Source organism: Lithobates pipiens, unplaced genomic scaffold (assembly GCF_037356315.1).
Source record: "Lithobates pipiens isolate NorthernLeopardFrog02 unplaced genomic scaffold, aLitPip1_a1.2 Scaffold_1, whole genome shotgun sequence".
Taxonomy (NCBI): domain Eukaryota; kingdom Metazoa; phylum Chordata; class Amphibia; order Anura; family Ranidae; genus Lithobates; species Lithobates pipiens.
Window position 1 is genome coordinate 91,146,819 of NW_027507685.1, and position 69,656 is coordinate 91,216,474.

A 69,656-nucleotide genomic window follows, 5' to 3' on the forward strand; every position below is an offset into this window, starting at 1 on the left:
TGCAGAGTAATGCAGAGTAATGCAGAGTATTGCAGGGTATTGCAGGGTAATGCAGAGTAATGGCAGGGTATTGCAGAGTATTTGCAGGGAATTGAGGGGTTAATTTTCGGTGAGCAGCGATGTGGGCACTGCAGATGCAGCCCACATCGCTGCTGACACCGATCTCTTCCCCCTCCGCTGTTCCGATCGGTACAGAGAGGGGGAGGGAGGAACCGGCGTCATAACATGACGCCGGTTTGTTTACAAGTGATCACTCCGTCATTTGACGGAGCGATCACGTGGTAAACGGCCGCGACGAGCGGCTGTTTACCGTGATCCGTGATGCGCCGGGTCCACAGGACCCGGCGGTCACGGATGCTCTCGAGTGCGCGCCCCAGGGGGCGCGCGAGAGCGGAATTCTGGGAGGACGTCATATGACGGCCTCCCAGAGTTAAGAAACCGCCCTGAAGCCGTCATTCGGCTATAGGGTGGTTATTAAGTGGTTAAATGCTACAAAATATATCTAAAAAAAATAAAAATGGGACAAAATAGTCTAGTTGATATGTGTAGCTCCACATATAGCATATGTACTTGCCTTGCAATTGACATCCGGGTATAGTTGTGAAACTTGTCCTCAAAAACACGCAAATTTTCATAGATGGCCCAAAATTGGCCTCTGTTGTCTCTATTTGCAATAATTGGATGGATCCAGTAGCGCCGTCTTCTTCTCATCCTCATCCTTCGCTTCCTCTCTTCCTCCTCTTCCATTAATACTGCCACACCAGCAGTTACTACAGGTGTCATTAAATAATGCAACGATAACATTGTGGTGACAGGACACAGACACACAACAGGGAAGCAGGAAGAGAACAGGAACAACAATGATGTCACAAGAGCTGATTAGCGCTGACTGGCCACAGGCAAAGTCGCCTGTGCTTGAGGCGACTTGTTGTCACGTTGTAAGTCGTGCTAAGTCGCGCTGAAGTCGCGTTAATAAGTCGTGTGCAAGTCGTGTCACGGTAGTGTGAACGGCCACTAAGTCTTTGACACAGGGTTAGAGGCTTAATTCCTCTCAAAACTCTTTGAAGACTCCAGAAACCAATTCAGGAGTTACCAGTCCTGGAGAAAACTGAAAAATCGATTTTCTCCTCTTAGAATAGACATTTTGGAGTCCCTCAACCTCCATCAGTGAGAACCCTCTATGGCATACAAGGCCTGCCCAAAAAGTATCCAGCCATGTAATATGAAAAATTGAGACATTTATTGAACACAATACAAGAAACATTGTACATAGGACAATGACACCTTCGATGTAGGCACCTATACCTACTTGGGACCTCACCTAGTTCTTCCATTGGGATAACTATGCCTTTGCCGATCTCTGTTGATTGCAGCCTGAACACGTTCAACATTTTCAGGTGTTCTGCTTTTTGCAGGCCTTCCAGAGCATGGATCACTTTCCACAAATTCTCAACCATCTTTGAAGCGTTTGTGCCACACTTTTCTTTGCACCGCTGGATCGTCCCCAAAAGCCTTCTGAATCATCTGAATAGTTTCTGCGGAGGAATGTTTAAGCTTAACGCAAACTTTGATGCAGAGTCATTGCTTTACTCGCCCTGTCATTTTGAATGTTATAGCCACACAATACACATGCTCATTCAACGGGGTCTAACTTGATAGACTTATGTCTTTTTTAAAAACCTAACAGTGAAATTATGTAACTCGTCCAAAAGATGACAGCACTGAAGAGCAGAATTAGTACAGCAGTGATTACATCATTCTTATCCCTTAAGGGCCGGTTCACACTGCGAGGCGACACGGCTCGCCTCGCCTCGCTCCCGCAAGTCGCCCCCATTCAGTACTATGGAACCGTTCTGAGAGGAGCGACTCGAGTCGCTCCGACTCAGAAAAAAGGTTCCTGTACTACTTCGGGCGACTTCGGGGGCGACTTGCATTGACTTCTATGCAGAAGTCCTCTGCAAGTCGCCGCTGACCCCCCCTGCAAGTCGCGGCGAGGAAGTCGGAGACGCCTCGCCGCGGCTCGCTGTGTGAACCGGCCCTTATGCACTACAAAGTGAGTCACTGAACAAGCATTTGTATATCTAAACAAGTCAGTACTAAAAGATCCTTAATTTATCATTTTCTATCCTGACAGCTTCTGTCTGTTAAAGCCTAACTCCAGGCTGAAAGAAATGCTTTGTTAGTTCTATGGGAGATGAGAAGGCTGCATTGCTTACCTAATACCTGCTCTGGTTCTGCTGTGGTTTCTCCTTCTGGTGCTTCAGGTTGTGGGCAGTCCTTCAGCCTCATCTTGTACAATGCAGGGCTAATAACCCTGCATTGTATGTGGAGGCAGGAGTGCAACACTGGTTAAGAGTGTGTGGGTAGGTGCAGGTAGCTACTTTGCCACTGGGTGGTTTTGTACAAGAATAGGTTATGGTTACAGTACATACAATTGTAAGTCATCAGGTGCTAGGCCCCTTTTAGGTAGAATCCAGAAGCAGTGATTTCATGGGTGAGTCAGTGCCAGGTTAGAAGGACCTTGTGCAGTACTTGGGGCATGGGCGCTAAACACCCCACACCTATGTGGATGTAACCAGTACATGTAGGCCCTGGACAAGGCAGGAGGCTGGGAAGAGTGGACCTGTATTCAGGTACAACCAGCTGTAGTCTTTCTATCCATTGTGGAGGTGGGGATAGGGTGGTTTGCCAAAGGTCTTTTAGACAAGGTTGTGAAAACCCTGTGTGAGACTACTTCTCTGGAGGGACCCAGGAGAGGTGTACCTAGTGAACAGGTGACTACAGAGAGCACAGTCCTGTGAATACCACTGAACCCAGGTAGAGGAAAGACTGTAAGGGAGATGATTGTTCAAGTTCTATGCTTTCACTTGTGACTACTGCAGACTGTCCACTAAATGTCATTGACTGTGTAATGTCAAGTAACCCCGGAATGTATGTCTGTCAGGAGAATAATCCTTCCAGTCAATTCGGCCGTATTCCTGTGCGCATGCGTGGCTGAACGGCACTCCGGCGCATGCCCATTCGCGGCCCAGCGCTCCGGTGCACGCTCAACGTGACCCTTGGGCTGCCTATAAAAGTTGCTCTGGTGCTCAGACAAATTGCTGGTTTGTCTTCAGCTTCCTGTTAAAACATTGATCCTGTTTCCTGTACCTGATTGTCTGCTGTGACTCAGGATTCCGCTTATCTCCTGTGCTTGACCCTCTGCCTGTGACCCGGACCTGCCTTGTGTCTTCAAAGCACCATACCTCAGCCTGTGCTTGACTTCAAAGATCTTAAAGTATTTGACCCGCAGCCTGGTTCTGGACTTTCTGTCAGCAGTTTATCCCATCTGCCAGCCTCTGCACAGGTGCTCATCACTACAAGAACCTTCTCCTGCCAACTGGGTATCATGTGCCTCTTTGTGCCATTCACTCCCCGTATCACCTCCACACCTCCAGGGGGCGAACTGCGCTTAGGGCAGTGTTTCACAATTCCAGTCCTCATGGCCCACTAAGTGCCCATTTACACAGGGGCGACGCGACTTGCAGCGCGACTCACAGACGCGACCTGCACACGACTTCAGCGGCGACTTGCAAAATTACTTCTGTATAGAAGTCAATGCAAGTCGCCTGAAGTCGCCCCAAAAATAGTACAGGAACCTTTTTCTAAGTCGGAGCGACTTGAGTCGCTCCTATTAGAACGGTTCCATAGTACAGAATGGAGCGCGACTTGTCAGGCGGCTAAGTCGCCTGACAAGTCGCGGTAGTGTGAACGGGCACTAACAGGTCATGTTTTCAGGCTTTCCAATTATTTTGCACAGGTGATTTGATCAGTTTCACTGCCTTAGTTATTACCCCAGCTGTTTCATCTGAGGGAAATCCTGAAAACATGACCTGTTACTGGGCCATGAGGACTGGAATTGAGAAACAGTGGCTTAGGGTGAACTGCTCTCTGCATTTCAGCCTCGGTAAGTACTTCTCTGACAATGTCCTTGTGATGTGACTGTAATGCCATTTCCTGAATTCCATCAGTAAGTGCAGCAAAACTTACTTTTACATGTGGACATTCCTTCCTTGCCATCAGCTAGGAATGTAGTGTGGAGGCCTCTAGCATGAAGTGGAGCACAAAATGGGGGAGGGTTTGGCCTCAGCAGGAAGGATAGTGCTCTAGCAGGGCAAGACTGGGGGCAAATACAGCCAACCACAAAGTCCCTCTTACAAGCACGTTAGAGAAGAGGCTGTGCGGGACAAGTTGTACCACTACCCTTTTCTACCCAAGGTTTCATTAAAAAGAAAAAAAAAGTCCAGTTTACTGAAATTGCGGTCACGACAAGCTGGGGCCTACAGCTTGTATAACAGTGTACATTTGTTGTCACCTCAAAATAACTCAACACACAGCCATTAATGTCTAAACCACTGGCAACAAACATGAGTACACCCCTAAGTGAAAATGCCCAAATTGGGCCCAAAGTGTCAATATTTTGTGTGGCCACCATTATTTTCCAGCACTGCCCTAACCCTCTTAGGCATTGAGTTTACCAGAGCTTGACAGGTTGTCACTGGAGTCCTTCCACTCCTCCATGACGACATCACAGAGCTGGTGGGTGTTAGAGACCTTGCACTCCTCCACCTTCCGTTTGAGGATGCCCCACAGATGCTCAATAGGATTTAGGGCTGGAGACATGCTTGGCCAGTCCATCACCTTTAACTTCAGCTTCTTTAGAAAGGAAGTGGTCGTCTTGGAGGTGTGTTTGGGGTCGTTATCATGTTGGAATACTGCCCTGCGGCCCAGTCTCCGAAGGGCGTGGGTCATGCTCCATTTCAGACAATGACACTTCCACCACAATGCTTCACTGTAGGCAAGACACACTTGTCTTTGTACTCCTCACCTGGTTGCCGCCGCACACGCTTGACACCATCTGAACCAAATAAGTTTATCTTGGTCTCATCAGACCACAGCACATGGTTCCAGTAATCCATGTCCTTAGTCTGCTTGTCTTCAGCAAACTGTTTGCGGACTCTCTTGTGCATCATCTTTAGAAGAGGCTTCCTTCTGGGACGACAGCCATGCAGTCCAATTTGATGCAGTGTGCGGTGTATGGTCTGAGCACTGACAGACTGACCCCCCCCCCCACCCCTCCAAACTCTGCAGCAATGCTGGCAGCACTCATACGTCTATTTCCCAAAGACAACCTCTGGATATGACGCTGAGCATGTGCACTCAACTTCTTTGGTCAACAATGGCGAGGCCTGTTCTGAGTGGAACCTGTCCTGTTAAACCGCTGTATGGTCTTGGCCACCATGCTGCAGCTCAGTTTCAGCGTCTTGGCAATCTTCTTATAGCCTAGGCCATCTTTATGTTGTCAGAGCTGGGCTCAGCCCTTCCTTCTCTGAGCTGGCCGCTCAACTGTCGGCTAATTGCCAGCTCCTATCTCTCCACAGTGACTCACTGTGAGGGCTTACCTAGGTTGGAGTCCATGGTGCAGAGATGTACGCTCACCCTTGCAAATACACACAGCCCACGGTAACAAAGAGATAAGCTACCTGGCCTGTGAATCTGTGCACGGGGGCTTGACAGGAATAGCCAAGGGATAGTCAAAGTAAAGCCGTAGTCAGGAATTCCAGAAGTCAGAATAAACGATAAGCAGAGCCAGGGTCAGAAGCGGGAGTCAGTCTTGGAACGCTGTAACTGGAGCACAGGAATACTGGAGCCTTAGGCAAAACAGGAGACAATGAACTGACAAAGCCCTCAGAGTGAGGCAGAGTTTTATACCCAGCTGATTAGGTAACCTGCCTCAGCTGATCCAGGAGTGACAGGTACTAATAGCAACAAGATCCAGAGTATGGTCCTAGTATTTTATGCAGAACTGTGCAAAGCTGGAAAGCAGGCTGAAAGGAAATGAGGTGTGGCTCAGAGGCAAGGTAACAGGAGCACTAAACATGCAGTCATAGGTTCAATACCTCTTTGAGCCACTTGGGGTGTGCCCACACCTGGCCGTCTAAAAGACACAGTAGAGACTGTGACACTCACCTGTTGATGATATCCTGCTCGTCAGTCCTGCCTACTTAAGCCGTCCAGCCCAGAAGATCTCTGCCTTTGCCCTGGTCACATCTCTAGAGATGCTCTCCTGTATTTCTGTTAAAGACTTGCTTGGCTGAAATTCCTTCTGGCTCCAGATCCTGCCTGCTGTTCTACTATGCTCATCTCTGGTTCCCTGATGTTTTGGCTTGTCTGACTATCCGTTCCGGTTCTTGAACTCTGGCTATGTTTTGACTATGTTTACTCTGTTTACCTTTTTTATTATTATTAAACGAGTGTGAATTAACTGTACTTCTGTCTCAATCTGATTCATGGTTTCTGACAGTAGGCGATGGCCATGAATTCAGAAGATGCAGTCAATCCACTTGTTGGTAATATTTTTACCAAAATGGATGAGCAGGGACACAGCATTGATAATTTTTCCATGGCGTTACAAACGCTCCTGAGTCGCATGGCTCACCTGGAATCTCCCACTGTGGCTGCTCTGGGTACAATCTGCGTTGCAGACCGTCCCTGCTGCTGCTGCTCTAGTTTCTGTGCAGGCACCTGCCTCGAGTATTACTTCTATAAGAGGTATGTCTGATTCCCCTCCACTTCCCCCGTGTCAGGGCTGGCCGCTCAGCTGTCGGCTAATTGCCAGCTCTCTTCTCTCTCTTCAGTTTCCAACTGTTTCCGATGATGCTCATCTGGCCTGCCTATATATAAGTCTTCCAGGTGATTTCTCCTTTGCCTTCACGTTTGGTCACATCTCTAGGAACGATCTCCTGCTGTTGTTTCAAGACTGGCTTGCTAACATCCCTCCTGGCTTCCATCCTGCTTGCAGTTGCTCTCCGTGGATCCCTGACGTCTGGACTGGCTGATTACCCAATCTGGCTTATGAACTTTGGATTGTCTGACTACCCGATCTGGCTACTGGACTCTGGCTTGCTTGACTACACTTTTCCTATTTATCTTTTTATTAATAAACAAGTGTGATTAGATTGTACTTCTGTCTCTGTCTGTTTCATGGTTCCTGACAGTACGTGAAGGCCATGAATTCAGAAGATACAGTCAAACCACTTGTTGGTAATATTTTTTCCAGATTGGATGAGCAAGATCACTGCATGGATCAGTTTGCCTTGGCGTTACAAACACTCCTGAATCGCACGGCTCACCTGGAATCCCCCAAAGTGGCTGCTCTGGTACAACCTGAGTCGCAGGCCATCCCTGCTGCTGCGTCAGTCTCTGTGCAGGCACCTGCCTCAAGTATTACCTCTATAAGAGGTATGTCTGGTTCTGCTCCGCTTCCCCATCGATTTGGGGGGCGATCCAGTTCAATGCAGAGGGTTTCTCAATCAGGTTGAGATATACTTCGAAATGCTGCCCCAGGCGTTTCCCACGGACAGAAGCAAAATAGGTTTCATGATATCTTTGCTTTCTGAGAGAGCCTTGGCCTGGGCTAACCCTCTATGGGAGACGCAAAAAACTGTTGTCTTGAGTTACCCTCAGTTTGTGGCCTCCTTTAAAAGGATTTTTGACGTTCCCGCATGCTCCGCTTCTGCTGCCAAGTGCCTCATGTCCATCAAACAGAGTATGAGAACTGTTGCCGACTACACCATTGAATTCCGTACTCTGACTGCAGAGGTTGCTTGGAACAATGAGGCCCTCGTGGCTGCTTTTTCTCATGGTCTCTCGGATTCCATCAAGGATGAGATAGCAGCCCGAGATATACCCACTGAGCTGGAGAGCTTGATCTCGTTTGCCATCCTCATTGACTCCAGACTCAGAGAAACACTCTCTTTGAAGGAGCGCTTGTGGAAGCCTCCTGTATATTTGTCTCTGAGCTTTGCAGTCCCACCTTTGCCTCCCTCACCTTCCATTGTGGCCAGGCAGGTCACTTTTTGAAGTCTTGTCCTACCCATCCAGGGAATGCCCAAACCTTGAGGCCCTGTCACGGACAGACCTTAGGTGGCATTGTCTAGTCCCCAGTTATCCAGAAGGATAAGCCCCTGGTTTCGGTTACCCTTTCTTGGGCTGAGTCATCCGTTGAGATACAGGCTCTGATCGACTCTGGGGCTGCAGGCCTGTTCATTGATGCTACCTCTACAGCCTGCCCATGTGACTTATGAGACTGTTCTGTTGTCCATGGCCGTAGGGGCTTTTCACCATGAGATATACCAATTTCAAGTTATTTCCTAACTTAAGTTTACACTGGTTATTGGTTATCCTTGGTTACAGAGGCACAACCCCTCTTTTGATTGGTTCCGTGCTGAGGTGCTCTCCTGGTCGCCACAATGCAGTAAGACATGCTTCCAGAAGGTAGCCAAAGTCCTGTGCACTTCTTCTCTCTCTTCCCTGCTGGAGGAGTACCACGATTTTAGCGATATCTTTGACAAAGGTCAAGCCGGTAGTTTGCCTCCACACCGGTCATATGATTGCGCAATTGACCTTCAACCTGGTGCCATACCCCCTTGTGGCCGGGTTTACCCTTTGTCGGTCTTGGAGGATAAGGCCATGGAGGAGTATATTGCAGATGCACTTGCTCGTGATTCTATCTGCAAATCCTCGTCTCCTGCTGGTGCTGGATTCTTCTTTGTGGTGAACTGAGACCTTGTATTGATTATAGGGGTCTCAATCGTTTCACAATTAAGAATGCCTATTAAATTACGTTGATTACGGAGTTATTTGACCACCTCAAGGGAGCACCAGTTTTCACAAATATTTATTTGAGAGGGGCATACAATCTCGTGAGGATTAAGGAGGGCAAGAATTTATTAATGATGTCCTCCGAGATTTGTTGCAGTTATGTGTGGTGGTTTATCTTGACGATATCCTCATATTTTCCAAGTCCCTGGAGAGCCACCACACATGTCTGTTGTGTGCTTCAGAAACGAAGAGAGAACAATCTCTATAGTAAATTGGAGAAGTGCAAATTCCATCTCAAGGAGCTTACAATCTAAGGAAAATATCCCACATGCATAGTAGGGTCACTATAAACAGGAGCCAGTTAACCTACCAACATTACTTTGGAGTGTTGGATGAAACCCACACAATTACTATGAAAGTAAGCAAATTCCATGCAGATAGTGCCCTGATCAGGATTTGTACTGGGGACCACCACAGGGCTGTAAGTTTGATGTGATAACCACTAAGCCATTGGATACACCAGCTAGACTTCCAAATAACCTTAGGATTCCTCCAGGGTTTGCTAGGGGTTCTGTAAGGGGGCAATTCTTCCTAATGACCACAGGTATAAGGATCATTCTTCCCACTGACCATCACACTAATGTATCACTTCTAGATATAGTAATTTTTAACAGCTGTTCCCTAAGGCAACTTATTTTAAGGGTTCTTCTATGTTGAAAAGGTTGAGAAAGGCTGGTATATACTAAGTGGCTGAATTTTGTGAAAACCTGACCATCACACTTATATGAACTTGTTATGCCCTGTACATACGGTCGGACTTTCTGACGGAAAATGTGCGATCGCATCTTGTTTGTCGGAAAATCCGATCGTGTGTGGGCTCCATCTGACTTTTTCCGTTTGAGAGCAGGATCTAAAATTTTCCGACAACAAAATCTGATCATTTTAAATTCCGATCTGGTGTAGACAATTCCGACGGACAAAGTGCCACGCATGTTCAGAATAAATTATGGGGCGAAAGCTGTTGGCTACTGCCCTCTTTATAGTCCCGTTGTACGTGTTGTATGTCACCGTGTTCTGAACGATCGGATTTTCCGATAACTTTGTGCCACCGTGCGTATGCAAGACAAGTTTGTGCCAAAATCCGTCGGAAAAAATCCAATGGATTTTGTCATCGGAATGTATGACCGTGTGTACAGGGCATTAGACTTCTCATTCCAAAGTTAATGGGTGGAGTACTTGTTTTTCTAGTGAAGGTTATTGTTACAACATACAAAGACATTGACTGTAGGCAATTGTGCTCTTTCAGCCTTGTGGTAACAGTTTGGTGAAGGCCTTTTCCTGTTCTTCAATAACTCTGTGCACAAAGCCAGCTCCATAAAGACATGGTTTGACCAGTTTGGTTTGGAGGAACACAGAGCCCGAACCAGGTCTACACAGAGCCCGGACCGCAACCCTACTGAAGAACCTAAGGGATCAGGTCTTCATATCCAACCTCAGTACCTGAACTCAACCTTACCGGACACCTTTGGGATGAATTGGAACACCAGTAGTTGTAAGCCAAGTCTTCACATCCAACATAAGTACCTGACCTCACCAATTGGCACAAGAGGACAGGCCAGCCCTGCAGTGAAGTTCAGCAGCAGGATGTGGACAAGGCAGCCCTCCATGGAAAATTTCTACAGAATCTAGCAGCCTGCCCATCGTAGGTCAGCCTTCATTACAGGTAAGAAATGTAACTAAAGCTGTGGAGATTTTTTTTTTTTCTATTAACAAAACTTCTGCTTTAGGTTTTTTTGAACTGTGCAATAGTTTTGAACTTGATAGCAATACATCATGCACAGCTTCATATGAATGGAAGCAGAAGAAGAACTTGTGTCTGATTCCCCTGACCCCGAGTTCCAGATTCTGCAGATCATTGTTGTGCAGCGGTTGGGTCGTGGAGTCTTCAGCACATATTTTCGGCATAGTGAATGGCTGCTATCACATTATTATCAGCGTGTTCCTTTGTTTTTGTGATAGGTTTCTTTTCATTGTGATAATATTCTTTCCTTGTTATTATGACATTGGAGTTTACATTTCCCAAACCCGGAGCTTTGGATTTAACCATTCTAATATCGGCCCTTTTCCCCCTTTCCTGCTCTGGACAATTTCAGAGCTGTCACACTTCGAATGACAATTGCGCGGTCATGCAACACTGTACCCATATGACATTTTTATGATTTGTTTCACACAAATAGAGATTTCTTTTGGTGGTATTTAATCACCACTGGGGTTTTTTTTTTTATTTATTTTTTGCTAAATATATAAAAAATACAGGAAAACTTTGGGGAAAAATTTTTTTCAGTTATAACATTTTGCAAATAATCTTTCTTCATAAATGTAGGTCAAAATGTATTCTGCTACATTTCTTTGGTGAATAAAGCCATAATCAGTGTATATTATTTAGTCTGTAGGAAAGTTATAGGGTCCACACACTATGGTGTACAGGTATGTCTGAAAATTGATCAATCCTGATGTACTGGCGGCCGATCTATTTTCTTGAGGCCCTCAAAATGTCAGGACAGCACAAATACCCACCAAATGACCCCTTTTTGGAAAGTAGACAGGAAAAGGTATTTAGTAAGAGGCATGGCGAGTTTTTTGAATTTGTCATTTTTACCCAAATAAAATGTATGTCATTTTTGTTCCTACAAATAGAGCTTTCCTTTGATGGTGTGCCGCTCCCACAGCTCTGCTCTCTCTTTTTCTGCAGGGGGAACTAGTCTTGTCTCTGCCTCCTCCTGTAGTTTCCTGAGGAGGGTGGGGCCTGTTAGGCTCCTCCCACCGCTCTGCTCTCTGCTCAGGCTATGTACAGCACAGTGATGGTGTCACTTCTGCTTTTACAAGCTAATATCTGGATGTGCAAAGGGATTTGATGCAGTAAAAGTGGATTAAACCCATTGTGGCTATTGAGGAATATTGTATATTTAAAGGAACATTTTTGTGTTTAGAGTTCAGCTGTAAAGGAGCTTGTACAATCAGATTCTAATGTGTATGGTCAGGCTTACAGCTGCCATTCTGTGTTGGTTTGATTTGTATCTGGTAATATCTGTTGAGTTTTCATTTCCTCTCTGTACTTCTCATTTTTTTCTGTCTTGCACTCAATGTGTTTCCACCTTTTCCTTAGCAACACATTTGTTTAAAATCTAAGTGGTGGTGTTCTCCTGCATGGTACTTTGCTAAGCCGACAGCCATAGAAAAACAAAAGCAAACTCCGCCAGATTTTATGCCCCCCCCCCCCCCACCATGGCTAGATAAACAATGCCAGCCGTATTCATTCAAATCTGATCTCCGGCCTCACCTTTAGTCTTCCACAATTGTACCGACTCCTCTCCTGGACTGTAATGGCTTCCTCTGATTTTGCTGCACACTGTGAGTGTCTCGCAATGTGCGCTAGAAGTCAGATAGAGCTTGCCTCATTACCTGGCATCATCTAGCTGTTTCCTCTCCAGCCTTGACTGCACCTGAACCGTCCCTTAGATTCATTGGAAGAGGCTCAGCGCCACATGTGGGCAGTCTGCATGCAAATACAGCCTGCCTAGGAACGCCTGCTTCTCCACCCATCAAGACATTTTGATATTTGCATAACGTCATGACCTCACTTCTGGTCCAGGCTGGAAGTACTTTTTTTTTTAAAGCAAAATATCAAAAAAAATATCTATTTTCCTGACGCATCATGGCAGCACACACACTGGGTTGTGACTCCGCCTCCACAACCTGATAGGACTGGTTAGCTATAAGATTTGAAGAGGAGTCCACCGCTGCATTCTCCTTTTTTTCCTCACCTGAATGGGACATCACGTATTCGATCGGTTAGCAATGGAGCCCCTTACCGCACCACCCCAGCTAGGTTCGGCCTCTCCTACCTGGAAGCCCCTGACTGTACAGTCTCTAAATGAGCTATAACGCAGGGGGCCCCACTCTGGTGGTCTCAGGGGCAAAAACAAATCCAAAAAAAAACCTTAAAGAGGTTTTAAAGTTTTGCAGCGGTCTCCCTCTGCCTTTTTTTTTCCAGCTACTACTCTCCTATTTACTTCCCCAGCATACCTCTATCTCAGACAATCGAGAAACACTTCTACGACATCGGTCAATTCTGATTTCCACACTCCCGCAATTCGGGTGGATAGTGAATTGGAGGAAGAGCAGCCTGGTCCCAGTACAGAAAATGGTCTTCCTAGGAGCCGAATTAGACACCAGATCCAACACAGTAGGGCTTCCCCAGGAAAAACTATATCCACTCATCCGCAAAGTAAAAAGGCTGCTGTCAGCAGACCGCCTGTCTGCAAGAAAGTGCTTAAGCGTTCTGGGCTCAATGTCATCAACCTTTATAATGGTTCAGTGGTCCCAATGGAACTCGAGGGTACTCCAGAATTCGTTCCGAAAAAAAAATGGAACGGGGTATCAATGTCACAACAAATATTGATCACCAGGGCAGTCAAGGAATCTGTACGATGGTGGACTCAAACCAGCAACTTAGCACGCCGTCGTCCTATCGTTCATCCACTCCCAGAAATAGTAACGTCAGACGCCAGTCATCTTGGGTGGGGAGCGTATCATCTAGACTGGAGAGCACAGGGCCACTGGCCCTTCTGTCCACAAGGGATAGTCTCAAATGTTGTGGAGCTCAGGGCCGCATGGCAAGCACTCCTAACCTTCAGTCCCCTTCTTTCAGGGAAGAGTGTTCTCCTGCGCATGGACAATACAGTGGCTGTGAATTATGTCCACAGGCAAGGGGGCACCAGAAGCAAAATCCTAATGTAGGAAGTTCGACCTATAATCGAGTGGGCACAGGTCCACCTGACGGATTTGAAGGCAGTATACGTACCCGCGATTCACAACCAACTCGCGGACGACCTAAGTCGAATATTTATATCAAACAACGAGTGGTTTCTCAGTCACAAGGCCTTTACTCTTCTGACACGCAAATGGGGCGTTCCCGATATGGATCTGGCAGCAACTCCAGCGAACCGCAAATGTACCCGCTTCATAGCAAGGACCGCCTATCCAGCAGCAACAGGGATCGACTGTCTCCACCATCCTTGGGAATTTCGCCTAGGTTACATATTCCCTCCAGTGCCCCTGGTAGCCAGGTTTCTGGCCAGACTGAGGAGTTCGTCTTCCACAGTAATAGCAGTGTTGCCCTTCTGGCCCAGAAGACCATGGTTTCCGACCATCCTGCAATTAAACACAGAGGAGCCTCTCCCACTTCCGCCGTTCCCAGACTTGCTCTCGCAGGGGCAATTCCTACACCCGTCACCAGAGCGATTACACCTGACGGCTTGGAAATTGAAAGGGAAAGGTTGTTAGATCAGGGGTGTTCGTTAAGAGTAATATCTACCTTACAACAAGCAAGGAAGAAATCGACAAACAACATATATAATAAGATTTGGGAGAAATTTTCCGCAATAGCCCAACAGCAGTCCTGGAACCCCCTCTCTCCATCAGTCTCTCAGGTGTTAGAATTTCAACTAGGCCTAGAGAAAGAGTTAAGGTCAAGCACCTTAAAAGTTCACGTCTCTGCCATATCCGCAATGACAGGAATCAAATGGGCTTTAAACCCCCTCATCATTCAGTTTCAGAAGGCATGCCTAAAAATAAGGCCTCCCAGAAAACCAACTTTTCCGACCTGGGACCTGTCAATCGTTCTGGAAGCTTTAGCAAAAGAACCTCTCGCCGGTGGGATCAATATCCCTATCGGACTTGACACTAAAACTATCATTTCTAGTTGCAATCACGTCGGCCAAGAGGGTCTCCGAGCTGCAAGCTCTATTAATCAAAGAACCACACCTAGTTTTTTTACCCAGACAAGGTCGTACTCAGACCTTCGGACCAGTTTGTGCCGAAGGTAGCATCTAGCTTCCACTTTAATCCTGAGATCAATCTCCCTGTTTTTCTCAACACAGACAGAAATCCTCATCCTCTGGACGTGAAGTCTGCAATCTCTACCTATCTGGAAGTTACCGCTCCATTCAGAAAGTCGGAAAACCTCCTGGTCATTCCGCATGGCGCCAAAAAAGGTCAGGCGGCTTCTTCAAGGACAATAGCTTCATGGTTGATTAAAGTTATCAAGAAAGGATATCTAGTTCAACATCTTCCAATACCGGAAAACCTGAAAGCGCATTCAACGAGGGCGATGGCGGCCTCATGGGCAGCGTACTGTAGAGTATCACCAGAGACTATATGCAAGGCAGCAACTTGGACGTCAAAAACCACATTCATGTCGCAATACAGAATAGACCCGGCTCAATTAACTACGGTTGAGTTCGGGAGATCAATTATTTAATCAAATTCATTCATACCTTGTACTTGAGTAACTAAAAACTTCTGAAAGGCACCCTCCCATGTAGCGAGTTATTTCCCAGTGTGTGTGCTGCCATGATGCGTCAGGAAAACTGAAAATTGTATACTCACCTTTCCGTAATTTTCCTTTCCTGACGCATCCCATGGCAGCACACAGGATCCCACCCCTCTAAGGTGATAGTTACTGAGAATGCAGCGGTGGACTCCTCTTCAAATCTTATAGCTAACCAGTCCTGTCAGGTTGTGGAGGCGGAGTCACAACCCAGTGTGTGTGCTGCCATGGGATGCGTCAGGAAAGGAAAATTACGGAAAGGTGAGTATACAATTTTCCATTTTTTCATCTTCTGCTTTTAATGATAAAGAAGAGATTTGAGTTATTTTTGCCTCCAGATCTTTGCATAAAAAGGGCCTGTCATCCTTATTTCTATTACAATGGATGTTTCCTTTTCTTGTAATAGGAATAAAAGTCAAAAAAAATAAAATTAAAATGAAAGGGACAGTGTAAAAATAAAATAAATAAGAATTCTTTTTTTTAAAGCGCCCCATCCCTCCACGCTTGCAGGCAGAAGTGAACGCATACGTAAATCGCGCACGCATATGTAAACAGTATTTGCAACACACATGTGAGGTATCGCTGTGAATTTTAAAGCGAGAGCAATAAATTTAGCACTACATCTTCTCTGTAACTCTAAACAGGTACCCTGTAAAGATGTTTAAAGCGTCACCTAAGGGGGTTTTTTAACTACCGTAGTTTGTCGCCATTTCACAAGCACGTGCAATTTTAAAAGCGTGACATGTTTAGTATCTCAGCATAACATTCATATTTTACAAAAAAAAAAAAAAAAGGGTAAAAATTGTGTTTTATTTTTTAAAATTCATTCAAGTGTATTTTTTCCACAAAATTTGCATTTGCAAAATTGCTGCGCAAATATCGCGTGACATAAAAAATTGCAACAATCGCTATTTTATTCCTTAGTTTTTGTCTTCAGATTTACCAAAACCATGTAGTGCAAGGGCCTCCCTGATTGCATACACATTGAAACTCCTAAGGTTTGACCTCATATTATATTGTTTTGGTAAATCTGAAGGAAAAAAAATCAGCAGAAAATCTGATAATGTGTATGGGGCTTTAACGTAAGTGGCGGAAGAAGCCTGATCTTCAAGTATAAGAATAGGAAGGTTCTTATTACTTTGCCTCATGGTTTCTGGCTCCCTCTGCTGGTTATTCCCATGAATTACAGTAATTACAAACTGCACTAATACCAATGTCATGGTCAGTCTATAAAATAGAAGACTTTTCTCCTTCAGTATGTTATATCCAAAATTATATTCAAGACTAAAGTCACAAAACAAGATTAATCATTTTCCTGAGATGTAGGGGTAAATCTTAAAATTTCTGGGAAATTTTGCCAAAATGTATTGGAGTCAATGGGGAGGCTAAACTGAAGTTGGTTTTTAAGGGTGGAATGCACTTTCCCAATGGCTCCATGTCAGCACAGCTGGGTATAGGCTCCACCCCCCCATGCCTCCAGGATTTTGACCCATATAAATGAGCCCACCTTCAGCCTTGGCGTTCTTCTTTTTTCCTCGTAAGCGCAGGACCTAGGTGTGCTCCTCTACCTGGCTGGTCTAAATGGCTGTCCGTCCGTCCGTCTGTCCATGTGTGAATTAGACTGGCACTAACCAGTCTAATAGCCTTCCCAGGCAAATCAGCCTCTTCAGACTCTCCAAAGGGGAAGATGTGGAGGAACATGACTGTGTGAATTCTGCTTTGATTAAGCAACCAGAGATGAGTATGATGATACCTAACAGGTTGTCTTATTTATTAAACAAGTGGCCAATACACTCAAAGGAGTTGTTCCCACTTACCCTGTGAAGGGGTTGAATTCTCTGGCAAGTAGCAGTCTTGCAGCTTTCCCAAGCAAATCATCCCTCTTCAGACTCTAGAAGAGGAATACACAGATGGGCATGACAGTATGTATCCCACTGGCTTAAGCAGCCAGGGATAAGGATGACACCTAATAGGATGTCACATTCAATAAACGTATTGTCAATACACTCTAAATCAGTGGTCATCAACCCTGTCATCAGGGCCCACTAACAGGCCAGGTTTTATGTATTACCTTGGGGAGATTCAGACTAGAATACTGCAATCACTGAGCAGCAAATGATATCACCTGTGATGTATTTCAGTTATCTTGCAAACCTGGCCTGTTAGTGGGCCCTGAGGACAGGGTTGATAACCACTGCTCTAAAGGATTGTTTTCTGCTCACCCTTTGAAAGGGTTATGAGAAGCTGCCTAGACATACCAGGTGATACAGCCCATTTTCCCTTTTTTTATTCAGACTCTAGAAGAGGAATACACAGATGAACATAACAGTATGTATCCCACTGGCCAGGAGTCAGGGATCAAAGTAGTGGAACAGCAAGCAGGATCTGTAGCTTGAAGGGATGTCAGCAAAGCCAGTCTTTAAACAGGAATGCAGGCGATAGTTTCTTGTGATGTGACCAAAGCGAAGGCAGAGCTCCTCTGGACTGGACGGCTTAAGTAGGCAGGACTGACGAGCAGGATCAACAACAGCTGGGTAACTGTGGAGAGAGATGGGAGCTGGCAATTAGCCGACAGCTGAGCAGCTAGCTCAGAGAAGGAAGGGCTGAGCCCAGCCCTGACACTAACAGGTTGTCACATTCATTAAGCCTGTGGTCAATACACTCTAAGCCCCTGTACACACGGTCGGATATTCTGCCAACCAAATCCGTCAGATTTTGTCCGACGGATTGTGTCCGAAACTGTTGCATACACATGGTCGGACCCAGTTGTCGGATTTTGCGGTTGCCAAGAACACGGTGACATAAGCGGTGTACGGCGGGACTAGAAAAGGGAAGTTCAGCACCATGTCCGGCACCCTTTGGGCTCCTTCTGCTGATCTCGTGTTAGTAGAAGTTTGGGGAGAGACGTTTCGCGCTTTTCACATTAGTGATTCAGATCGCTACTGCTCTTCGGTTTCTGCTTGTCTTTGCGTATCTGATAATCAGTGCGTGCAGTCATTAAGTATTTGTTTCTCATTGTGGACGACTATATCTTGGTATAGTATGCTTTGAAAGGCATTTTTTATTGTCTGCTTGCTTCTGCTATTCAGGTCGTTCTTTCAGGCCTTGCTGTTTATCGGTGCTTTCTGGTGTCCGTTCTGACGAGCCGACCGTTTTCAAATCATGTTTCGTCTACGTACTCGTCGTAGAGTTTTTGCTGTGCAGGGGCTTTGTGTTGGGGTTCTTACTTTGACACAAGCCCGGTCCATGAACAGGGAGGGGAGGCGTTTGTGGACCAAGAATTGGTTGCGCCAGCGTGACCAGTTCTCGCACATGCCTTTGCTCCGTGAGATCCGCGAGAATAATCCGGATCATTTCAGGAATTATCTCCGGATGACGGACCCCGTTTTTCACCGTCTGCTGGCTTTGCTGACCCCTTATATCACCAGGCAGGATACCTGCATGCGGCAAGCCATCACTCCTGAGCAGAGGCTCATCCCCACGTTGCGCTACTTGGCGACAGGGAGAAGCCTTCAGGACCTCAAGTTCTCTCCAGGCATCTCCCCCCAGGCTCTGGGGATCATTATTCCAGAGACCTGTTCTGCCATCATTCAGGTCCTGCAGGACTATATGATGCTAAGTTTTATCTTTTAACATCACATTCTATGTATTTCATGATTGCTAATGTCTTGCATTTCTTTCCTCATTCCCTAATTATCATCATTGCAATATGCTCTAATTCATATGCTCTGCCCCTTTGTCCTCATGCATATTTGCCTCACTAACTTCCCCACCATGCTCTTCTTGGCCCATAAAACTATAGTCTAGTCACTTAACAATGTTTTTTGTCAGCTCCATAGTATTGTTTTCCCCTAAACACCCCCTAAAATGTCTACAAATGTGATGTGTGTGCTTCAATTCATGCAAAGTGACCTTTTTTACATTTTTGGGGTTGTGCCAAACTCATTAGGAACCCCCCTCCCCCCAACTGCTAGCTCAGCTGATAGCAATCCTCTATCTGATGACTTGGCCAAACCCAATACACACTATACCTACCTTTTTGATGGTCACATTTATGGACGAATTCACCAAAGCATGTAGTGTAAGGGCCTGCCACTTTGCCATTTTTTTGGAAGTTGTGCCTTTTTCACCAACAGTGCAAACCCAAGTTCAGAGCGAGATGAGGGGACAGTCTCTTCTTCAGATAATGTTATTATGTTGTGGGTCTGCTACACACACACCTTCTTTTTGTAACTAATGTATGTAGTGCATTACTGACCAAAATCGTGCTCATTTTCAGCACCATGGCATTAAAATGGCATGATTGTCCAAATTTACACATCACTGTGGGTGCTTTTTACTAAAGGCACATCCACTATGCACTACAAGTGCACTGCAAAAGTACACCTGAAACTGCATTTGGAGTGCAAAGTGGAGTTGCCTTTAGTAAATCACACTCCTTCTCAGCACAAACTAAAATTTGACTACAAATACATTTTATGCGCAATGAAAAAGGAAGCCACACATTGTTGATAATTAAACTTTTTAATACAAGCACATTCACATGTGCGTTTCAAAAAGGTTTTTACAACAAACCAATAAATTGTGTGTATCCAAAACAGAGTTTAATGAGAATTTTGTTTCCTTGTTGTTTTTGTGTAAACAGGCATGTATTAAACCGTAAAATACTGAACACAGGAACTTACAAAGTTCAACTTTGAAAAGTGAAGACAATATCAGACCTGAGTATGTACAAACTGGGCTGATATTGCCTTCATCACATGGGGTGTCACCCCTGAAAAAAACAAATTTGGAAGATGCACACAGTGTGTCAACATGTGCTAGCTCCCATCATGGGGGATCAATGTACATGCTTTGGGGCTGCAACCCCTTCATCTCAGACACTTTCCACAAAACATGTACATTGATCCCCCATGATGGGAGATAGCGCATGTTTACACACTCTGTGCATCTTCCAAATGAGGAATTTCGATAAATACAGCATTTTGTTTTTAAAAGAGCAAAAATAAAACCCTATCTAGTTTTTGTTGTTTCACACTCTCCCCAAAACATCAATGATGTTCTTCATTTTATTTTTTACATCATTGATGTCTTGTTGGATCATTTCCAAATCACGATTGCACCCCATTATCTCCCCAATCAAGATCTGGGCACTTTCACTGGTAAAACGGGAATCTTCTTCCACATCACCTACAAAACAAAGCAAAAAAAAACACACCATGTAATAAAAATATGGTGATATACATTGCTGAGCTTACCGAAAGCTATTGTGGTGACAATTTGCCCAACCTCCATGATCTCTCTTTCCTCCTCCTCCTCCTGCGTTTCTGCTTTTGGAAGTTGGCCTTCTTTGGGAGGGGTGTGGTCCCTGGTGTCTTCATACTTGCCGAGTCTTCTCTCCCCTATGAGAATGTAAACAAAGAATAATTAGCACACAGAGGGCAGAAATAGGAATCTGAAACATTGCTTGGAAGTGTTATACAATTGTGTTTTTGGGCCGAGTTACAAGGTGAGAACATTATTGGGTACACTTTGTTAAGCTGGAATACTTCCCTGCAGAACAATGTTTCTTATGAACGAATGAAACCATGAACTTGAAAGTTTTAAAATGCACAACATGAAATCAAAGCACATGGAGTATGTATGCAAGCAAGAATAATCATATGAACACACAACTACTTACTTTTTTTAAGAACACACTTGATCCTTAGGTACTGCTCGTGCTCCCTCAGTTTCAGGTCTGACCAGCGTTTTCTCAGTTGATCCTTGGATAGGCGTACCCCAAAATTCTTATGAAGACTCTTCACAACTTTATTCATGATCTTGGCCTTTCTGATATTTGGGTTTGGGTAAGGTCCATACTTCCCATCATAGTCGGTCCTGTTCAATATGTCCACCATCTCCAACATCTCTCCAAAAGACATATTTAAGGCCTTAAATCTTGTCTTCCTGGATCACCCTCCTCCTCATTAGTGGAACTATTATTAGTGCGCACCTGCGTTCTCTCCGCCATGTGCTCTCCCCACTGCGCCGGAAGCAAAGGGGCGGGGAATAGTCTAGAAAGAACGTCAGGGGCGGGCGGAGTTTCACGCATGCGCACTGTATATAAAACACAACACGCATGTATCGTCCGTACGATCTGGGAAGAGAGTGAGGCGCGGACGTGACGAACGTGCAAACGAAGGCAACATTTTTTACTTGGCGCTTCACTAGACTAGACTGCTTCTATATAGGCTGATGTTGGGACAAGATTAGGAGGGTTTTTAATGGCATTATTAGTATTTGAGGGTTTGTCTTGTGTTGTGTCTTGCAGACAATATGGATCCATTCCAAAATGAACATTTTATGGGGCTATTCCTAGAACTCTACAAGGAGATGCCCTGCCTGTGGCAGTTCCACAACAAGTTTTGTGCCGACATAACAAAGAGGAACGCAGCGCTGGAGAAACTGCTTTCTTTGGTGCGGATCATGGTCCCCATGGCAGACATGGCCTATCTGAATAGGAAAATTGGGGCCATGAGGATTACATATTTCAGGGAGAAAGAAGCACCTGGAGTCCTTGAGAGCAGGAGATACAGATGCCGTTTATTACCCCAGGATGATTCACTTTGACAGGCTGCATTTTCTGGTAGACCATGGGGTACCCAGGCCACCACTCTCCAGTCTTCCTTCAAGGCATCCTTCACCCCCAGCTGAGGTTTCTGATGTCCAACCTGGGCCTTCCAGGCAGCAACATGTGGTGGGGCCCAGCTTGAGACAGGTATTGCATTTTTGAACATATTTATTGTGTTACATTTAATGAAGTTAACTAGATGTTCCTTATTGATCAGTAAGTTGTGATTTATCAAAGTGGTTTACATCTCAAGAGACAGTAGTGACCAAAAATGATTGGGACGGGAAAGAAAAATGCTGGGCTCAGAATGATAGTCTGTTCTATTTGGTAACATTCAATTTGCAAAAGCCAGGAGCACAAAATGGTGTGATTGATGATCAAAAAACTAAAACTATGTCCCCTTTTCATACACAGGAAGACCTCAGTCGCGGGGAGGCTGTGGCAAGTGGCAGCCAGGAGGTCGACCAATGCCTCCCTCCTCGTGCCCCAACTACAGGAGCCCAGCCACAGCCTGGAAGGATGCCTGGAGGGAAGTGCCCAAGGAAGACGAGAGAGTGATGGCCTGGGTTCAGTCTGGTCTGCCAGAAGATGCAGCCTCTTGAAGATCCACATCCTTGGGACATAAATGGCATCTGAATTTCCTGTTCTCTAGGACTTCGGGACCAGACTTCTCTCCCTGAGATATGTACTCCTCAGGCCACCAATTTTTTATATTCTAATTTGTTCATGTCTGTCCTGGGGGCCAAAGGCTGCACCAAAGTAACAAGTTTCTCCAGTGCTGCGTTCCTCTTTTTAGTTTATTGCGACCAAAATAAAGTTTTTTTTGATTGATGAAATACTTATGTGTGTGTTTTCCTTCTAAAAGGCCAGTTTATTTGTGAACAGGCAGGTACATTTCCCAAAAAATAAGTGAAATGAATAACAAGGGGTACCAACACTAAACAACCTCCTGTAGATTAAAAAATAAAAACAAAATCTCAAAAATACAATAATGTTGTGGTAAGTTTACACACACAAAACACCCCAAAAAAAGGATAAATGAGCAAACTGTCTTTAAAGGAGATTTTTAGGGAATCCAAAAAAAAAAGCATCCAAAAAAGAATAAACAAAATCTAAAATTGTGTAGATGTGACACAAACTAAAATTGTATTGCTGAAATGGTTAAAAAAAGAGTAATGAAATACGTTCGGGAGAAGTGTGTGTGACTATGAGCATCAAAAGAAGTTCGTTCTTGCAGCATTGTAAAGAACAAGAGAATGCGCTTGATGAAAGAATTTTTAACATTGCAGTGTGACGAATGTGCTATATCGCTTACGAGCAGTAGTTTTACCTGAACGAGTGCTTCTGTGTCGGAAATTTGAATGTGAGCATGCGTGGCACCTTGTCCGTCAGAGTAGGCTACACATGATCGGAGTATGTCCGATCGGACCAGTTTGTCCGAAAATATTACCAGCAAGTTGGAAAACTTGGTCCGACGGAATCAGTCCGATGCATACCACACACAGTCGGATTATCCGACAACACGGTCTGATCGGAGAATCCGTTGGAATGTGTCCTACCGTGTGTACAAGGGCTAAGAGTCCATTCACACAGGGGCAACACGACTTTCATCGAGACTTTGGGAGGCAACTTGGACACGACTTGAGTATGAATCACAGTACGACTTGAGGCAACTTACAAGGCAACTTGAAGTTGCCTCCAGGACAGGGGACTTTGCCAGTGGCCAATCATATAATAATCAGCTCTGCGGGAGGGAGGGGTTTACCTAAAAAAGTATTTTTACTTCCTGGAAAGTTGCTTTAGTTAAGACAGGGGATCCGACTTGGAGGCAACTTCCATTGAAATCAATGGGTACAAGTTGCCTAGAAGTCGGATTGAAGTAGTACAGGAACCTTTTCTGAAGTCGGAGCGACTTCAGTATTGTACATTAAGATGGCTCTCATTCACTTACATTGATTTTATCATGTTGCGCGACTTGAGGCAACTTGGGATGACTTCAAGTCGGATCCCAAGTTGCCCCTGTGTGAATGGACTCTAAAGGAGTGTTTCCACTCATCCTGTGAAAGGGTTACCGAGCAGTCTCAAGCCTTCCCGGGCAAGCAATCTGCTTCAGATTCTTCCAAAGAAAAGACAGACGAGCATGACTGCAAGAATGTTGCCTTGTTGAAGCGACCTAGGATAAAGATGACAACAACACCTAACCGGTTGCCACTTTCATTAAGCATGTGGTCAATACACTCTAAAGGAGTCGTTTCCACTCACTGTGACGGGGTCATATATGGCGCCAATGAGTAGTCCCCGAACCTCCTCAGGCAAATTAACCCCTTGTCAGCTTCTTCCCAAGTACATGTGGATGAATAGGCGATTCCTACTTTGTTCAGGCAGGCTGTGATTAAGATGATGGCGACCAAATTGTCAAAATTAAGCATATGGTCAAGACACTCTAAAAGAATTGCTGAATTCATATTCTGCAAGGGCCATCTATTTTGGCAACGTCCAGTCTTCTATTCAGGGCCTTCTCAAGCCAATCGAGCCTCTTCAGTCTCTTCTGAACAAGAAGATGAGGATGACCTTTGTCCAGATTGGTAAGGTTGGTGAAATAGCCTTTAATTAGAAGTGAAGCTTTGGAAGCATTTGAAGTACCTCCAGCGTACAGCTTGACAATTCTCTCATGTTGGATTTATCAAGTGCTTGTTGGAGTATGTTGTCACAGCAAGATGTGAAGGTTATGCCCTTTTGAACTGAAAGATGTCCAGGGGTTGGGATCAACCCTCTGGTCAGTGTGTGTCCCTTGTGTCCATCAGAAGATATTGTGGCCTTCAAGGACAAACACTATCACTGCGTTTTTCTTGATCGTAGAAGGTCAAGCCTAAATTTAAGTGGTCAGTGTGGCTTCCTGCCTCAAGATGAATGTCTGCTGAGTTAAAGGAGACCAAAAAAACTAAAGAGCCAGTTTCCATACTCACTCTCACTCAAGAGAGGTTAGCTTCTGCATTTCAGACAGCATTTCACATAGCTGTCTTTCCTCACCAATTCTGATTGCAATTTATATGATACTTTTTAATTTGAAATAAATCCTGCCTCCACTTAGCTTTAAATCTGACCTCCAGCCTTCTCTTCCCAGGTTCCCCTTCTCTAACCCAACTGTTTTCACTGCAAACTGTGAGCTTCTCACATTGCGCATGACAAACTGCAGCAAGTTTTTTTTTTAAAGCCCATGGCGTGTGAAACACACTCAATAACTTCACCTGGTGCCAAAAAAAAATAAAAAATGCACACACATGAAGAGTGAAACACAAAAAAGTGCAACAGGTACACAAGCCCTCTGAATCCCCCAGGGCGTTAGGCTCCTGGTAGGGACAAGGGTACTTAAAACATGTTCTATCTGGCCAAAACCAGACAGACCCCTTCCTCTGGAAGGTCTGCCGAAACAGACCAACCCAAGTACTAGGTAGGATTCCCCCCGAAGGAAGTCCCCAGAAGAGAGAGGGCAAACTAAGCCAAAAGGCCATGTCCACCCCCTCCCCAGACTTTCAGGACAGGCCCGAGGACCTGTGACCCTACTCATCAAACGTGCAGCATACAAAACATAAAAACGTGAGAAACATGTTTTGAAACTACATTTGCCATGATGCTTAACTACGCTGCAGAGTGCACGAGCATCATGGGAAATGTAGTCCCAAAACATCTGGGGTGCCAAGGTTCACCATCACTGCTCTATATCATGGGGGATCAACCTGTGACCCTCTAGATGTTGCGGAACTACAAGTCCCATGAGGCACTGCAAGCTGCTGACAGATACAAGCATGCCGGGAGTTGTAGTTCTGCAACAGCTGGAGGGCCACAGGTTGAGAACGCATGTGTCTAGCTCTTTTCTCCCCAGCTTGACTGTCCCTGGCCCGTCCCTTTTCATTCTGGCTGGGTTTACACCATCGCCAGATCCATCACACAGCAGGGGTCCGGTGTTGTCTGGTTCACCATTTCAGTTCCGATTTTAGCCCGAATTTTAGGCTGAATTCGGACCTGAAATAAACCAAAAAAAAAAGGCACACTTTTTCCAGCAAATTGCACCGGACCTGCTGCGGAGATATATGAACCGGCTCCGTAGCCAGTCACATTCTCCTTCCATGTCCATGTTGCCTCCACAACTGTCCAAATTTCTAATTATTAATAGGACAAAGGTACATTAATTCTTTCATAACAAGTAGCGTTTCCATATATTTCTCCTGCTATGCGAATTGGATATGGCATAGGTTGTGAACCCAGCCTCATTGTATTTCAGTCCTCTAAATCAGTGGTCATCAACCCTGTCCTCTGGGCCCACTAACAGGCCAGGGTTTATGTATTACCTTTGGGGAGATGCAGACTAGAACACTGCAATCACTTAGCAGCAAATGATATCACCTGTGATGTGTTTCAGTTATCTTGCAAACCTGGCCTGTTAGTGGGCCCCAAGGACAGCGTTGATCACCACAGCCCTAAATCATGGAGGCCCAGCATCACATGTGGGGGGGTCTATATGCAAATGCAGCCTGTCGTGGAACGCCCACTCCTCCATACTGACACCCACCCACTAGAGCATATTGATATTTGCAGAACTCCTCCCAAAAGCCCACCCACTGCTTGCATTAGGGAATCACTGAGAGCTTTTGAGAGAAGTACTGAGGCAGAGTGTGGTGATGTTAACAGGAAGATATATACAGCACCCCGCAGACCCCTCCCACCAGCTATGCCTGCATTGCATAGAAAAGCACAAGCACTTTTACAAAAAAAAGTAGCAGTGACATCATCCCTGTGCGAAGAGCAGAAATTTAACAGGTTCGACCCACTACCTGCCTGCAGGAAGAAAAAAAAACCCCAGAGAGGAGGGAGCGGAGTCAGGACCAGTCACCCTGCACGATAGAGAGAGAGGGGAGAGGGGGCAGAGAGAGAGCAGAGAGGGGAGAAAGCAGAGCGAGAGGGAGCAGAGAGCGAGCACAGAGCGAGAGAGAGCAGAGAGCGAGCACAGAGCGAGAGAGAGCAGAGAGCGAGCACAGAGCGAGAGAGAGCAGAGAGCGAGCACAGAGCGAGAGAGAGCAGAGAGCGAGCACAGAGCGAGAGAGCAGAGCGAGCGAGCAGAAAGGAGAGAGAGCGAGCGCGAGAGAGCGCGCGCAGAGCACAAGAGAGCGAGAGGGCACGCGCGCAGAGAGAGAGCAAGCAGAGAGAGAGCAAGCAGAGCGAGCGCAGAGAGGAGAGAGCGAGCAAGAGAGCGCGCAGAGAGAGCGAGCAGAGCGATAGAGCAGGCAGAGCGCGAGGCAGAGCGAGAGCGCGAGAGCGCGAGGCAGAGCGAGAGCGCGAGGCAGAGAGAGAGCGCGAGGCAGAGAGAGCGCGAGGCAGAGAGAGAGCGCGAGGCAGAGAGAGAGCGCGAGGCAGAGAGCCAGAGCGAGGCAGAGAGCCAGAGCGAGGCAGAGAGCCAGAGCGAGAGCGCGAGCCAGAGCGAGAGCGCGAGCCAGAGCGAGAGCGCGAGCCAGAGCGAGAGCGCGAGCCAGAGCGAGAGCGCGAGCCAGAGCGAGAGCGCGAGCCAGAGCGAGAGAGCGCGCGCGCGAGCCAGAGGGCGCGCGAGCGAGCCAGAGGGAGAGAGCGCGCGCGCGAGCCAGAGGGCGCGCGCGCGAGCCAGAGGGAGAGCGCGCGCGCGAGCCAGAGGGAGAGCGCGCGCGCGAGCCAGAGGGAGAGCGCGCGCGCGAGCCAGAGGGAGAGCGCGCGCGCGAGCCAGAGGGAGAGCGCGCGCGCGAGCCAGAGGGAGAGCGCGCGCGCGAGCCAGAGGGAGAGAGCGCGCGCGAGCCAGAGGGAGAGAGCGCGCGCGAGCCAGAGGGAGAGAGGGCGCGCGAGCCAGAGAGAGCGCGCGCGCCAGAGAGAGAGCGCGCGCGCCAGAGAGAGAGCGCGCGAGCCAGAGAGAGAGCGAGCGCGAGCCAGAGAGAGCGCGCGCCAGAGAGAGAGAGCGCGCGCCAGAGAGAGAGAGCGCGCGCCAGAGAGAGAGAGCGCGCGCCAGAGAGAGAGAGCGCGCGCCAGAGAGAGCGCGCGCCAGAGAGAGAGCGCGCGCGCCAGAGAGAGAGAGCGCGCGCGCCAGAGAGAGAGCGCGCGCGCCAGAGAGAGAGAGAGCGAGCGCGAGCCAGAGAGAGAGCGAGAGCGCGCCAGAGAGAGAGAGCGCGCGCCAGAGAGAGAGAGCGCGCGCCAGAGAGAGAGAGTGCGCGCCAGAGAGAGAGAGCGCGCGCCAGAGAGAGAGAGCGCGCGCCAGAGAGAGAGCGCGCGCGCCAGAGAGAGAGCGCGCGCGCCAGAGAGAGAGAGAGCGAGCCAGAGAGAGAGCGAGCGCGAGCCAGAGAGAGAGCGAGCGCGAGCCAGAGAGAGAGCGAGCGCGAGCCAGAGAGAGAGCGAGCGCGAGCCAGAGAGAGAGCGCGCCAGAGAGAGAGAGCGCGCGCCAGAGAGAGAGAGCGCGCGCCAGAGAGAGAGAGCGCGCGCCAGAGAGAGAGAGCGCGCGCCAGAGAGAGAGAGCGCGCGCCAGAGAGAGAGAGCGCGCGCCAGAGAGAGCGCGCGCCAGAGAGAGAGCGCGCGCCAGAGAGAGAGCGCGCGCCAGAGAGAGCGCGCGCCAGAGAGAGAGCGCGCGCCAGAGAGAGAGCGCGCGCCAGAGAGAGAGCGCGCGCGCCAGAGAGAGAGCGCGCGCGCCAGAGAGAGAGAGAGAGCGCGCGCGCCAGAGAGAGAGCGCGCGCGCCAGAGAGAGAGAGAGCGAGCGCGAGCCAGAGAGAGAGCGAGCGCGAGCCAGAGAGAGAGCGCGCCAGAGAGAGAGAGCGCGCGCCAGAGAGAGAGAGCGCGCGCCAGAGAGAGAGAGCGCGCGCCAGAGAGAGAGCGCGCGCGCCAGAGAGAGAGCGCGCGCGCCAGAGAGAGAGCGCGCGCGCCAGAGAGAGAGAGAGAGAGCGCGCGCGCCAGAGAGAGCGCGCGCGCCAGAGAGAGAGAGCGCGCGCGCCAGAGAGAGAGCGAGAGCGCGCGCGCCAGAGAGAGAGAGCGAGAGCGCGCGCGCCAGAGAGAGCGCGCGCCAGAGAGAGAGCGCGCGCCAGAGAGAGCGCGCGCGCCAGAGAGAGCGCGCGCGCCAGAGAGAGAGCGCGCGCGCCAGAGAGAGAGCGCGCGCGCGCGCCAGAGAGAGAGCGCGCGCGCGCCAGAGAGAGAGCGCGCGCGCGCCAGAGAGAGAGCGCGCGCGCGCCAGAGAGAGAGCGCGCGCCAGGCAGAGAGAACGAGAGAGAGAGAGCGCCAGGCAGAGAGAGCGAGAGAGAGCGCGCCAGGCAGAGAGAGCGAGAGAGAGCGCGCCAGGCAGAGAGAGCGAGAGAGAGCGCGCCAGGCAGAGAGAGCGAGAGAGAGCGCGCCAGGCAGAGAGAGCGAGAGAGAGCGCGCCAGGCAGAGAGAGCGAGAGAGAGCGCGCCAGGCAGAGAGAGCGAGAGAGAGCGCGCCAGGCAGAGAGAGCGAGAGAGAGCGCGCCAGGCAGAGAGAGCGCGAGAGAGCGCGCCAGGCAGAGAGAGCGCGCCAGGCAGAGAGAGCTCGAGAGAGCGCGCCAGGCAGAGAGAGCGCGAGAGAGCGCGCCAGGCAGAGAGAGCGCGCCAGGCAGAGAGAGCGCGAGAGAGCGCGCCAGGCAGAGAGAGCGCGAGAGAGCGCGCCAGGCAGAGAGAGCGCGAGAGAGCGCGCCAGGCAGAGAGAGCGCGAGAGAGCGCGCCAGGCAGAGAGAGCGCGAGAGAGCGCGCCAGGCAGAGAGAGCGCGAGAGAGCGCGCCAGGCAGAGAGAGCGCGAGAGAGCGCGCCAGGCAGAGAGAGCGCGAGAGAGCGCGCCAGGCAGAGAGAGCGCGAGAGAGCGCGCCAGGCAGAGAGAGAGCGCGCCAGGCAGAGAGAGCGCGCCAGGCAGAGATGAACAGGGGTCCAGCAGGCTTCACTCTACAGGAGGGGGTAGAGCCCAGACCAGTCAACGTACACAAGGAGAGAGCAGAGCTGTGGGAGGGGCCCATCAAGCTCCACCCTTTACAGGAAACTACAGGAGGGGGTGGAGACAAGACCAGTCACCCTATAAAGGAGAGAGAGCAGCAGGGAGTGGTCTTTATTACAAGGAGGAAAAGTCTTGCACTGGATTAATGCACAGATCTGGAAGGAATACACAAATCACACCGAGATTCATAAAAAATACACGATGAATGGATTTAGATGAAATTTGCTTATCCCGTTTTAGCAAATTAAGAAAATAAAAAGCACAAAAAAATAAAGATTGTCCTTTCCATCTGCTGGGAATGTTGCCATATATAAAAGGACCATTGCAGTCATCTCTAATTGATGATGTTGTCTCATTTCCTTCCTTCCACCAGAATGATGTGATAACCAAATTTGGTCTTCACGGGGGGATCGGTATAGACAGGTTTGTCCATGGTGCTCACAGGCAGAGTAAAGGCCGCCTCCTGGAAAGGTCCCACCATCGAGCCTCTGGTCATCCAGCCCAAGTCCCCCTGGAAAAGGCAACAGAAACAGGGAATCATTAAGCAGGTATGGGACTTTAGATAAAAGAACGAAAGGCATAAAGGAAACAAAAGATAATATTTGGGAAATTGGTGAACGTTCCATTCTCGGTTCATTTTGTAGCACATCTACAGTAAATTACAGGTTCACTTTAATAATAGTTTAGATCCTCAAGCTGTGACTTACCCCTTGCCTGGCCTTGTCCTCGCTGTATTGGGTGGCCACTTCGCTGAATCTCACTCCGGATTTGAGCTTCTCCATGGCCTCCATGACTTTTCCATGCTTTTCACAGAGGATGTGTCGCACCTGGAAGAAAAACAGTAATGGGTAACAGTGGTTCCTCTGACAGCGGGTATTCTGGTGGAGGCTAGGGTGGTAAAAGTCAATGAAAATGTATGGGGGGGGGGGGGGGGGGGGGAGAGAAGAAGTTGGTACATAGTACGGTTGAATAAAGACACCAGTCCACCCAGTTCAACCTGAGTGAGTGTCTACAATTGTCCCTATACATTGTGTCTCGTTAAAGCGGAGTTCCACCCAAAAGTGGAACTTCGGCTCATCCGATTTCCCCCCCCACAGGTCCCAGGATATAGCGGGGACCATTTACAACAAACAACGCGACTAGCGCATGCGCAATAGGGGACCCGGGAAGTGAAGCAAGCCGTATCGCTTCACTTCCTGATTCCCTCACCGACCGGGTGGGAGCCTCCTCCTTCTTACTGGACATTCAGGAACATCCTTCAGAAGGAGGGGATCCCACGCATCGGTGTGATCCTGATGCGCTCGTGTCACCCGGACACGGTGCATCTCGGATCGGCAGGAGGGCTCTGTGATTGGCCCTCCTGATCACATGATAGCCATGTCCAATCACAGCCGTCATGTGATGTAAACAGCCGGTTGCTAGGCCTCCTCTCCTCACATGGAAGTCATCGCTGAGGAGAGGAGAGCATATCGCTGCAGCCAGGTGGTGATCAGTGAGTATGAGACGTTTTTACAGCTTTTTACTCACTGATCACCAGTCTAGTATAAAACACACAATGTCCCCAAAATATGTCCCACTAAAATCACATGTCCCAATGATTATCTGCACACATATGTCAGCAATCACCTGCACACATCTGTACATGATCAAAAACCATGTAGCAGAATACATTTTGGCTTAAATTTACGACAAAATTAGATTTTATTGGATTTCTTTTAAAATGGAAAGAAGAAAATATTGTTTTTTTCCCCAAATTTCCGCTTTTTGCGCTTATATCGTGACTAAATACCACCAAAAACCAGGAGTTAGACTTACCGGTAACTCTTTTTCTAGGAGTCTTCCAGGACAGCCTCTGAGACATTGTGTTTCCTGTCCCGGAGGGAGGAGCCCTTTCACCAAAAATGTTAAAAGGCGGTCCTCCAGGCCTTCCCCTTCAGTTTCCACAAGAACCGCCGGAAGGCTCTGAAAGACATAACATACTGGCGCAACGTTAGTATATCTCTTTATACTCCAACCACAAAACTCTGGGTGGGAAACCAGGCTGTCCTGGAAGACTCCTAGAAAAAGAATTACCGGTAAGTCTAACTCCAGTTTTCTCTTATTGTCTTCCAGGACAGCCTCTGAGATAAGCAAGAAACTTACTCTGCTAGAGTGGGACCACTGCCTGGAGGACCTTTCTCCCAAATGCTTGATCCTTAGCAGCCAGATCCAAGCGGTAATGCTTCGCAAATGTTGACTCTGGACCACATCGCTGATCTGCAGATCTCCTCCGGAGTGGCACTGGCCTTCTCTGCCCACGAAGCTGACACCGCCCTAGTTGAATGTACCTTAACTAGAGGCGCTTGCCTCCCTGCCAACCTGTATGCCTCTAAAACAGTCAGTCATTCTAATCCATCTGGCGATGGTGGATTTAGATGCTTTAAGTCCTTTGTGTGACCCCGCAAAAAACTTACAAAGATTCTGACTTTCTGAATTCTTTGCTAAATTTTAAATAAACTAAAAGGCTACGCCTAACATCAACTAAACGAAATCCTCCTTCCTCATCACCCTCTGAGAAGGAGTAAAATGTTGGCAGAATAAGGTCTTGCGTTCTGTGAAAGGGAGACGCAACCTTGGGGAGGAAACTAGGATCTGTGTTGAGCACTACCCTATCCTCCAAAATCAACAAAAACAGCTCTCTAATTGAGAGCGCCTGCAACTCACTCACTCTCCTAACTGAGGTAATTGCAATCAAAAAAATTTAAAATTTTATACTCACCTTTCCGTAATTTTCCTTTCCTGACGCATCTTCATGGCAGCACACACTGGGTTGTGACTCCGCCCCCACAACCTGACAGGATTGGATTAACTATAAATTTGAAGGGGAGACCCCCTGCTGCATTCTTTGTAAATATCATCACAAAAGAAACAGGGAGGGCAACTATGTGCTGCCATGAAGATGCGCCAGGAAAGGAAAATTAAGGAAAGGAGAGTATACCATTTTCCTGACGCCTTCATGGCAGCACACACTGGGAAATAACTCGCCAGTCGGTGGGTGCAAGTAAAATAATATTTATTCCTTATAATGCTGAAGAATTGGCTCTAATGACGGATCTGCCGAAGTCTGCCATGGATAAATGAGCAGAATCCACCTTGTAGTGGGAAATAAAGGTATTCCTGGAGGACCATGTTGCTGCCCTGCATATTGTCTCTGGTGAGACCCTGCCCAAGAAGTAGCCACTGCCCTAGTTGAATGAGCCCTGATGTCTTCAGGAATCGCCATATGCTGTGTGGAGTAAGCTTTTTTAACGGTTCTGACTAACCAGGATGCAATAGTGCGTGAGGAGGCGGCTTGCCCGCGCCTGGTTCCATGGGGAATGATCAAAAGAGTCTGTTTTCCTAAAAGAGGTGGTAGCAGTTAAGTAGTTCATGATGGTTGTTTTGACATCTAGTGGATGAGGATTACCCTGTTCGTCTGTGAAGTATGGAAGGATGATGTCTTGGTTGTAATGGAAGGAAGTTGCCACTTTGGGTATGAAGTGTTCGGAAGGTCTTAGGGCTACTTTGTTGGGAAAGAGAACTAAGTGAGGCTCCAAAACCATTAATGCTTGGATCTCCGACACTCTCCTAGGTGATGTAATCACAATGAGAAAAGACAGTTTTAAAGTCAAGTCCCATAAAGAGATAGTTTCACATGGAACAAACGGAGGAGACGAGAGAGCATGGAGAACTATTGAAAGATCCCATGATGGAAAGACTGGCCTGGGGGGTTTAATCTTTAGGCTCTCAAATTGGATTACCAATGGGTGGAATGCCCACTTAGTATCTGTTTTAGCTGACAGAGCTGATACCTGAACCTTTAGGGTACTTAAGCTTAGACCCTTGTTGACCCCCGACTGGAAGAATTCCAGGACTTGAGAGGGTTCCGGAGAAAGGGAATTCCATCCTTTCTGTTGTGCCATGAAGCAGAATCTTCCCCAAACCTTTGAATAGATGGTATTGGTAGTGGCTTTCCTGACTTGCATCAGGGTTGATATGACTTCATGAGAACAGCCTTGCGCACTTAATCTAGCCCTCTCAATCTCCAGGCCATCAGGTGCAATTTCTCTGGGACAGGATGTAAAAATTGACCTTGGAGACAGAAGATCCGGAGTTATTGGGAGAGGAACTGGAGGTTGAAGGCTGAGCTGTAAGAGTGTCGTGAACCACGGCCTCCTCGGCCACAGTGGAATAATCGCAATTACCGTCACAGAGGATCTCCGAAGCCTGGATAGGAACCTCGCAATTAACGGAGTTGGAGGGAATATATTACCCCAACTCGAAGTTTCATGGGTGAACTAGACAGTCCACTCCCTCTGCCGATGGGAATGAACCTCTTGACAGGAATCTGTGGCACTTGGTATTCGTCGGAGTGGCTGCTAAATCTACTTCTGGCGTTCCCCAGATTTCCGTAAGGAGGGAGAAAGTCTGAGGGTTCAACGACCACTCGTTGGATAGCGTTTCTCGACTCAGTCGGCTAACATGTTTCTATGCCGCTGGGACATACACTACTTTTAAACTTGTTAGGATGTATCTGAGCCCATTCCAAGATGGGTGAACTTCTTCCATCTAGGTGGCACTAATGGTACCCCCTTGCTTCTGAACATAAAAGACACTGCTACTTGGTTGTCCATTCGAATGAGCACATTCTTGTCCGTCAGAAATGGTGAAAATGCCCTTAAGGCATAAAAGGCTTTCCTGAGCTCTAAAATGTTCGAGATCAAACCTTGAGCCTAAAAATGCCACTGGCCCTGGCTGCCTGGTCTTGATATAAAATTTGTAACAAAACACTGCGCTATTCTTATCAAACAGTAAATAGAAACCACACAAAAAGAGCTGCTAACACATCACCGGGGTATCAAGTGCAAGGTAAACAATATTATAAAAAAGTGTAGCGCTTCTCACAGCTTCAACTAACAAATCTCATTGATCTTACTTATAAGTGTAAAGTTATAGTGAAAGAATCCTACTATAAAGTAGTGCTCATAATTAGGGGTGCACCGAATGGGTTTTTTGGTGCCGAAACCGATACCGAAAATGAAAAATACACTAGGCCGAAAACCGAAACCGATACCGAAACAGCACCGATACCGAAAATGACTGTTTTTAAAAAATATTTTCATACAGCAGATGGTCAGACTGGGGACATATTACAGGAGATGGTCAGAGACTGCAGGCATGGTACAGGAGATGGTCAGAGACTGCAGGCATGGTACAGGAGATGGTCAGAGACTGCAGGCATGGTACAGGAGATGGTCAGAGACTGCAGGCATGGTACAGGAGATGTCAGAGACTGCGGACATGGTACAGGAGATGGTCAGAGACTGCGGACATGGTACAGGAGATGGTCAGAGACTGCGGACATGGTACAGGAGATGGTCAGAGACTGCGGACATGGTACAGGAGATGGTCAGAGACTGCGGACATGGTACAGGAGATGGTCAGAGACTGCGGACATGGTACAGGAGATGGTCAGAGACTGCGGACATGGTACAGGAGATGGTCAGAGACTGCGGACATGGTACAGGAGATGGTCAGAGACTGCGGACATGGTACAGGAGATGGTCAGAGACTGCGGACATGGTACAGGAGATGGTCAGAGACTGCGGACATGGTACAGGAGAGATCAAAGCAGCCTCACCAGTTCCCCTCAGATGCAGCCTGCCTGATAAAAATACATGCAGAGTGTTTTCCATGTATTCCAATGGCTTTAGTTCACACCATGCAGTCAGTTTCCGGTGCGGAAACAGACTGCATGGTGTGAACTTGAGTCATTGGAATACATGGAAAACACTGTGCATGCATTTTGTGCAAAAAAAAAGCACACGGAACTGCATCTGGTGTGAACTGGCCCCAAGCAAGCTACCTGGTTCCGTTCCAACAGACTTCTATTGGGAATGCTCATATCATTACCTCTATTGGCAATAACTTAACCCTTCCCAATTCTATCACATGGCGATAAAAACCTAGCTGGGTCAAAATCAAGATTATTTTTTTTTTTTTTAATATGGCCAATAAAGGGAGTACAGCCTTTGTCCTGTGACCTGGTTTATATAGCATGGCTACATTCACACAAGTGGCCAGAGGTAGATAGTTTCAGACTTGTACTTTATTTTTATTTTTTTTGGGCCGGTTTGATATATGCAGTAAGCAGCATGTTGCATCAAGTACCAATGTGGTCTCTGTAATCAATTTGATTAGTTCTCTTACTTTGTCCTAAAAAGGGATGATTAAGGCACACTGCCACCAAATATGTATTAAGGATCCAATGTAACACATGCATCTCCACTTACCCATGCCCGGATCAGTGCGGTGATCTCTGTGTGTCATGGAGCTGTGCATTGAATTTCCCGGGCAGCTGCAGTAACAATGTCCCGCCTCCTGTAATCACGTCACGCTGATTCAATGTCCCGCCATTGGATCAGTGTACCGTCTGTCACAGGAGGCGGGACATTGTTACTGCAGCCGCCCAGACAATTCACTGCACAGCTCCGTGACACACGGAGATCACCGCATTGTCGGGTGGGAGGACGGAGGAGGAGCCAGGAAAACACCCGTGCAATGGGCGGCACCAGGGGGGCGGACCCCGCACAGGCCCCGCCCCCATTATCGGCAAGATTTTCCTTTCGGCAATTTGCCGAAAACACCATTTTCGGCCGATATGTTTCGGCGGCCGAAATTTCGGTGCATCCCTACTCATAATATATTATATATATATATATATATATATATATATATATATATATATATATATATATATATATATATATATATATATATATATATATATATATATATATATATATATATATATATATATATATATATATATATGTGACTCAAAAAAGACAGTTTTCTAAAATGTCCAAGTAACAAAGTAAAAGAAGAAAAAACAAAGCAACAACAAAGTCCCAAAAAAGAGTCCTTTGTGTGTGATGTCTTTGTATAATCCACAAGCGTGTAGGAAATATATTACACCTCCTTTCAAAGATTCATGCATTAATCTTGTGAAGTTCCCATCACCAGGCGAATTGAAGGCTTACCGGAGTTATTGGATCCTCACAAATTTACATTTGGGGATCATACAAGCTTTTGCAACTATATGCAGATCCTCACAGCAGCAGTTAACCAGGGGGACTTCAAATGTAGGCGATCTCTTCATATGTTGAAAGGTATTTTAACTCCAATCAGATATACCCATAGGCAGTTTAAGAACATACGGAAAAGAAGCAGGGACCAAACATAGCGTAATTCCGTTTTTATAGAAACAAATAAAAGATAAAAGTACAAAACTCACATGTGTACAGTGGTTTGTGCGATTAGAGACTTACTGGATATACACTATTAAATCCTACTCCCCCCTTTGGACTAAATGTGGAGTAGTATATTAATGCGTTCATCAATGAGGGCTGAGACAGTGACTTTCATGTCCGGTCAAATGCTTTAATATCAATTCATATACCAGAACTGTATGCCTTATGAATTTGATTGTCCAAACAAATATTTCGAACTTATGTTTTTTTTTTTTTTTTTTGGTTGCTTATTTAGGGTTTACATCATCTACAGGAAATAAAAGCTTCACCACACCTCACCAGTTCTCACATTCACACTAGGGGTGCTTGGAGCTCACCCGGACGCCTGCCTGTGATGATCGCCGCCCTATACATGCCCTCTCGGCTCCCGACACCGATGCTTTGGGGTGGCCTGGGGTCTTTGGCGCCCTGCCTTCCAGTGCACACATATTTGTAAGCCATTTTTTGTCTTATACAGATTTTTTGGGGGCTTTATCCATCCCCCCTACCCTGATTTAATATACTTACCCACAAATATTTTCCTATTGCAGATATCTTATATGTCTGCTCCTGAAGAGCGGTTTAAAGCCGCGAAACGCGTCGAGCTATTGATGTATGAACTACATAACCATCATGATATGTGCTATACTTCTTCCAACATATTTGGGTGTTTGAGCCTATTGACAGTGCAGATGCTATTATCTTAACATTTGTATCCAACTATGAGTATGGTGGTCCCCTTTATTTTACTCTGAATATTAATGGTTGTAAATATGTTATTATCAATTATTGCCAGGTTGCAGAGTGACACCATGTTATGGGCGCATTTTTGTATACATGGAATGAATTGTATGTAAACTTGTTTTTCACGCATTATTAAATCCTTATTTTCCACCATTTTACTCATTTTTGTCATCCTGAGCTTCATTTAAAGTCCCACCTTTTTCTTTTTGCATCACCGCCGCCCCCTGCCGTGGTGAAGCTTTTATTTCCTGTAGATGATGTAAACCCTAAATAAGCAACCAAAAAAAAAAAAAAAACCCATAAGTTCGAAATATTTGTTTGGACAATCAAATTCATAAGGCATACAGTTCTGGTATATGAATTGATATTAAAGCATTTGACCGGACATGAAAGTCACTGTCTCAGCCCTCATTGATGAACGCATTAATATACTACTCCACATTTAGTCCAAAGGGGGGAGTAGGATTTAATAGTGTATATCCAGTAAGTCTCTAATCGCACAAACCACTGTACACATGTGAGTTTTGTACTTTTATCTTTTATTTGTTTCTATAAAAACGGAATTACGCTATGTTTGGTCCCTGCTTCTTTTCCGTATGTTCTTAAACTGCCTATGGGTATATCTGATTGGAGTTAAAATACCTTTCAACATATGAAGAGATCGCCTACATTTGAAGTCCCCCTGGTTAACTGCTGCTGTGAGGATCTGCATATAGTTGCAAAAGCTTGTATGATCCCCAAATGTAAATTTGTGAGGATCCAATAACTCCGGTAAGCCTTCAATTCGCCTGGTGATGGGAACTTCACAAGATTAATGCATGAATCTTTGAAAGGAGGTGTAATATATTTCCTACACGCTTGTGGATTATACAAAGACATCACACACAAAGGACTCTGTTTTTTGGGACTTTGTTGTTTTTTCTTCTTTTACTTTGTTACTTGGACATTTTAGAAAACTGTCTTTTTTGAGATAAATTTATATATATATATATATATATATATATATATATATATATATATATATATATATATATATATATATATATATATATATATATATATATATATATATATATAATTTATGTAAAAATTTATATATTATGAGCACTACTTTACTTTATAGTAGGATTCTTTCACTATAACTTTACACTTATAAGTAAGATCAACGAGATTTGTTAGATGAAGCTGTGAGAAGCGCTACACTTTTTTATAATATTGTTTGCCTGGTCTTGATAGTGGGCCCCCCCCCCCAACTGCTCTGGCAGGCATCCGAAGTGACTACTTCCAGGTCTGGAGGGACTATCGGTTTGTATTTCGCGAGATTGCTCGGGTGCGTCCATCTCCGTATCGATTGCTTCACCGATCTGGAGATGAAGATGGACTGACGCATTGAGACTCCATCCCACTGCCTGAGGAATGAGTTCTGTAAGGTTATGTGCCACTGTGTCCATCGCACCATGGGTATGGTTGCGGACATGGACCCTAGTACACTCAGACAGGCTCTGGCTGTAAGTGATTCGTTGATAGCAGCTTCTGCATTTTCTGTATCAGAGGCTGGATCTTCTCTTGTGGGAGCTGTATCTTGTTTGTTTTGGTGTTCAGATCTGCCCCTAAAAATATATTTTGTGTGGGTCGCAGACAGCTCTTTTCCCAATCGATTATCCACCCAAACTTCTGGAGGGTTTGCAAGGAGGATCTTCCGGTAATGAATCAACGTCTCTTGATCCTTTGCTAAAAGTAGGATGTCGTCTAGATAATCGTGAACGCGTAATCCCTTTTCTCTGAGGAAAGCCACCAACGGTAACAATACTTTCGTAAATGTCCTGGGTGCCAAAGAGGTTCCGAAAGGGAGGCACTGGAATTGGAAATGATGTTGGTTTATGGCGAACCAGAGAAACTTTTGAAAGGCCGGATGAATTGGTTTATGCAGATAAGCGTCCGATAAATCTATTGAAAGCATCCAATCGCCCAGATTTATTGCTAGAAGTATGGATTGAAGGTTTCCCATTTTGAAAGCCTCCACTTTGATATCCTTGTTGAGCATCTTGAGGTCTAATACAGGATGCAAATCCCCTGTCTTTTTGACCAGAAACAAGGGAGAGTAGAACCCTCTTCCCTTTTGGCATGATGGGACCTCCAGGATCGCTCCCTTTTGTTTCAATTCTGCTACGTATTTTACTAGCAGAATCCTTTGGGGTACTGAGGATGGTACTCTGGTTGTCTGGAAATGATTTGGTGGGAGTCCATTTTTGAATTTCCACCTGTGTCCGAATCAGATTGTGGACAATGTCCATAAATCCTTTATATGGTCTGACCAGATCTTGGTGAAGTTGCTTCTGTTCCCCTGCCGGGGTGGCCTTAGATTTTTGTATCCTTAGAAAATAAGATTTTGTATTTTTCCAGTCCCTTCTAAATTCCCTACCAGGACAGTAGGACCTGGACTCTCTATATTTGTCCGGAAGATTACGTCTGTAAACCAGTCCCTTCTGCGTCTTGGGTCTCCTATCGGAGGGGATCAGGCCAGACTTCCCTCCTGTTACCTTGGATATGGCAGAGTCTAACTTGGCACCGAACAGATTTGTGCCATCATATGGAATTCTGCACCAGTCCCCTGCTAGCTTGACTTCTTGCAGAGAGGAAATAATCTTTCCCATTTCAATGCCGTCCTGTACGTCTTTTTCTATTTTAGATGTCCATCCTGAGATGGCTCTGGCCACTGCTGCTGTGGTAATTGCTGGTCTACAGGCTCCCCCAGCCATGGAATATGCCTTCTTCAATTCTAGGTCCATCTTTCGGTCGAGCACATCCCGAAAGGAAACTGCATCCTCAAATGGTAGTGTTACCTGGCGGGTGAGGCGCATTAATGAGGAATCGACGATGGGAGCATTAATCAAAGGCTTCACTTTTGACTCTTTTAAAGGGTACATCTTGGCTAGTCTGTTTGTAAGACTAGATCTTTTGTCAGACCTCCCCCACTCGTCTTTAATGAGATCCTCCAGCTCCTCTATAAATGGGAAGGATACCGGATCTCTTTTTAGGTTTGGAAAATATTTCCGTATTTTCTGAAGTTCCGCCGCATCATCTTGCCAGCCGATTGCTTTTTTAACGGCCTTTGCAAAGGGTTCCACCAGGGAAAAATCAAAGCCCACTGACATCTCCTGACCCTCATCTTCAGAGGAAGATTCTGATGCCTGAGTGAGATGGGGGTCTGCTGAAGACGTACTGGGAGCAGCTCTGTCTAATGCTGGTGTTGTTGTTTCCGGTATGGACTCCCGCCCTGATTCTCTTATGAGGTCTGTAGCAATTCTTGCGTCTGCCTCTTTCTCTTTAGTAGCTTCATTGAAGCAAGAGCGACAGGCAAGTTTATCTGGCAGTGCCGGAGTGCCGCATACCCAGCAAGCGTTTGCTGCAGGTCGGGTGTGGTGGCTTTAACAGTGTGAGGAAGGAGATCTCCTGCGACTTGATCGACTGTGGCGTGAGTAGCTATGTCGTGAGTGGCTGTGTCTTCGGTGCCGTGAAGGAGATCTTGAGCGGCTCCTGCGGGACCTCCTGCTTGACATATGGCTAGATCTTCTCCCATGCCTGGAACTTGCGGCTCTTGATCTAGACGGGCTGCCCAAAAAATGCAGCATTTAACGTCTGGCACTCTTTTTTTTCTCCCCTTCAATACTTACCTTGCCCAGTAAAGCCTCTTACCTAACTTGCTGATGGTGGTCTGCGTGGGCAGTGGACTCCATAGAAAAAAAACGGGGGGGGGGGGGACAGTCTGAGAAAGTGTGTGTGTGTGTGTGTGTGTGTGTGTGTGTGTGTGTACACACACACACAATATTTTTTTTAATTTTTTATTATTCATAACATATCTGCAAGAAACAATATAATAATAATAATAATAATAATAATAATAATAATAATAATAATATTATAGGAGTCCCACAGGGACTTACCTTGAGACTGCAGAGTGATCTACATTCAGAGGCAGCAATCTTCCTTAAGTCTTGCAGAGTGCGCAGCAGAATCACAGAGAAATACAGCTCCGTATCTGAAAATAGCGCCATTGCGGCGGCTAATTGACGCTCTGCGCATGCGCAGAAGCATCCCGAGTGTTCCGGCACCATTTTGGATAAGGGAACACACGTTAAAAACATAGGGGGGAAAAAAAAAAAAAACTGGCACTGCACGTGCTCATAGCGGCCGAACGGCACCACCTAGGCTGGAATTACAGCATAGAGAAAACACCACTGAAGGAGAAACAAACGGCGGCCATGACGGGGGGCTACAAGAGACAGCAATCCCAAAAGGTAGAGAAAAAAAAAAAAAAAAAAAAAAAAAAAAGGGAATATAAACCACCACTTACTATAAAAATAAAAGATGGATATTAATATTTAAATAGGAGGAATTAATAGGCAAAAGAAGAAGGGGAGTCCACTGCAAAGGTAAAAAAGCTTTGGTAATGCCAGAAATCCAGTAGCCCCCTGAGACCACCAGAATGGGGGTTCCCTCCATAGAAGCTCCTTTAGAGACTGTACAGGAGGGACTTCCAAACAGGAGAGGCTTGAACCTGCTGGGGTGAATGCGGTAGAGGCTTATTCATCTAACAGGAAAAACCCCGTCCGTCCAACCTGTCAGGTGAGGATAAAAAAAAAAAAAAAAAAAAAAAAAAAAAAAGGAGAATGCAGCAGGGGGTCTCCCCTTCAAATTTATAGTTAATCTAATCCTGTAAGGTTGTGGGGGCGGAATCACAATCCAGTGTGTGCTGCCATGAAGGCGCCAGGAAAGCTGTTTTTAGGGAAACCCATTTAACATCAGATTTCTCCAGAGGCTTGAAGGGACTTCTTGTGAGAGCATCAAGCACCAAGGTTAAGTCCCAGGCGGGACCTGGAGAGAGCTTTAAAGAAATTCTTTACAAAATGATCTTGCTGCAGGGGGACCTGAAGAAAGACACTTAAAGCGACAGCCTGTACCTTCCAGGTGCCGACAGAAAGCCCTAATTCCACCCCTGCCTGGAAGAAGTCCAGAACTGCGGGAAAACGTGGATCTTTCTGGCCCTGTTCCATCAGCCAGGAATTGAACCTCTTCCACACCTTGGTGTAAATGGCACTGGTCACTGGCTTACAGCATTCTAAAAGACTCTTAATGACCCTTTCTGAAAAACCTTGGGCTCTCAGCAGCTGTTCCTCAGATACCGCGCTGCAAGCCTGAGGGTCTCTATTTGAGGATGTCGGACAGGACCCTGTGTAACTAGATCCTCCCTCCTCGGAAGATGAATTGTAGGATATATTGCCAATTTCTGTAGGACTGCAAACCAAGCCCTTCTTGGCCAAAACTGAGCTATTGAGATGAGATCCTGAAGAATATTAATATTGTCTAAAATTCTATATTTCAGAGGCGTTTCCGAATCAATAGCATTGATAGTCAAACTGACTTAAAAGAAAGTGTGCGTTTATTTGTCACACAGTTGGCATCATAAATACAATGTAAAAAGTATAATAGTTCAGTTCAGTGTAGGTAAAATATATGAAAATAGAATAATTAATAAGCAGAAATGAGCTTATGAAAGCGTGTGCTTCAATGGCTTCCGTCTTGCTGGCCTATGTGTCCTTCGTGCGAGTCCTCCAAGAAGAAGCAGGAAATGACGTTCTTAGACTTCTAGCAGAATTCAGCTGTCCCAAGTCATCAGTCTCTGTGTGACTATGTCAGTATCATGTGTGGGTATCTGAGTGTGAGTGTCTGTCAATGAGTGCCCTCCTTCAATCTCGAAACATCTCGGCTTTTATGCTACATGTGAACGTCATAACCTCACAAATTTAGTACCTTGTATGGCACACATTCATATCTGCTAACTTCTGCAATGTAAGCAGATACTCAGAGAGTCATATGGAGCTTGATTGACAAGCTCACATGTAAAACTCCATACGTGACATAATGTGCTGTTCATATAATGTCATAACCATACATTTAGATATGAACACATGTTAATAACTTTACATTAAGTAACTATATACTAATATGTATTAACATGACTGAGACTACTCTAAACTTATTTTTACAAGATATAATCCACAATGTATCATTTCTATGGCTACGTAGACACATGTCTATTTTTGTCTTCTCATGACATTCTGTACCAAGATACCATATATGTCATACTGAAACTGGTTACATCAGAAACGTATTACTAACTCAGCTTTCGATGAGGATATGTTTCACTGAACACTTGATCAAGGTCATTCACACATACTATTTATTATGATTAATCATAAAACCAAATATGGTTTTGCAAGCTTGCCATAAATATATATAACACCTATAAATGCCGAATTATGAATTTGGAATAATATTCTAACAGATCCGTTGCCTGGGCCTGAAATTTCTGAAGGACTGCCGCCACCAGTCTTACTGGGGGGGGGGGGGGGGGGGGGGAGGCATAGCACAGGCCGAAGTGCCACGCACTGGCGAAAGGCATCTATCCCTTTGGCTTGATCCTGAGAGTGCAGGGAAAAGAACTGAGCAACCTTCTTGTTGCTTTCTGAAGCAAACAGATCCACCTCTGGTATGCCCCAAGTCCTCACCACCTGCTCGAAACACATCCTGGTTGAGACCATTCGTCCTGTTTTACACACCGGTGACTGAGAAAATCTGCCAGCGAGTTCTGAGTACCCTTTAGATAAACCGCTGATAGCGATGCTAGATTGCTCTAGGCCCAAGCAAAAATCTCTGCCGCCATCTTCTGCAAAGCAGGGCTCCTGGTCCCCCCCCTGCTTGTTTATATAAGCGACAACAGCTGCATTGTCTGATCTGACTTGGAGGTGCTGTCCCCTTATTTTTTGCTGGAAGGCTGCCATCGCACTCTGAACTGCCAGCAATTCCCTCCGATTCGAGGACTGTCTGGCTTCCGCCTGAGATCAAGATCCTTGAGCCAGATCTTTTTCCAGGTGTGCACCCCAGCCAAAAGAGCTGGCGTCTTTTTTTTAGCACCAGAGCTGTTGGTCTGAACCACAACATACCCCTGTCTAGGTTGTGACTGGTTCGCCACCACCACAAAGTCCTCTTGACCCTTGTGGGTATTGATATGGGATGATCCAAACTGTTGACTGCCATCCCAGTAATGCAGCAAAAGAGCCTGCAGCGGGCGCTGGTGGATCCTTGCCCAAGGGACTGCTGGGAAACAGGATGTCATTAAGCCTACCACTCTCATGACACCTCTGACCTGGGCTTCCTGATTGGTCTGAAGCCGTGCTACTGCCAGACCTACCTTTTCTATCTTCTCTGGTGGGAGAAACACGTTCCCCTCCACAGAGGAAAATCTGTAACCCAGATACCGTACTTCCTGGGTTGGAATAAACTAGGACTTGTCCTGATTGATCAGCCAACCAAGAGAACGCAGGAAGAGTTGTGCCTCCTGTAGATCCTCTTCTAGCTGCCGATAGGACCAGGCGACAAACAGAAGATCGTCCAAGTAGGGGACCACTGTAATGGCCCTGACACGTAGCAGAGCTAGAGCTTCTGCCAGGACTTTCGTAAAGATCCTGGGAGAGGACACTAGGCCAAACGGCCTAGCTCTGAACTGGAAGTGGAGGATTTCCGAGTTCACCCTTACAGCCAACCTGAGGAACTTCTGAAATTCTAGGTGTATAGGTACATGCAAATATGCGTCCCTGAGATCGACTGTTGCCATAAAGCATTTGGGAAACAGGAGGTTCGTTATCTTAAAAATCGACTCCATCCTGAACCGTTTGTACCTGATAAACCTGTTCAGGGGCCTGAGATTGAAGATCAGCCTGAACTTGCCTGATGGCTTTCAAACCACAAACACGTGGGAATATACCCCCCTGTCCGTGTTCTGCCTCTGGTACCAGGCTGATGACCTGTTGATCCAACAGCTCTCCCAACATCAGACTCAGGGCCTCTGCCTTCTCCCGGTCTCTGGGTAACTTGGTTACCAGGAAGGTAGGTGGGGGAATGGCTCTGCACTCCAACTTGTAACCGTTTCTTATTATTTCCAATATAAATGGATTTGAAGTGTTTATCCATTGTGGGAGGAAATCCCCCAACCTTCCTCCCACTGGAACACAGGAGTCACTGGGACTTTGAGGTGGATTGAGGATTGAATAATATTCCTCCTCTGCCACGTCCCTTGTGACCCGACCGATGCTTCTTAGGCCGACCCTCTCTCTCCTGCTGGGACTGTTGCCTAAGGCCTTGAAAAAGACACCTGCTCTCAGGCTTCTTTTTCTCAGGAAAAGCCTTTTTGTCCTCGGTACGTTCCAGGGCCTCCTGGAGACCAGGACCAAACAGATGGTCGCCCGAAAAAGGCAATACACACAGCCTAAGCTTAGATGCTGCATCTCCTGACCAGGCCTTTAGCCATACAGCCCTTCTTGCCACGTTAACCAAAGCCGCAGGCCTAGCCGCAAGCTTAACTGACTCCGCAGAAGCATCGACTAGGAAGCCAACAGCTTTAAACAAGGAAAGGTCTTTAACAGCTACTGTCGGGTCGTGCCTGCAGAAATGTGTGTCTAACTGGGTTAACCAGCACTCCAAATTTCTAGCCACACAGGTGGCTGTAAGGACAGGCTTAAGTGCAATAGAGGAGGCATCCCAAGCCCTCGTCAACAGCACATCACCCCTCTTGTCCATCGGGTCCTTAAGGGATCCTAGGTCATCGAAGGCCAGATCAGTTTTCTTAGAGACCTTAGCTAGTGGCGCATCCAACTTGGGAACCTTGTTCCAAGGCTGGGCTGCATCCTTCTCGAAGGGAAACCTACGTTTGAGACTGCTCGAAAAGAAGGGTCTCCTCTCAGGGTGCTCCCACTCCAGCAAGATCACTTGCACTAGAGATTTGTGCACAGGGAAAACTCTGGATTTCTGAGCAGACACCCCTTGATACATGAGGTCATGCTTGGAAAGCTGTACCGACTCCTCTCTGATCTCTAGGGTGTCATAGATCGCTTTTAGCAGATCCCCCACATCGTCCAATGTTAACTTGTACCTGGACCCTCTGGAGTAATCTTCCTCTTCCTCAAAAATCAGACCCTGAGTCCACCAGGTAAGAGGCCAGCGACCTGGGCTCCCTCTCCCTGTCTTCCCTATCCTCCTGACTGGGCTCAGACAAGGAAGGTAAACTTGCCACCCTAGATAGGGGCACTGAGGGACCCTGCATCCTATCCATCATTCCTCTAAACGATTTGAAGGTGGATGCGATCTCGTCTGACTGACGAAAGGATCTTCTGACACTCAGCCATGGAGTCATCCTTAGATTACTGACACATTCGGGGGAAAACTGGCTTCTCCCAATTGGGCCCAAGTTTTGTCCCAGACAGCACACTTTCTCCCTGGAGGCTGTATCTGAGTTCTGTGTTGTGCTTTACCCTGAAAGCGAGAGAAAAACACAGAAAATCTCATGAAAGCCTGCTCCCAACCGTTGCCACCACTGTGCTCGGGGGAAGGAGAGAAGTGCCCCGCCCGTCACCTGTGGTTCCCCACCCAGGGAAAGGCCTTGACCACAAGGACCTTATTCCCTCCCAGAATAAGCCATGGTCTGCCCTCACCATGCTTACCTGAGAGGTGCCGGTGCCAGAAGAACTGGATCAACCACCTGAACTGCTGCAGTGCCCTCCATGGTTCCTCAGTGTCTGTCACAGCCTCTGCTGGATCTGCACAGGCTCCGGGTGCCCACCAGACCACACGCTGCGCCTGGAAACTGGAACCTTCGTTTCCTGGCGCCCTCTGAAGAAGCGGTTCCGCCAGAAGCAGCGTCACTTCCGTTCATTGGAATGCGGAAGCCCCTCCTTGGATGCACGCACGTAACCATACCCGGAACAGACGTCCCGCATGCCTCGTGGATGCCGTTCGTTCTTCACAATTGTAACCATACCCAGAACGGACGTCCTGCATGCCTCGTGGACCCCATTCATTCTTGGGCGCAGTACGTTCTTTTCCGATTCACCGACCGAACTGTGCGAAAAATGGAGGTAGGGAATCTGACGCTTTTTAGAGGTCCAACTCTCTCCGAGCTTATATGCAGCAGGGTCTCTCTTCACTGCACCTAGACAGAGGGGCGCTTTGGGCAGAGGAGAAGGCACTTCAGAGGCTCCTTCCTAGGACAATCCTGGAATCTGGAGCTCCCCAGGTTCCTCACATGCTTCCTTCCCGTCCGGCAGGAAACACAAAAACTGAAGGACCGCCTTTTAACCTTTTTGGTGAATGTGTTTCCAGGCCCGGAGGGAGGAGCCCTATGTCTCAGAGGCTGTCCTGGAAGACGATAAGAGAAATAAAGCTCTATTTGTGCAAGCAAAATTATAAAAATTTCATTTGGGTACAGTGTAGCACAGGGGTGTCCAAACTTTTTTCAAAGAGGGCCAGATTTGATGAAGTGAACATGCTCGAGGGCCGACCATTTTGTCTGACATTCTTTAAACCATTAAAATTCGATCCAAGTGTGTTCATCCGAGCACTAATACACGGCCCAACAAGAATTATCTTGCCTTTGTGCTGTGTGTGGTGAACAGATGAGCTCGGGTGTGTTATTTGGATATACTGTATTTAATCGGCTTATACCACGCACCTTAACTTTAAAAGGGAAGTCTCAGGAAAAAAAATAAAAAATCTTACATTTTAAATAAAGACATGTGAAGCAAAATAAGGGTCAGTGCCCATCTGCAGCCCCCAGCGTATTGCCATGAATGCAGCCCCCAGCGTATTGCCATGAATGCAGCCCCCAGCGTATTGCCATGAATGCAGCCCCCAGCGTATTGCCATGAATGCAGCCCCCAATGAATGCAGCCCCCAATGAATGCAGCCCCCACATTGCCAGGAATGCAGCCCCCACATTGCCACACATTGCCATGAATGCAGCCCCCATATTGCCATGAATGCAGCCCCCATATTGCCATGAATGCAGCCCACACATTTTCATGAATGCAGCCTCACCATTACCATCAGTGCAGCCTGATTCATGTCCTCTGCAGCCTTGGAGGAGACAGGGAGGGGGGCGGGATGAGCGCCGACAGACATACAGGAGAAACTCCTGTTTCTATCGACGGCCTCTTTAATTGAAAGTCCCGCCTCCTGTGATGGACAAAACGGTTGTCCAATGGCAGCGCAGGACGGGACTTCCTTTTACACAGGACGCTGTCCTGTATCCAAGGCACTCGTTCCGCCCCCTCCATGGCAGCCAGCACATCTATCTTTTGTGGCCCCCGGCGATCGGGGATTCGTTGGGGGCCACAAAAGATATATATGGGAACATGACCAGACGGGCCGTCCGAAACCGGAATGCGGGCCGCGATTGGCCCGCGGGCCGGACTTTGGACATGCCTGGTGTAGCATGACCGCGCAATTGTCATTGAAAGCGCGAGAGTGATGAAAGCTGAAAATTGGGCTGGGAAGGAAGGGGGTGAAAGTGCCCTGTATTGTAGTGGTTAACCACTTTAGGACCGCCGCATGTAATTATACGTCGGCACAATGGCACGGACAGGCACAAGCACGTACCCATACGTGCCTGCCTTCAAGCGGGTGGGGGGGGGGTTCGATCGGACCCCCTCCCGCTGGCTGCAGCAGTCCGTTTCGCTTCAGGAGCGATCCGGGATGAGGGGGATGGCCGTTAGTTTCTGGCCATCCCCTCTCGATCGCTCCTGGCGAATGAGAAGCTTCCCCTGCCTGTGTAGTGTAAACACAGGCAGGAGGAAGTGATGTCACTCTCCTCGAGACGCTCTTTTTGACCGGACGGCGGGGAGAGAAGACATCCTAGTAAGTGCACCAACACTACACTGACACGTAGGTACACATAGGCACACTTTAACCCCCGATCACCCCCCCTCCCCTTCACAGTGTCACTGATTGCAGTGATCATTTATTTACTGATCACTGCATTTAGTGTCAGTTGTAACTGTAAAAAGTGTCAGGGCAGCCCCCTACCCCCCAATAAAGGTTTAACCCCTTGATTGCCCCGCAGGTAACCCTTTCACCCCTTTTGCCAGTGTCACTAAGCGATCGTTTTTCTGATCGCTGCATTAGTGTCACTGGTGCCGCTAGGTAGTTATTTTTTAGGTTCACCGCCAGGTTTTTATAGCGTTAGGTACCCCCATATACTACCTAATAAAAGGTTTTAACCCCCTGATTTCCCCTAGAGTTAACCATATAAGTGTTACAGGTGACGCTGGTTAGCCAGTTAGTCATTTAGGTTCCCCATCAGGTTTTTATATAGCGCCAGGGACCCCCATATACTACCTAATAAAGGTTTCAACCCCCTGATTGCCCCTAGTTAACCCTTTCACCAGTGATCACCATATAAGTGTTACGGGTGACGCTGGTTAGTTTGCTTTTTATAGCATCAGGGCACCCACCATTTATTACCCAATAAAGGTTTAACCCCCTGATCACCCGGCAGGTGATATCAATTGGGTTTTAGGGTCAGATAGGGTCTGCGTCGCCCCAGGCAGCGCTAAGTTAGTGCCAGTACCGATAACACCCACGCGCAAAGCATACACCTCCCGTAGTGGTATAGTATCTGAACAGATCAATATCTGATCTATACTAGTGTCCCCAGCAGTTTAGGGTTCCAAAAAAACGCATTGTTAGCCCAGATACCTGCTAGCACCTGCGTTTTGCCCATCCGCCCACCCAAGTGCAGTATCGATCGATCGCTGTCACTTACAAAACACTAAGCACATAACTGCAGTGTTCACAGAGCCAGGCCTGATCCCTGCGATCGCCAACAGTTTTTTTTGGTAGCGTTTTATATTTAAATCCTGAAGGCGGTGCTTGGTTTTCGGGGTCCCGTAGGCTCCCAAAAAGTCCCCAACATGTGGTATCCCCGTACTCAGGAGAAGCAGCAGAATGTATTTTGGAGTATAATTTTACATATGCCCATAGCATGTGTGAGCAATATATCATTTAGTGACAACTTTGTGCAAAAAAAAAAAAGTTTGTAATATTCCCGCAACTTGTGGCAAAATATAAAATATTCCATGGACTCAACATGCCTCTCGGTAAATAGCTTGGGGTGTCTTACTTTCCAAAATGGGGTCATTTTGTGTTATTTTAGCATTTTATGGCCTTCGAAACTGTGATAGGTAGTGAGGAGTTAAATCAAAAATTTGCACCCTTAGAAATCCTGAAGGCAGTGATTGGTTTTCTGGGTGCCATACGCGGCTAGACTCCCAAAAAGTCCCACACATGTGGTATCACCATACTCAGGTGAAGCAGCAGAATATATTTTTTGGGTGCAATTCCACATATAACTATGGCATGTGTGAGCAATATATAATTTAGTGACAACTTTTTGTAAACTTTTTTTTGTCATTATTCAATCGCTTGGGAGAAAAAAAAAAAAAAATTTATGGGCTCAACATGCTCCTCAGCAATTTCCTTGGGGTGTCTACTTTCCAAAATGGGGTCATTTGGGGGGGGGGGGGTGAGGTTGTATTGCCCTGCCATTTTAGCAAGAAATGAGATAGGCAGTCAAATTAAAAGCCGTGTAAATTCCAGAAAATCTAGTTTGTAGACGCTATAACTTTTGCGCAAACCAATAAATATACGCTTATTGACATTTTTTTTTACTAAAGGCATGTGGCTGAATACATTTTGGCCTAAATGTATGACTAAAATTGAGTTTATTCGATTTTTCTTATAACAAAAAGTAAAAATATCTTTTTTTTTTTTTTCCCCCAAAATTCAGTCTTTTTCCATTTATATTGTAAAAAAAAAAAAAAAAAAAAAAAAAAAAAAAAAAAAAAAAAAAAAAAAAAAATCGCAGAGGCAATCAAATACCATCAAAAGAAAGCTCTATTTGTGGGAGGAAAAGGACGCAAATTTCGTTTGGGTACAACATTGCATGACTGTGCAATTACCAGTTAACCCTTTCATGACTAAGCCTATTTTTGGCATTTGGTGTTTACAAGTTAAAATCCATATATTTTTTGCTAGAAAATTACTTGGAACCACCAAACATTATATATATATATTTTTTAGCAGAGACTCTAGAAAATAAAACGGCGATTGTTGCAATATTTTATGTCACACGGTATTTGCGCAGCGGTGTTTTAAACGCAACTTTTTGGGAAAAGGGACACTTTCATGAATTAAAAAAAAAAAAAAAACAGGAAATTAGCCCAATTTTGTGGCATAATGTGAAAGATAATGTTACGCCGAGTAAACAGATACCAAACATGTCACACTTTATAATTGCACGCACTTGTGGATTGACGACAAAGTACGGTACCTAAAACTCTCAATAGGCGACACTTAAAAAAAAATTTACGGTTAGCGTTACAGAGAAGGTCTAGTGCTAGAATTTTTGCACTCGCTCTGACGATCGCGGCGATACCTCACATGTGTGATTTGAACACCGTTTACATATGCGGGCGCGACTTCCATATGCGTTTTCTTTGCTTCGCGGGCTCGCGGGGACGGCGGGCACTTTAAAAAAAAAAATTTTTTTTTGATTTATTTTATTTATTTTAAAATGACTAAATTGTTTTTGAAAACTGGAGTTAGTACTTACCGGTAACTCCTTTTCCGGTGGTCTTCCAGGACAGCCCTTGAGAGATGGAGCTCCTCCCATCGACACAGGAAACACATTGCCACAGTTCAAAAGGCGGTCCCTCAGGTCCCTGGTCAGTCATTCACCAAGAACCGAAGGATGGAACTGAAAAACATATAAACCATAACAGGTAATAACATTAGTACATCACTACAATCAAATAAAGGGTGGGATCGTGCTGTCCTGGAAGACCACCGGAAAAGGAGTTACCGGTAAGTACTAACTCCAGTTTTCCCAAGTGTTCTTCCAGGACAGCCCTTGAGAGGATCCCCAAGTACTTACCAGATTAGGGGGGGACCACGGCCTGGAGGACTTTCCTCCCAAAGGCCTGATCCTGACTAGACATTAAGTCCAGTCGGTAATGCCTTGTAAAGGTGGAAAAGCTTGACCATGTGGCTGCTTTACATACCTGCTCCGGGGTGGCACCAGCTCTTTCTGCCCAGGATGCAGACAACGCTCTTGTGGAGTGAGCTTTAACACCCTCAGGAGGATCTCTATTCAAGGCCTTATACCCCTCTGCTATAGCTAGCCTAATCCATCTAGCTATGGTTACTTTTGAAGCTTTCTGTCCCCTACGCTGTCCGGAAAAAAGGACAAAAAGGGAGTCTGAGATTCTGAATGGATTTGTTATTTTAAGATATTCTAGAATACACCTCCTCACATCCAATAAATGAAAACGTTCCTCTTTCTCATTTGCTGCATTTTGACAAAATGAAGGGAGGACAATATCTTGGGACCTATGGAAGCTAGATGCTACCTTTGGTAAGAACCCAGGGTCTGTCTTTAGTATGACTCTGTCTTCTAGGATCTGTAGGAATGGTTCCCTGATGGAAAGTGCTTGGATTTCACTGACCCTACGGGCTGAAGTGATTGCCACCAGGAGAACTGTCTTAAAGGTAATAAGCCTTAGGGAGGCCTCTGAGATAGGCTCAAAGGGTGACCCCAAGAAAGCTTTTAGCACAACTGCTAAATCCCAGGATGGGACTTTTGTGATTCTGACTGGCTTACGTCTAGCGACTGCCTTACAGAATCTAGCGACAAAAGGATTTTCCTGTAAGCGTTCATCTAGGTATACACTTAAGGCAGCTATCTGTACCTTAATAGTACTTAGGGTTAAACCCTTGTTTACACCTTCCTGTAAAAACTGTAGAATATTAGCCGTATTTATGTCACGGCTATTCAGCCAGCTATTAAATTTTTTCCCGACTTTTTTGTAAATAGCTCTCGTGACTGGTTTGCGACTCTGTAGTAAGGTCGCAATTACCTCGTCTGACAGGCCCTTACTCCTTAAGATTTCCTCCTCAGTAACCACGCTGACAGCTTCAGTGTGGCGACCTGCGGATGGTAAAGAGGTCCCTGCGACAGGAGGTCCTGTCTGTAGGGAAGTCTTAGAGGCGGACAATCTGTCAATTGTAGCAACGTTGTGAACCACGGTCTCCTGGGCCAAAAAGGTGCTACTAGAATCAAACAGGTTTTCTCCTTGAGGAATCTTGCTAGGACCCTCGGAATGAGATGAAGAGGGGGAAATGCATACGCCAGACTGAAAGTCCATGGAGTTTGCAAGGCATCTACCGCCAGGGGTTGATCTCCTGGGTTTAGCGAGAAAAAATTGGGAACCTTTGCATTTTTCTTGCTCGCAAAAAGGTCTACCTCTGGTTCTCCCCAGTGAGCTGTTATGAGATTGAATGCCTCTGGGTGTAAGGACCATTCTTGGTTCGAAATCCTCTGTCGACTCAAGAAGTCCGCCTTGTTGTTCAGCTCCCCTTTCAGGTGAACTGCAGAAATGGATTCCAGATTGGCTTCTGCCCACTGGAGAATGCGTCTGGCTACCAACATCAAACGAGGACTTCTGGTTCCTCCTTGTTTGTTTATGTATGCTACAGCCGTCGTATTGTCTGAACGGACTTGTAGATGGTGACCCTGTATTGCGGGGTGGAAAGCTAGAATAGCTCTCAGGATTGCTGTTAGTTCTTTCCAATTGGAAGAGAAACATTTCTCCTCCGGGGTCCACTTGTCCTGGACCCAGCTTGAGCCTAAGTGGGCTCCCCAGCCCCAACTGCTCGCATCCGTTGTTAGTGTTGAAGTGATAGGAAGGACCCAATGAACCCCTTTGTTTAGGTTCTCCCTGTCCTTCCACCACCAGAGGGAGCGTTTTATCCTTGAGGGGATCGATACCTCCTCCTCCAGATCTCTGCCTTTTAATTGTTCTAACAGAAAACCCTGAAGTTCTCTTTGGTGGAACCTGGCCCATTGTACGGCTGGAATGGCTGCCGTCATAAGACCTAAGACCGACATTACTTCCCCCACCGTACACTTGGGGCTGCATTGAAGAAAAGATATTCTCTGCCACAGATTCAAAATCTTTTCTTCCGGCAGTATAATTTTCTGATCTACAGACTTGATCCAGTACCCCAGATACAGGATCTCCTGTGTTGGGGTTGTCTTGGATTTCTCCTGACTGACAATCCACCCTAATCGACTCAGACTGAGTTGAGTCAATTCCAGGTCCTGAGAAAGACGACTCTCTGATTGGGCTGTTAGGAGCAGATCGTCTAGGTAGGGGATAATTGAGACTGATTGAAGCCTCAGAGGAACTAAAGCCTCTCCGAGAACCTTGGTAAAGATTCTCGGAGAGGATGATAGACCGAAGGGAAGTGCTCTGCACTGAAAGTGGTAAACCTTTGTGTCTATCTGCACTGCCATCCGAAGGAATTTCTGGCATTCCTCCCTTATTGGAATGTGCAGATAAGCATCCCTTAGGTCCAGGGTTGCCATAAATGTCTCTTTCTGCAGGAGATTCTTTATGGAATAAATGGACTCCATCCGAAATCTCTTGTAACGGATGGAGCGATTCAGTGGACGGAGGTTCATAATTAGTCTGAATCTCCCTGACGGTTTTCTTACCACAAAAATGTGCGAGTAAAAACCGTCCCCTTGTTCCTGAATAGGGACTGGTGTCAATACTTCTTGATCTACCATTTACCCTATTAGTAAAAGGTAAGGCCCTGGCCTTTTCTGAGTGACTTGGAAGCTTTGTCACCAGAAACTTGGAAGGCGGGTTGCTGTGAAATTCCAGCGCATGACCCCTTTTTATTATATTTAAGACAAACTCGTTCGAGGTTGTCTCTTCCCATTGTGGAAGAAATTTGCTTAATCTTCCTCCCACAGGAACCCTGACGTCACTGGGGTTTGGGATCCTGATTGGGGCGGCTAAACAGTATGCCCCCTTTTCCTTTCCCTTTATGTCCCGACCAATGTTTTTTGGGGGTTGAACTCTTCTCTGGTTTAGAGGGTTCCTTAAAGGGACGAAAAAAAATTCTTTGAAAATTTTTCTTTTTTGCGGGAAAGGTTTTCTTTTTGTCCGCCGTCCTTTCTAAGGCGGAGTCTAATTCAGGCCCGAAGACTAAGTCTCCTGTAAAAGGGACGCTGCACAGGCGGGTTTTAGACGCCGTGTCTCCCCCCCAGGTTTTCATCCATACTGACCTCCTTGCTGCCACTGAAAGTGCTGCAGATTTAGCCGTAAATTTTACGGAGTCCGTGGAGGCGTCAGAGATGAAACTGGTGGCCTTAAAAAGCATAGGGAAGGATTTCAAAAGCTCCCCCCTAGGAGTGCCTGCCTTTAAGTGTTCTTGTAGTTGCGATAACCAGAACTCCAGGTTTCTAGCTACACAGGAAGTGGCTAGAGCTGGTTTTAAGCCTGCCATAGAGGCATCCCAGGCCCTCTTTAAGACAATGTCTGTTCTCCTGTCCATGGGATCTTTCAGGTGGCCCATATCCTCAAAGGCCAGATCAGCCTGCTTTGAGATTTTGGACAGAGGGGCGTCTAGTTTAGGATTTTTATTCCAGACCGCCTCTGGGCTCTCATCAAAAGGGAACCTTCTCTTAAGGGATTTAGGAAAGAAAACCTTCTTGTCTGGTTCAGACCACTCCTTAAGGACAAGGTCAGAAAGCACCTTATGTATAGGAAAAACCCTTGCTTTCTTTTTCCCCAGAGCCTCATACATTTGATCATGTCTGGATAACTGAGTTTCTTCCTCCTCAATTTCCAGCGTATCATAGATAGCCCCCATTAGCTCATCTACTTCCTCGAGAGATAATCTATATTTTGAGGCTTTAGATGCTGCTTGATCCTCTTCCTGACCCGAGTCAGTGTCAGAGGATTCGGGGCTAATCAACGTGGGGCTAGGCTCCCTGACCATACGGGGCTCCCCTGAGCTGGGTGTTGTAAGGCATGGTGAGGATGAGATTATAGTTGTTTTACTCGTGGAGGCAGCTGCAGCTGATCCCACGTCAGTGATTAACTCCCGGAGGGACTTAAAGGTCGACGCCATTTCCTCTTTAAAGGAGCCCAAAAACTTTGCTAAAAGGGGAATCTGCCTCAGATTTAAGCAAGCTTGCAATGCATTGCTTGCATAGGGCTTTGTTAGAGCCAGAGGACAACCTATTCCCACAATTAGGGCACTTTTTGCGGCCTGTCTTGTCTTCCCTTGGCATCTCTTTAGCCTGAAAATAAGAAGACAAAGGATTTCTTAGCGTCAGCACCATGTCCCTCTTAGAATCACCACTAACAAACAACCTCACTGTGAGTAAACCGCCACCGTGGGGCACTACAGGGCCCAGCCTACAAACACCACCACTCCACCAGAGTAATAGCATGCCCAGCAGCCTACCTGGGTTTGGCTGGTGCCTGTCTCCGCCGGAGTATCCTGGGGAATAGCCTCCATGGTCCCCCTCTGACGCTCCGAATCCCGCCGCTAATCCGGTATAGCTGGACGCTGGTCGGGCTTCACAGGCACAGCGCTGGCTCTCCCTCTCCTCCTTGTACCCTTAGAGACCCGGAACCGGAAGTCTCGGCACGCAGTGATGACGCGGTTCCGCCGGAAGTGAACGCTCGGCGTCTCCGACCCCCTGCAACGAGGAGGGAAGATGGAAGGTTCCACTCACCACTCCTGGGGGAAACCGGCGTCATTCTGCCCCTGGCCACCTCGGCACTGGAAGGAGGAGGGTAACGGGTCTGCTCCGGTTCAGCTGGACGGTACCCGAGCCAAAGAAAAAAGGTATGGACCCAAACTGCAGCCATAAACCAGGACCCGGTCCCTTAGGCTTGCAGGTTCTCAGGCAGCCCCTGAGAGGGGCCTCCAGGTTCCTGGCAACATGTTCCTCCGACGGAGGAAACACAAATGACTGACCAGGGACCTGAGGGACCGCCTTTTGAACTGTGGCAATGTGTTTCCTGTGTCGATGGGAGGAGCTCCATCTCTCAAGGGCTGTCCTGGAAGAACACTTGGGAAAAATAAATAAAAAATTTGATCACTTTTATTGCTGTCACAAGGAATGTAAACATCCCTTGTGACAGTAATAGGTGGTGACAGGTACTCTTCATGGAGGGATCGGGGGTCTAAAAGACCCCCCACCCCTCCTTTACACTTCAATGTATTCAGATCGCCGAAAACGGCGATTCTGAATACCGTATATATTTTTAAAACCGGCGTCATTGGCAGCCGAGTAAACGGGAAGTGACGTCATGACGTCGCTTCCGTGTTTACTATGAGGAGACTGGAACGAAGCCGATTACGGCTTCGTTACAGTTCCTCCCCAGCAGCCGGAGGCAGCGGTCATGGAATCGGTGCTCCCGATAGAGCGGGAGCACCAGGAGGGGGGGGACATCCCCTCCCGCATAACAGCCGAGCAGCTTTTAGCCGCATCGGTTGTTATGGCTGGATAGCCAATCGCCTGCTGAAAAAAATGGTACCAGGATGATGCCTGCAGGTGCGGGCATCATCCCGGTATACCCCCCGGAAGCCAAGTACGCAGATCTGCGTACGCTCGGCGGGAAGGGGTTAAAGCAGTGCAGTGCCAAATTGTAAAAAGACCTCTGGTCCTTAGGCTGACAATTGGTCCGGTGCTTAAGTGGTTAAGATGCTCATCTATTATATTATTATTTAACCACTTACAGACCGGACCATTTTGCTGGTCAAAGACCAGACCGCTTTTTGCGATTCGGCACTGCGCCGCTTTAACTGACAATTGCGCGGTCGTGCGACGTGGCTCCCAAACAAAATTGACGTCCTTTTTTCCCACAAATAGAGCTTTCTTTTGGTGGCATTTGATCACCCCCGCGGTTTTTATTTTTTGCACTATAAACAAAAATAGAGCGACAATTTTGACTTGACGCATTATTTTTTACTTTTTGTTATAATAAATATCCCCCAAAAATATATATATAAAAAAAAAAACTTCCCTCAGTTTAGGCCGATACTTATTCTTCTACATATTTTTGGTAAAAAAAAAAAAAATCGCAATAAGCGATTATTGATTTTGATTGATTGCGCAAAAGTTTACAAAACAGGGGCATTTTTATTAATAATTTTTTACTTTTTTGTTTTACTAGTAATGGCGGCGATCAGCGATTTTTATTGTGACTGCGACATTGTGGCATTTTTGGGACCATTGTCATTTATACAGCAATCACTGCTATTAGTGATTCCTGCGTAAACTAGACCCTAAGGGGTTAACCAGTGGGAGGCAGTGTAGGGAGCAGAGATCAGCATCACTAGTTGCTAGGCAGAATGGAGAAATGCTGTTTCCTCCATTCAGCCGTCCCGTGAGACGATCCCGGGTATGCCCGGCGGCGCGCTCGCGATGGCAGGGCAGCACTGAAGATTGGACATACCTGTACGCCAATACGCCTGCCATTCTGCGTGCGCTGGTCGGGAACCGGTTAAGGTACCAATGTAGTGCCGTCAATTTTTCCACATATACAACACACATCGGTCCCTACCCTCAAAGAGCACACAATCCAAGGTCCCCAACTCACATTCATATACTAGGGCCAATTTTGGCCAGAATTGGACAGAAGCCAATTAACCAACCAACTACCAGCATGTCTTTGGAGTGTGGGAGGAAACTGGAGTACCCGTAGGAAACCCACGCAGGCACAGGGAGAATATGTCGTGGTTGGGATTCGAACCAGCGACCCTTCTTACTGCTAGGCGAGAGAGCTACCCACTACACCACTGTGCCACCCAAGGGTCAATGAAGAGGTATTGTGATAGAGGATCATTGAAGATTTGGGGGGGGGGGGGGGGGGGCAGGTGGTTGAGAGTCACTTTAGATGTATTGGGGACGGAGGGTTGTAGAGGGTCATTGAAGAGCTGTGGGGGGTAGAAGGCGGTCACTGAAGAGTTATGGGTAGAAGAAGGTGGTACAAAGTCAATGAAGAGGTATGGTGGAGGGGTAGGGTGAGAGTTATTGAAGATGTATTGGGGGGGGGGGGGGGTTTTCACTGAATATGTATGGGGGGCGGAGGGTGCTAGAGGGCCAATGAAGATGTATGGTGTGGATGAGGGTGGTGGGAGGTCAACGAGGAGGTATTAGGTATGGGGGGGGGATTTTGGTTAGAGGGTTACTGAAAAGGTATGGGGGAGAGAAGATGGTAGGGGAGGCCTTTGGTTAGAGAGTCACTGAAGATGTATGAGGGGAGGGGGGGAGAGTGGTGGAGGATCACTGGGAGGTATAGTGGGTAGAAGGAGATCACTGAAGAGATAGTATATGGGGGGGCTAGGATGAGGAGAGGGTCACTGAACAGGTTTCACTGGTGGGCACGCAATTTTAAAGTATGACATGTTGTGAAATATATATATACACCCACATATCACACGGTCTCCATTCTGAGGACATTTTACCTTCACAGCAGTTCCACCTTTTAGAGTCGCAGTCTTCTTGTCTGCAGCTTCTCCTCCAGCAGCTCCTCCTCCACCGCCTGGTAAGAGAAACTTTAGATCAGAACAGACGCTTTATCCAGACAGTATATTGAAGCATACACTCTGCACACAGCGCCACTCTGTGGCCGCATACCAACCACACTGGAGGGGTATGGGGGGGGGGGGGGTCACTAGAGGGGTGGAGGAGGGCCTATTCACAGACAACGATCGATATAAATGTACAGTAACACGTTCTCTATGACACCGCCTGGTTGCGGTGATGATCAGGATCTCCTCCCCGGACTCACCTTTCCCCCCCTTCCCTCCTTTCCCTTTCGGCGGCATGACACCCGGAGACACAGGAGCCGGAAGTGAGATCAGCAAGAAGTGTTAAACTACATCATCACGTGACAGAACTGTGATTGGGAGGAGCCACATAAAGTGTGGGTTCGTACGAGCCATTGACAGCCCCGCCCACATATCGCGGCCACCATTGGCTCCTCCCCCCGGCTGACAGGTTCCATTAACCTCTTCCTTACTCACACCATCTCTACCATTATCTTCCTTTATCAGCACCTTTCTGTCACCATTGCTCCTCATTGTGCCCCTCATTTCTATAAAGTTGTATATAAAATGCACTTTTTATCAAAAAATGTTTCCCAGTGCTAAACCTTTCATCTGATTTCTAAATTGCTGCATTTGTAAATTTTCAAAATCCAATATAAGAGAATAGTAGTGGCAAAAAAGCACTTGTGGGTTTAACCAATCATTTTTTTGTGTGCAATTCTCCTTTTAAGGGGGTGTGTCCTATGCCTGCATACTTTTGTTAATAGGTGTCCCTCTTTCCCATCTCAGGAAGTTGGGAGGTATGACGTTACTAATGGAGGTTGCTAGCAATGAAAGGGTTAATGCAGGCCCGGACTGGCCATAGGGCATACCGGGCAGTTGCCCGGTGGGCCGGGGCCGCCGGGCTCAACCTCGGGGCCGTGATCTGATGCCTGATGATGGCCGGGCTGCACAGCGGGAGGTAAGCAGTGAACGCGGCCTGGAGAGGGTTAACACAGGCCGTGGTCCCCACTCACCTCCCGCTGTGCGGCTGTGCCTGTGTCCCCTCTCCAGGCTCTCCTCCCCTGCCGACGATGTCATCTATCAGCAGAACAGGGGCTGGAGGAGCCGGAGATCTGTACACTCACTGTACAGGGATCCGTGGTTGCTAGGCACCAAGTCGGATCCAATTAAAACAGCGATCGCTGTACGTGCACGCGCGCTGCGGCCGACGATCGCTAGGCAACGGGATGCTGCCAGGGGAGGTGCCGATGATGAAATGAAACCGGATGACGCCAGGCAGATTACTTTCTTCTTCACTTTGAATGGACGTAAACATGAGAAGTCAAGCCAATTCAGAGTGTATACAAGGAAAGGAAACACAAGGAAGGAAAACAGGTAAATGAGAAAAGGCAGTCCGAGGAGTAATGGAGGACACAGGAGGAAAGTGTAAATAAATAAAGATAAATGGCGGCAAAAAGGAAATAAGAAAGGGGGAAGAAGAGGGGACAGTGGGAAGAAGAACGGATAGAAAAAAAGGGGGAAAATATATAAAGAAAAAGAGAGTAAAAAAAGGAGACAAAGGAGAGGAAAATAAGAGAAAAATACGAGTGAAAAATAAAAAAGAAGAGAAATGAGAATAGTAAAAAAGGAAGAAATGAGTGGGAAAAATAGACAAATTAAAGTGGTTGTAAACCCTTACAAACCACTTTGACCTACAGGTAAGCCTAGATTAAGGCTTACCTGTAGGTCCAAACCATATAGGTTTAGGAGATATTTGCCCGAAAACGGGCACCGCTGTCTACGGCGCATGCGCCGTAGACAGCGACGCGCAGGCGCACTGAGCGCGGCATTTCCAAGAATGGAGCTGCCGCGCGTGTCGACTCCCGTGCGCATGCGCGGGAGTGACGTCATCGCGGCTTCGCCGAATGACAGCGGCGGAGCTGCGAGACACCACCAACAAGATGGATGCAGCGGACTACAGGGGACAGCGGTGACTTCGCTGGCTCCTGTGTCAGGTAAGTGACACATAATGGACTATTATTATGCTTTGCCTTTGCAGGGAATGAAAGAGGAAGTAAACTCATCAGGGTTTACTTCCTCTTTAAGAGGATAAGGTGAAACTGAAAAAATTTTGGAAAATTAACTTTAAAAAAAAAAAAAGTAAAGAAAATTACATAAGTAAGAAAAAAATAAAAGTGTGAAAAAATAAAATTATTAATAAATATAAAAATAATAAAAAATAAACGTAAATATAAATAATAATAAAAATAAAAGGAAAAAAAATAAAAATAAATAAATGATAAAAATGAAAGAACACGAAGAATAAAAACCCAGAAAGAGGGAAAAAAGAAAAATAGGAAAAACTAAAATATTATACATGAAAAAGGATGATCACCGCATTTAAGGCCAACCCCATCATTATTTGAGAGAGTGATCTACTTACATAGATCTGATATACAGAGTGCTTGAGAAAGGGGGATACTATGCGGCTATGCCTGTGTGTCCTCTACTGGCTCTCCCACCCTTCCAACAATATCATCCTATCAGCAGAGTAGGGGGCGGGAGGAGCTGGAGATCTGCACAGAGAGCGGGAGTATTTTCACATTAACAAGTGGGTAATCACCCGTTTTCCTAATAGGATCCAGATCTACAGCTCCTCCCGCGCCCTACTCTGCTGATAGGATGACATCATTGGAGGGGTGGGAGAGCCTGTAGAGGACACACAGGCTGAATCCTGCCTCTGCCCTGCCAAAGGTAGGACTGCGCAGGGGAGGCAGAGAGGGGGGCATGACTGCAAGGGACACTGTGATGGGGGGATTTGATTGGTAGAGGCATTGTGATGGGGGTCTGTGATTGGTAGGGGCACTGTGATGGGGGGCTGTGATTGGTAGGGGCACTGTGATGAAAAGGGAACTGCACTGTAAAGGGGGACTGTAATCATTACAGTTTCCTTTACAGTGCTGTCCCCTTTATATCACAGTGTCACATTACAGTGCGGAGGACCGACTCCGTGATTATCCCATCATTATTGATGGACGAACTTCCGACGGGACGTTTCGCGAACGCGGAACACGGACCGCGAACGCGGCCGATAGTTCACGAACCATAACGTTCGCGGCGGGCCCCATTGACTTCAATGGGAGGCGAACTTTGCAAACCTACAGGTCAAATTTGCAGCCACAAAATAATTACTAGCTGTGCAAACATAGTCCCACCACATGGCCAATGACATAACACATGTATGAGGTGAATTTGGGATTGACAACTGCAAGCATTCTTTTTTTATATGTGAAATTGTTGTGGCAATTCAGGACTGTGGAGCGCATGAAGGCAATGGAGGAGAGGGAAGGTCAGGGTAGGCAAAGAAGAGGGTGCAGGAGATGATCACCAGCAGCGTGACATACAGCAATGACACCTGCACCGTGATAGAGTGATCTGACACCAGCACCGTGATAGAGAGCACTGACATCAGCAGCGTGACATAAAGCACTTGACACCGGCACCATGATATACAGCACTGATACCAGCACCGTGATAGAGAGCACTGACATCAGCAGCGTGACATACAGCAATGACACCTGCACCGTGATAGATTGATCTGACACCAGCACCGTGATAGAGAGCACCGACATCAGCAGCATGACATAAAGCACTGACACCAGCACCATGATATACAGCACTGACACCAGCACCGTGATGGAGAGCACTGACATCAGCAGCGTGACATACAGCAATGACACCTGCACCGTGATAGAGTGATCTGACACCAGCAAAGTGATAGAGAGCACTGGCATCAGCAGCATGACATAAAGCACTGACACCAGCACCATGATATACAGCACTGACACCAGCACCGTGATGGAGAGCACTGACATCAGCAGCGTGACATACAGCAATGACACCTGCACCGTGATAGAGTGATCTGACACCAGCAGCGTGACATACAGCAATGACACCTGCACCGTGATAGAGTGATCTGACACCAGCACCGTGATAGAGAGCACTGACATCAGCAGCGTGACATAAAGCACTGACACCAGCACCATGATATACAGCACTGACACCAGCACCGTGATAGAGAGCACTGACATCAGCTGCATGACATACAGCAATGACACCTGCACCGTGATAGAGTGATCTGACACCAGCACCGTGATAGAGAGCACTGACATCAGCAGCGTGACATAAAGCACTGACACCAACACCATGATATACAGCACTGACACCAGCACCGTGATGGAGAGCACTGACATCAGCAGCGTGACATACAGCAATGACACCTGCACCGTGATAGAGTGATTTGACACCAGCACCGTGATAGAGAGCACTGACATCAGCAGCGTGACATAAAGCATTGACACCTGCACCATGATAGAGTGATCTGACACCAGCACCGTGATAGAGAGCACTGACATCAGCAGCGTGACATAAAGCACTGACACCAGCACCATGATATACAGCAATGACACCAGCACCGTGATATACAGCACTGACACCTGCACCGTAAGCAGCCCCAGGAGGAAGTCAGCATAGCACAGGGATGGTGGGAGCACCTCATAATGAGCATAGCACAGGGATGGTGGGAGCCCCTCATAATATGCACAGCAGAGGTACAGCCCCAGGAGGAAGTCAGCACAGGGATGGTGGGAGCCCTCATAATAAGCAGCCGCAGGAGGATGTCAGCATAGCACAGGGATGGAGGGAGCCCCTCATAATGAGCATAGCACAGGGATGGTGGGAGCCCCTCATAATATGCACAGCAGAGCTACAGCCCCAGGAGGAAGTCAGCACAGGGATGGCGGGAGCCCCTCATAATAAGCAGCCCCAGGAGGATGTCAGCACAGGGATGGTGGGAGCCCCTCATAATAAGCAGCCCCAGGAGGAAGTCAGCTCAGCACAGCACAGGGATGGTGGGAGCCCCTCATAATGAGCATAGCACAGGGATGGTGGGAGCCCCTCATAATATGCACAGCAGAGGTACAGCCCCAGGAGGAAGTCAGCACAGCACAGGGATGGTGGGAGCCCCTCATAATAAGCAGCCCCAGTAGAAATATGACACCGCTCAACCTCTTCAAACAGGAGGGAACGGGCATATAGTACGGTGTGCTTTTTTTGGACAAGGAAGTGAGCCAAATGAAGAAAGAAGGTCTGTGTGCTCGATTAAAAAAATAGTTTATAGACATATACATAGTCTACTGGTCACATGTGTTGAATTCCTCCGAGATCCATGCCTCATTAATTTTTAGAAATGTGAGGTAGTTAACACTGTCGTGAGCTAGGCGAGTACACTTATCGGTCACAATCCCCCCTGCTGCACTGAACGTCATTTCTGACAGGACACTGGACGAGGGGCAAGTCAACAGTTTGATTGCAAATTGGGCAAGCTCTGGCCAGAGGTCAAGCCTGCCCACCCAGTAGTCCAGGGGTTTATCACTCCTCAGAGCGTCCACATCAGCTGTTAACCCGATGTAGTCGGACACCTGACGGTCTAGGCATTCCCTGATGCTGGATCCGGATGACACCTGTCGATGGGTCGGCTGAAAGAATTACCTCATATCAGAAGTCACCAACACATCTTCAAACCGGCCTCTTCTTGCAGGCGCTGTTGGATTGGTACCCGCAACTCCTTCTCTGGGAGTGGGAATTGCTCCTCTGCCAGCGCACGCAAAAGCAGAATGCAGCATTTCGCGAAGCAAGGCCTGGAAGTGCTCCATTCTGACAGCCCTCTGTGACGGCGGTAACATTTCCACCATTTTGTGTTTGTACCGGGGATCTAAGTACGTTGCCACCCAGTACTGGTCCTTGACCCGTATGCTTTTTATACGGGGGTCCCTGTTAAAACACTGGAGCATGAAGGCCCCCATTTGCACTAAACTGGAAGCGGTGTGGTGGCCTGGCTCCTGCTCATCATCCAGGATAATGTTGTCCTCTTCATTCTCCTCTCCCCATCCACGCACAACAACAGGGATCCAAGAAAGGTTTAAAGCATGCTCTTCTTGCTCCTCCTCATCTGCCCCGGCACCATCCTCCTCTGACTCCTCTTCAGACTCCTGTTGTTCACTTGTCTCAGATAGAGTAGCCCCCCCTGGGAATTCATCCAGCATTGCGACTTCCTCATCTTCCCGCTCCTGCTCCTCCACAGCTTGATCAATGACACGACGCAATGCACGCTCCATAAAGAAGGCATAAGGTACCATGTCACTGATGGCGCCATGGCTGCAACTGACCAGTTTGGTGATCTCCTCAAATGGCCGCAGAAGTCTGCATGCATCGCGCATGAGCAGCCACTGGCACGGTGAAAAAAAAACCAGCTCCCCAGAACCTGTTCTGCCGTAGAGTTCATACAGGTAGACGTTAACTGCACGCTTCTGCTGGAGCAGCCTATCAAGCATATAGAAGGTTGAGTTCCATCGCGTCGGGTAATCGCAAATAAGACGTCTGACCGGCAGATTGTGTCACCGCTGAATGTCAGCAAGGCGAGCCATGGCCGTGTAAGATCTTCTGAAATGGGCCGAGATTTTCCTTGCCTGCCGCAAGATGTCCTGGACCCCAGGGTATTTGACAACGAATCGCTGCACGACCAAGTTTAAGACGCGTGCCATGCATGGCACATGCGTCATTTTGCCCTGTTTCAATGCGCTAAGCAGATTGGCACCGTTGTCACACACCACTTTACCAACTGTCAAATTGAGCGGTGTTAGCCACTGATCTGCCTGTGAACGCAAAGCTGAAAGGAGTGCCGGGCCAGTGTGGCTCTTGGCTTCCAGGCACAATAGACGCAGCATGGCATGGCAACGTCTCACCTGGCATGTCAAATAGGTTCTGGGGAGCTTGGGCGGCGCAGCGAAAGAGACGCTAGCAGCGGAAAAGGAGGAGTCAGCCGAAGAGGATGGAGTAGGAGGAGGAGAAGAAGAGCCAGGCCTGCATGCAATCCGTGGCGGTAAAACCAAATCTACACGGGTGCCACGGGTTACATGCTTGACGGCTGTCAGAAGGTTCACCCAGTGGGCAGTAAAAGTGATATACCTTCCCTGCCCGTGTTTGCTAGACCACGTGTCTGTGGTCAGATGTATCTTGGCACCGACACTGTGTGCCAGAGATACATTCACTTGCCGCTGAACATGGCCATATAGCTCTGGGATGCCCTTCTCTGAGAAATACTTCCTTCCTGGGACATTCCATTGTGGTGTTCCAATGACCACAAATTTGCGAAAGGCCTCCGAGTCCACCAGTTTATATGGCAGTAGTTGGCGGGCTATGAGAGGGTTATCTGGCGTCATGATTTTTTTACGCTCGAACATTAGGTCCACGGAAGCCTGCCTTTTTGCAGAAAAACGTGAGCTTGGCGTGATGGAAGGTGGAGTGAAGGACAATTGTGAGGAGAGAGGAGAAGGAGAAGTAGAAGACGAGGCTGGACGGTGAGAGCCTGGAGTGTGGCTTTGTGTGTTCCGTTGCTCCCACTGGGCTCGGTGATGGCTGCTCATGTGCCTTCTTAAGGCGGTCGTCCCTAGGTGAGTGTTGGGCTTACCGCGACTAATGCGTTGACTGCAAAGATTGCAGATGGCAACGCTATTGTCAGCAGCGGACACGTTAAAAAAAGCCCACACTGCGGAGCCATGTGCCGGTGTCCTGGGAGCGCCAGATGTGACCGTACATGGTCGATGACTCGCTCCTGATACATTTGCAGTCTGCTTTCTCCCTCCTGTGCAATGTAAGTTATTCCTGCTTCTCCTCCCTATCTGCTGGTCCATATCTCCCTCTGAACTCCCCTCCTCTTCCTCTCTTGTGGGCACCCACGTGACATCACTAGACACGTCATCATCGACGTCACCTTCCCCACCGCTATAAGTAGAGATCTCGGAGTAGGCAGCAACACCGGGCACCAACCTCCTCCTTGGGCTGATCTGGGTACTGTCGTCAGACTACTGAGTGGCGGTTGTTGCTACCTCCTCTTCCTGATCCAATACCAAGAGTGGCTTCGCATCAGAAATGTCTTGATATGGATCGGAAAATAATTCCTGTGACTCAAGCGGAAGGTATGTGGTGGTGGTGGTGTTGTTGGTGGTAGTGTCTTTGGGGGTGCACATAGCAGAGAGTGAAGAAGAGGGTGCAGATCGAGAGGATGAGGAGGGTGCAGAAGAATAAGGCTGAGTGAGCCACTCAACCAAGTCTGGTGCATCCTTTAAATGAATTGAACGCACCTTCTGCAACTTCCCACTTTGGCTCAAGCCTGTTGCTCCTGCCCTACCCCTACCACCCCTGCGGAAGGGCCTGCCTCTTCCTCTGCCAGTCATTTTTTAAATGACCCTGTGACAAAACTCTCAGTCCCTATACTGATAAAGGACTGCTGCCGTATAGGGCAGCAGTCAGCAGTAGTGCACCTTAACTCTATGTATTGTAGACCTATACCAGTCCTTATGGAATAGCAGACTGTACCTCACTCAACCCTATGTACTGTAGTACCCTATACCTTACCAGTCCTTATAAGGACCTTTGTGGAACAAGTAGGTTGTGAATGATTAGCAGACTGTACCTCAGTCCCTATACTGATAAAGGACTACTGCAGCAGAAGGGCAGCAGTCAGCAGTAGTGCACCTCAACCCTATGTATTGTGGACCTATACCAGTCCTTAAGGAATAGCAGACTGTACCTCACTCAACCCTATGTACTGTAGTACCCTATACCTTACCAGTCCTTATAAGGACCTTTGTGGAACAAGTAGGTTGTGAATGATTAGCAGACTGTACCTCTGTCCCTATACTGATAAAGGACTACTGTAGCAGAAGGGCAGCAGTCAAGTATAATATTCTTTCTATATTTGGAAGAAAGAATATTATACGTATACAAGCCTATTACCATACCAGTCCTGAAAAGAACCTTTGTGGACCTAATAGTAACTCCAAAGACATGCAGGTAGGTTAATTAGCTTCTGTCTAAAATTGTCCCTAGTATATGAATGGGGATCTTGGATTATGGGCTCCTTGAGGGTAGGGTCCAATGTGAGTGTGCAATGTAAAGGGATAGGGACAATTGTAGACACTCACTCAGGTTGAACTGGATGGACTGGTGTCTTTATTCAACCTTACTAACTATGTAACTATGTAACTATGTAACTATGTAACAGCTACTGATTAAACTGACTGTCCCTCACTGCCTCACACACAGCTTCCTGCCTGTCCCTATTTAAACTGACAAAACAGAGGCTGCTGGAACAATAACTTGAATAGCACTCTTGTGGACCTAATAGTAACAGCTAATGATTAAACTGACTGTCCCTGCAGCACACAGCGTCCTGTCCCTCTCTCTACACTGACAAAAGACAGGCTGCTGCAAAAATCAGTAGCACAGCAGTGCCTCAAACCTATATCCTGAACTACACCTAACACCTATACCAGTCCTGAAAAGAACTTTTGTGGACCAAATAGCTAGCGATTTGGGTCACTGCAGTCTCTCCCTGCTCCACACAGCAACCTCTCCCTATAGTGACAGAAGAAAGAATGTAAAATGGCCGCCGGATCGGGTCTATTTATAAGTTAGGGGGAATGTCCAAGTGTCCATGTGCTGTAATGTCTCAATTGGCTGTCCTGTACCCCATGATGGATGTGTCATCATAGGTCAAAGTTCTTTTACACAGTAAACACGGAAGTCCGCCGAGCAAACGGCG

At 47.2% G+C, this 69,656-nt stretch overlaps 1 protein-coding gene and 1 long non-coding RNA gene across 2 annotated transcripts; both read right to left on the reverse strand.

The window, feature by feature from the left end:
* Positions 1-17,328: 17,328 nt before the first annotated feature.
* LOC143946679 (uncharacterized) lies at positions 17,329-27,259 on the reverse strand. The gene is made up of 2 exons (XR_013265238.1): positions 20,324-27,259; positions 17,329-20,224 (listed from the first exon to the last, which is right to left on the reverse strand). It is a non-coding gene; the product is annotated as an uncharacterized LOC143946679 (long non-coding RNA).
* Positions 27,260-29,741: 2,482 nt separating this feature from the next.
* PIN4 (peptidylprolyl cis/trans isomerase, NIMA-interacting 4) lies at positions 29,742-60,402 on the reverse strand. The gene is made up of 4 exons (XM_077465162.1): positions 60,253-60,402; positions 59,927-60,003; positions 30,353-30,472; positions 29,742-30,156 (listed from the first exon to the last, which is right to left on the reverse strand). Exons 1-4 carry the CDS (start codon positions 60,287-60,289, stop codon positions 29,998-30,000), a joined length of 393 nt encoding a protein of 130 aa, XP_077321288.1. The 5' UTR covers positions 60,290-60,402; the 3' UTR covers positions 29,742-29,997.
* Positions 60,403-69,656: the final 9,254 nt, after the last annotated feature.

What these genes read in the sequence shown, in the direction of transcription:
- PIN4 (XM_077465162.1), bottom strand. Translation starts at nt 60,289, where the DNA reads ATGCCGCCGAAAGGGAAAGGAGGGAAGGGGGGGAAAG. An exon ending in AAGGTGGAACTGCTGTGAAG is followed by an intron (nt 30,473 to 59,926) that starts GTAAAATGTCCT and finishes TTTTTCTTCCAG; the next exon opens with GTGCGACACATCCTCTGTGA. An exon ending in AGGACAAGGCCAGGCAAGGG is followed by an intron (nt 30,157 to 30,352) that starts GTAAGTCACAGC and finishes TGCCTTTTCCAG; the next exon opens with GGGGACTTGGGCTGGATGAC.